Source organism: Bufo bufo, chromosome 9 (genome assembly GCF_905171765.1).
Source record: "Bufo bufo chromosome 9, aBufBuf1.1, whole genome shotgun sequence".
Lineage (NCBI taxonomy): Eukaryota > Metazoa > Chordata > Amphibia > Anura > Bufonidae > Bufo > Bufo bufo.
The window spans coordinates 152,181,197-152,253,285 of NC_053397.1; the positions used below are offsets into that span (position 1 = coordinate 152,181,197).

The window sequence follows — 72,089 nt, forward strand, 5'->3', positions numbered from 1 at the left end:
TGATTGTCAAATTGGGGTGAACAAGCTATGAAATATAACTGTTATTTGGGTGCCCACGTGGTTTAATAGATAGGCAATTCTATTACACTTTATTTTCAAATTGGGGTGAATAAGCTGTCTAATAGTACTGTTATTGGGGTGTCCAGTTTGTATAATAGATAAGCAATTATATTAAGCCATGATTCTCAAATTGGGCTGAATAAACAGTGTCATATAACTGTTATTGGGGTGTCCACCTTTTTTACTAGATAAGCAATTCCATAAGGCCTTGAATCTCAAATTGGGATACAAAGACTTTCTCATTTAACTGTTACTGGTGTATCCACCTTGTTAAATAGATAAGCAATTCCATTACACATTGATTGTCAAATTGGGGTGAATAAGCAGTCTATTTTTACTGTTATTGGGGTGCCCACCTGGTTTAATAGATAAGCAATTCCATTAGGCCCTGATTCTCAAATTGGGGTAAATAAGCTTTCTCATTTAACTGTTATTGGGGTGTCCCCCTTGTTTAATAGATAAGCAATTTTATTAGGCCTTGATTCTCAAACTGGGGTGAATAAGCTGTGTAATTTAACTGTTATTGGGGTGCCTATCTTGTTTAATAGATAAACAATATTATTACACCTTGATTCTAAAACTGTGGTGAATAAGCTGTCTATTTTTACTGTTATTGGGGTGCCCACCTTGTTTAAGAGATAAACAATTCTCTTATGCCTTGATTCTCAAATTGGGGTGAATAAGCTGTCTAATACTACTGTTATTGGGGTGTCCTCCTTGTTTAAGAGATAAACAATTCTATTATGCCTTGAATCTCAAATTGCAGTGAATAAGCTGTCTAATACTACTGTTATTGGGGTGTCGACCTTGTGGTGAATAAGCTGTCTATTATTACTTTTATTGGGGAGCCCACCTTGTTTACTAGATAAGTAATTCTATTATGCCTTGATTCTCAAATTGGGGTGAATAAGCTGTCTAATACTACTGTTAATGGAGTGTCCACATTGACATTGAATACATTATTTTACATACAGTATACTATTACTGTTACACTACAGTATGTCCAACAAAGAGGTGCCAAGGTACTCCAAAGGAACGGGCAGTGGCAGAAATGTTGCTGGAGTCGGCAGAAGTAGTAGCAGAAGAAGGGGGTGGTAGCAGCAGCTGCAACAACAGACCAGAGCTACCACTGTCATCCATCGGTCGTGTTGTGATGACCAATCCTGCTGTCCTAAAATGGATGACTCGGTTTTCAACTTCATCTCAACTGACATTAGACACCCACAGCCATGAGTTGGTGGGTTCCTCTGACATTACACTTATTGGCCTGGCCCAGGAACAAGCTCTGTCTCCTCACCTGTCCTGAACCTGCCTCTTTCCTTTGCTGCTCTGTCTGCCAGGCAAGTGATCTATGCCATCAATTCTGCTCTGCTTTTCAGCGAGGAAGATATCATTGAGGACAGTCAGCAGCTACTGCCCAGCCCAGATTTGGAAGAGAGGTCCACTGCTTCCTTCTGTAGTCGTGGAAGTAGCAACAATGAGAGTCCCGTGGGAGCAGGTGTTGCGAGCAGTCAGGGACGCAGCCATGAGACTGGTGAGGGTGACACAAGTGACGAGCAAACAGTATTGGATGATGATGTAGCCAATCGCACGTGGGATCCGGGTGAACAGGTGGCTTCATCAAAATAATCAGGGGGTGAGGGAGGCAACTTGCTCTTGAGCAGGGTGACTGCAGTGTGAGATCTGGAGCCAAATGTGCTTGGGTAGGCCATCTGCTACTCAGGAGCCTTTCTGTCCAGAAACAACTAGCCGTGCACGGCTTCATGGAGGCAGCGGCAGGCAGTCATCACGCAGTGGTGGGGGTAAAATGCCATACTTTCCGGTGTGTGAATTTTTAAACAAGTTGGCGGAGGATGTCAGTGTGGCCGTATGTAGGATCTGTGGGCAGAAGGTGAAGTGTGGCCAGGGTGAAAATGTTGGCACCACGCCCTGCATCAACACATGGAGAGTCACCATAAAGTGGCCTGGGAAAATTGTGGTGCTAATGTACTGGTACAGCCTTACTCATCTCCCAGCGGTCCCCACCCCTTCTCCAGCAGTCAGGGCTTTGTTTCCTTCCCATCGTTTACTGGTCCTGATGTTCCTCCTACTCCTCATCATGCGTTTCACCAGCAATCAATGACCAAAGCGAAAAGGAAACCAGTATGTGTGCACTCATGCAACAGCGCAGAAGCTGAACATGCTCCTGGCCAACTTTCTGGTACTACTGTCCCGCCCTTTCCATGTGATTGATTCTGCATATTTCAGAGAACTGATGGCTTTTGTCAAGCCCAGGTGGAGAGTTCCAAGCCGTCACTGCTGCTCTATAAAACTGTACCAGCCCTGCATACGTATGTACAGCAGAAGGTGGGCCAGACGTGTGGAGCTCCTATGCAGAGCACATCGGTGTGACACTGTTCTACACCTGGCCAGTCTGGGCTAACGAAGTCACACCAAGGAGGAATTGCTCAGCGTCATCAACCAAGAAATCGAATCCTGGCTGTCTCCTTGCCAACTGAAGATCGGAACCATGGTCACTGATAACGGGAAGAACATTCTGTTAGCACTTCGTCATTGAGGGCTGATCCATGCGTTGTGCATGGTGCATGTCTTTAATCTGGTTGTAGCCCAGTTCCTAAAGTCTTCCACCCAACTGTAAGATGTCTTGAAAATAGCAGGAAACTGTGAATGCACTTCAGCCACTCTTACCGTGCAAAACACGCCCTCCTGGAGCTGCAAAGGCAGAATAGTGTTCCCCAACAGGCCATGAACAATTTTTTGTTGATGAAGGCAGGTGGGGCCCTCCTCTGTTTAACTTCAACGTTAGCCAGTGGCAGCTCATGCGTGACACCTGCCGTCTGCTCAGGCCCTTTAAGGAGGCCAATTTATTTGTCAGTCGTCAGGACTACGGGATGAATGATGTCATTCACTTTCTGATAAATCTGGCTGGCCAGGGGACAGGAAGCGTGGCGCCTACATTTCACAGCTACTTGAGCCCTGTGGGGGCTGAACTCGTGAAATAGGTGGTTTATCTCTGTAGTGTCCCACTAGGTAGATGTGGGCACTACACAAGGGTCAATTGGGCCACGTTGTTCTCCACCTCCAGTGGAACAGGGCCATTGTATTTTGTATGTCATTTTAATGTACAGTATAATGTCATTTTATTCCTGTTATTTATGTGTATTTCCAAGTTACCAGGCCTGTAGGGGTGTAGTACCTCCTCCTAGACGTTAGTGGGAGCTAGGGACCACCTAGTATAAATAGCCAGGTCTAGAGAGAGAGGTGCAGAGTCTGTGAGAGCTGTAGATTCCTGAAGTCAGTGAGCACCCTAGGCAGAGGGTAGCTGGGATCCAGCCTCTGATATGCAGCTGGATAGCCAAGGCTTCTAGTTGCCCCACCAGGAGAAGGGCCTACCTCCTGAGAAAACCCAGTTCCCATGACATAGCAGAACCAAGCCAGTATTCCAGCCAGACAAGAGAGCTGAAGGGCAGAAGGATTATGAGAAAGCAAGATATATACCTGAGGAAGTTTCCCTAACCAAGGATAAAGCCAAAAATAGGGCATACGGGCCTTGGGATAAAGACAGACAGGATTTCTGAGGAATAGTGCACAGGATTTCTGAGGAAAAGTGCAGCCTGATCTGTAAGTGTGTTAACCATCTGAGTATCTTGCAAGAACATTGTGCCTGCCATTTATATAAGCCTGCTTGTGACTGCTACTGTGACATATGGAACTTTACCAAAAGACTGTAAATAGTTAACTGTTCAGTAAAAGGAAGTTTTGGTTCACCACAACATCGTGTTCCTCAATTATTCCTATTATAAATCGCCACCGTTACCGGCACTGGCGTCACGAACTTAAAGGGATCTTGCCACCGGCACATTAAACCTGCAACACCCAGGGCACCTCACCTACCACCGGCCTGGTCCCTATACACTGAGAGTGCCCCAGAGGACTTCTGTGCCAGCCTCTCCATCACTGCTGTACGCCTGCCCAGGGTATTCCTATAAACTGTGAGTAACCAAGAGCAACCCTCGATTGCCTAGTAACCATGACCTCACTATCGCAATACCCTGCAGGGCTGCGTACTGCATCTCCCCAAGCGACAAGAGAGGAACAGGAGGAGCATGAGGAGCTAGCAGATGGTCCCAACATACTGTGGCAGTATGCAGTGAAGGTGGAGGCAAGGAGTCCCTCCAATTCCCTTGTGTTAATGGCCAGATGCATGCTGAGTTGCTTTCCTAGTGACAGCTGCATTATCACCATTCAGCAGAGGGATGACTACTGTCTCTCCATGATGTTAGACCCTCGCTACTGAGCCAAAATGGGGGCTTTTTTTCCACCTGCTGACAAGAATGATGAACTCAATTACTCTCAAGACATCCTATGTAGTCGGTTGATCACTGCCTATGTGCACCATTGTCCATCCTCACAAAGGTCTGACCCAGGGGACCCTCTGCACTCATGCTCCACTGCCATGACTGTTGGATGGGGCTGGGGGGGCAGGAGCAGCAACAGTAGCACAAGCTCCATCAAAATAGGTTATCGATCAATCTATGTGGAAGCAGCAGGTGGTGTAAAATGAGACAGCTCTTTCCCATTATATTGGAATCTTGGGCAACTGCACAGTTAAGTACATTATACCTGACTCTAACATTGACCTGTAAGGTCACACTTCAGTTATTTGGTCAGTTAATTCCAGCAGTTACTGTATGATGAGCCAAAATCAGAAGACAATCCTACTGTTAGATAAGGTATCATAAAAAGATCTGCACCTGTTATATGTTTTTAACCCATAACTGACCAAATAAGTAAAGTATGAACTGAGCCTACGAGTGACGCCTGTCACTTGCCTGTCATACTGACAGACAGAAAAGTTTCACTACCAGAAAGGACTTGCAATGCATGTTAATGCAATGCACAGTGATGTACACCTATATACACTCTCCCTGCATGCCGAGATATAGCTGATTTAATGCGCTTTATGACGAATTAATTTGGAACTAAAAGATTATTATTTTTTATATAACGAAGCGTCCGAATATAATTTTTGAAAACTTTGCTCATCTATAATTGCAATGCATGGATGTCCTGGTAAGCTAAAGCAGAAGCTGCTCTTACAAAGCATCTCTCCACCCTAGCTCATACAGATAGGTGCTACGGTTTGATGCAAGATGACCTAACAAATATAGTAATTTTATTATATAGCCTTTGGAAGATATCATGTTGGTATAGTCACTAGAAGTAGGATTTACACAAGACAAATATCTGGAGTTACCCCCTGACATTCAAGAGAGACATCAGAGAGATTAACTGTAGCTATTGAATTCCTCATGGTCCAGCTAATAATAATTTTAGTTTGATTTCCTAATATTTAGTGAACACACTTCTAAAATGCAATTTTAATGAGGCTCCTTTGTAATGCTAAGCGTTCAGTCCTAGGGGCTCTATACCGGAAAAGAACTGATCAGCTTTATCCTAATGCATTCTGAATGGAGAGTAATCCGTTCAGGATGCATCAGGATGTCTTCAGTTCAGTCTTTTTGACTTTTCAGGACGAAGATAATACCGCAGCATGGCTGCGGTTTTATCTCCGGCCAAAAAAACGGAACACTTGCCTGCCATTTTTTTCCATGGGAATGTACGTATTAGTGCCGGATCTGGCATTCAAATTGCCAAATTGACAGATCTGGTATTACGGTCTGCGCATAAACGCTGACAGTGGGGGAAATAAAAAAAAATTTGGAATGTGAACTCCCTATCTGCAGTACTACTCATGTATTATTGTGGAAAAACTCCTGCCAAAATTTTTATTCTCTGACCTACTAGAAAGGAACATGATGTAATATGTAGTAAATGTAATTTTTTTTTACCAGTGTCTGTATTTCTGAGTTATACCTCCCTTATACTCCTCAACTGTGTGATGTGACCAGCAATCAGACTCTCCAACGGACACAGCATCTTATGTGTGGACAGGAAGTCAGTTTCTCTATGTATCCCTAGGGGAGCCTCACTCTCAGTCTCATAGCAATGACTAGAGACGTAACTGACTTACTGTCCTGTGTCAGTTAGAGATCAGAGAGTTGGTCGCATGACATCACTCTCTAGCAGATCAGAGAATAAACATTTTGCCGGGACTTCTCCTTTAAGATCGTGGTGACAGAAGACCTTAGAGATGAGTAAATTTGGTGCAAAGATTCGATGATTTAATTCTATTTTGAATCAATTCTACTCATATTAAAAGTGCTCCAATTGGCTTAATGATTGGTATATGACATTCTGAGGTATTCTAGAACTCTTTTTTTTTCTATTTTACTTTTTTCTCATTCCCCTCCCTCTTCTTTTAACTTCTTTAACGCAATAACAGCAATAGTAAATAATGTCTCTGTGACTCTGACACAGGTGAAACTCGAAAAATTTGAATATTGTGCAAAAGTCCATTTATTTCAGTAAAGCAAATTAAGGGTCCATTCACACGTCCGTAATTTGGGTCTGCATTCGTTCGCAATTTGCAGACCCATTCACTTTCAATGGGGCTGGAACGGATGCAAATCCACATTTCCTGGATCCGCATCCTCATTTTCGGGATCCGCATCCGTTTTTTCGGGATCCGTTTTTTTGGGATCCGTAATTTCGTTCCTGAAAAAAACAGAACATGTCCTATTCTTGTCCGCAATTGCGGACCAGAAAAGGCATTTTCTATTATAGTGTCTGTGATGTGCGGTCCGCAAATTGCGGATCGCACATTGCAGGTGTCCGTGTTTTGCGGATCCGCAATTTGCGGATCCGCAAAACACTGACGAACGTGTGAATGGACCCTAAAAGGAATTGCAGTAATGCAGCTTAAAATTAGAATTTTGTGAAAAGGTTCAATATTCTAGGCTCAAAGTGTCACACTCCAGTCAGCTAATTAATCCATAACCCCTGAGCAAAAGGTACCTCAAAATTGTGACTTTGGGGTTTCATAAGCTGTAAGCCATAATCATCCAAATTATAACAAATAAAGGCTTGAAATATCTCACTTTGCATGTAATGAGTCTATCTCATATATTAGTTTCACCTTTTAAGTTGCATTACTGAAATAAATGAACTTTGCACGATATTCTTGTTTTTCGATTTCACCTATATATAGCTATATGTAATTGCATGGTTGAGGGTGTTAACAAAAAAGACTGTTTAAAAACACACTGCACCTTCAATATTTGTTTTGCTTTTTCAAATTAAAAAATGTTCCAAAATTGTCCCTTTTTTGGGGGCAAATGGTGTTTAACCCCTTAAGGACTCAGCCCTATTTCACCTTAAAGACCCGGACATTTTTTGCAAATCTGACCAGTGTCACTTTAAGTGGTGATAACTTTAAAACACTTTGACTTATCCAGGCCATTCTGAGATTGTTTTTTCGTCACATATTGTACTTCATGACACTGGTAAAATGAAGTAAAAAAAAAAAATATTTTTGTTTATAAAAAAATACCAAATTTACCCAAAATTTGTAAATAATTGCAAATTTCCAAGTTTCAATTTCTCTACTTCTATAATACATAGTAATACCTCCAAAAATAGTTATTACTTTTCATTCCCCATATGTTTACTTCATGTTTGGATCATTTTGGGAATGATATTTTATTTTTTTGGGATGTTGCAAGGCTTAGAAGTTTAGAAGCAAATCTTTACATTTTTCAGAAATTTTCAAAAACCCAATAGAAACCACCCAAAAATGACCCCATTCTATAAACTACACCCCTCAAGGTATTCAAAACTGATTTTACAAACTTTGTTAACCCTTTAGGTGTTCCACAAGAATTAATGGAATATAGAGATACAATTTCAAAATTTCACTTTTTTGCCAGATTTTCCATTTTAATAATTTTTTTCCAGTTACAAAGCAAGTGTTAACAGCCAAACCAAACTCAGTATTTATGGCCCAGATTCTTTAGTTTACAGAAACACCCCATATGTGATCGTAAACCGCTGTACGGGCACACGGCAGGGCGCAGAAGGAAAGGAATGCCATACGGTTTTTGGAAGGCAGGTTTTTCTGGACTGGTTTTTTTGACCCCATGTCCCATTTGAAGCCTCCCTGATGCACCCCTAGAGTAGAAACTCCATAAAAGTGACCCCATTTTAGAAACTACGGGATAGGGTGGCAGTATTGTTGGTACTAGTTTAGGGTACATATGATTTTTGGTTGCTCTATATTACACTTTTTGTGAGGCAAGATAACAAGAAATAGCTGTTTTGGCACCATTTTTATTTAGTGTTATTTACAACATTCATCTGACAGGTTAGATCATGTGATATTTTTATAGACCAGGTTGTCACGGATGCGGCAAAACCTAATATGTATACTTTTTTTTTATTTATGTAAGTTTTACACAATGATTTCATTTTTGAAGCAAAAAAAATAATCTTTTAGTGTTTCCATAGTCTGAGAGACATAATTTTTTCAGTTTTAGGCGATTACCTTGGGTAGGGTATGATTATTGCGGGATGAGATGACGGTTTTATTGGCACTATTTTGGGGTGCGTGTGACTTTTTGATCGCTTGCTATTACACTTTTTGTGATGTAAGGTGACAAAAAATGGTTTATTTAGCACAGTTTTTATTTTAAATTTTTTACGGTGTTCATCTGAGGGGTTAGGTCATGTGATATTTTTATAGAGCCGGTCGATTGTGTAAGTTTTACACAATAACAGCTTTTTTAAAACCAAAAAAATGATGTTTTAGTGTCTCCATATTCTGAGCCATAGTTTTTAAATTTTTTGGGCGATTGTCTCAGGTATAGGGCTAATTTTTTGCGGGATGAGGTGACGGTTAGATTGGTACTATTTTGGTGGGCAAAGCCTTTTTGATCGCTTGCTGTTGTACTTTTTGTGATGCAAGGTGACAAAAAAATTGTTTATTTAGCGCAGTTTTTATTTTTTATTTTTTACGGTGTTCATCTGAGGGGTTAGGTCATGTGATATGTTTATAGAGATACCTAATATGTATACTTTTTTTCCCCTATTTTTTTTTTAAAAAAATGTAACTTTATTTGGGGAAAATGACGTTTTCGTTTATTTTTACTTGAAACTTTTAATTTTTTGGGGGGGGACTTTATTTTTTAAACTTTTTTTTTTCACTTTACTTTTTGTCCCACTTTGGGACTTGAACTTTTGGGGGTCTAATCCTTTACAATGCATTCCAATACTTCTGTATTGGAATGCATTGGCTGTATGAGTAATACAGTGTGTATTACTCATACAGCTTCCGGGATGTGAGATCCAGGGGGCTGGATCTCACAGGCTCGTCACCGGAAGGCAGCGCGATGCCTTCCTTAGGCATCTCACTGCCTTCCATGCCATCGGGTCCCCCCTACAGCCGCATGGGGACCCGTCGCCGCCGCAACCGCAGGTAAAAGCCGCAAACCGCAGGTCTAAATTGACCCGGGGGGTTCACGGAACACACCCCCCCACACATTTAGCCAAGGTGCCTGCTTAATGATTTGAGCAGGCAACGGGTTCTGATTACCGCCCGTAACAACACATGACGTACTGGTACGTCATGGGTCCTTAAGGACTCGGGAAACATGCCGTACCGGTACGTCCTAAGTCCTTAAGGGGTTAAACATAGACAGTGTTATGAGAAAAATAAGACAGTGTCTTGTTCTCAAAATGAGTTCAAAAAATGTTGCCTTAATGGGAGTAGATGCTTACCTGTGCTTGTACACAAACGGTGGTGTCAAAAGAAGCAGTTGCTTTTTCTGAACAAGCGTCCAAAAATTATGCCTTAATGGGGGCAGATGGCCTCTGTTTATGCACACACACATAGGCTAGTGTCAGAAGAAACAGTGGCTTGCTCTGTTCTGAACAAGCATCCAAAAAGGTTTCCAGTGAAGGTGTGCTTATCTGTTTTTCTGCACATGTACCAAATCTCTTCCTTTTCATCTACTCTAATTTCTTCTGACTGCCCTTACTATCAGATAGAACCATTGTTACCTGGCCTGACCTCAGACCAGTTTTATGGATAATCACAAACTCTGCCTGCCCAGCCTGTTTCTTGACTACAAGTAATGCCTGTTCCCTCGGTGCTTTGCACCATAGTCTCTGACCCCTGTGGGTCGGCTACCAACTATAGCGAGACTATTCCCAGAGTCCGGCAGTGACGGATCCGGCAGGCTGTTCCTATCCGGTACAACCTGCTGGATCTGCATAAACGCAGATGTGAAACAAGCCTATGACAAAAACGTGATGTAAACCCAGCCTTAGTTTGAAAGAAGATATTTTTTTTCGATTTATTCGATTCATTTACAACCGATTCGCTCATCTCAAGTCTGTAGGACAGCCACATACATTGCCCACATAAAATCTCATCACGTGGCTGCTGATGGGGCTGTACTGATCAAGCAGTTTTGTGATGTAGCTGTTGTAAGGAGCTGTGTTCATTACAATGTACACATAGGGGCTTAATATACAAGCTGAGACGCAGTGGCATGGTTTACATGTGGTAGCAGCAAGTAAAAAGGGAAGCTCAAAGATTATAGAATGAGAAGAATATGTAATGCAAGTTAATTAAAAAAATTATTTATTTGTATTAACATAGCCACATGCCCAATACTAAAATATACCTTGATCCTGGCCAACTCTTCCAATTCTACAGTTTGGTGTTACTACTAGAAGCTATTCCACACCCCTCTTTACCACATATTAGTCACACACCCCCCATTTTTTTTCTTGTTGTAAATCTTTGTTTTCGTAAACAAATCTGTTTCCCGAGGAATCTCTTTGCCCCATTGTGTAAGGTTTAGTCATTCATTTTCTTTCCACCTAAAAACGTAACTGTGACTCATGTGGTACAGGAGGTAATGCAACTTTTCTGCCACCTCCCATACCTTGCAACTATACAGCTGCCAAAAATTGGGTGTAGCTGAATTCTTTCTTACTGTTCCCTGCATTTGTTCCTATTAAAAACACGCAGGCACCTCCCTGATTGCATCACAGAGAGTCTATAACTGCTTGTGAAATATTTCTATTCAAGTATTGCCATTTACACTTGAAGTGAGCAAAGACTTCTGGAAATACACATAACTCTCCACGGTAAGCTTACTTTGATAAATATGCATTCAAGCTTAGGCAATGTTCATGCAGAACAATAATTTCTACGAGCAAAGAAGAAGATTAAACAAAATGTTTAAGGTTGTTTATCACAGAATATTAGCATTTACATTAGTTTCTAATTTTTATATTTCCTTTTCATGTTTTACTTTAATGTTTGACCTTTTAAAATTTGTCTGCATAAGGCTACATGTATACGAACATTATTTGTTTCCATGTCTGTTCAATTTTTTTTGCGGATAGGATGCGGACCTATTCATTTCAATGGGTCCACTAAAAATGCATCAGTATGTCCGTTCCGTAGCCCCGCAAAAAAAATAGAACATGTTTTATTCTTGTACGTTTTAGGCATTGTTACAATGGATCTGCAAAAGAAAAAACGAATGGCATATGGATGTCATCCGTTTTTTTATTTTTTTGTGGATCCATAATTTGCAGACCGCAAAACACATACAGTCGTGTGCATGTGGCATTAAATGTATAAGTTTTACTGAATCTTTTCCCACAAAACTACAGCATGTCCGTATGTCATCCTTTTTTTTGCGGATCCTTTGTAACAATGCCTATCCTCGTCCGCAAAACGGACAAGAATAGCACATGTTCTATTTTTTTTTTTTTGCGGGGATAGGGAACGGACATACTGATGCGGACAGCACACGGTGTGCTGTCCACATTTTTTGCAGACCCATGGAAATGAATGGGTCCGCATCCTATCTGCAAAAAAAACGGAACGGACACAGAAACAAGTGTGCATGTAGCCTATGATTTCACACAGTATTTTCTAGCATTCTTTGCAGTGGTTTTTATTTTTGCACTCTTGATACGGCTGTTTGGTGGTCAGAAAGATGGTGGTCAGATGTTGCTTTAAAGGATATAGAAAATTATAGTGTCCATACACAGTATTTTTGTTTTTGTTGGATCATTTTTCTGTAGTTTTTCACATAAGCTTCTCTATGGAACTTGAAAAATGCATGTTCTACATGTAGTAAAACAAAAACACTGACAAAAACAAACAAACATGAAAATGTAGTGTGAAGGAGTAATTATTGTGTTTTTGTTATTTATGCAAATATTTCAGAAAATCAAGTAGAGAAGTAAAATAATATGTCTGGATTACATGATGCATGACGTACTGCAGCTCTGTGTACGCCATTAATTTGCTTAAAAAACACTGAATATTACACAACAGCCCAAATGGATGCAGCACCGGCAGCATTATGTATGATTTTACAATGGTTTTTATCACATCTAATGTTTCTGGAGTCATGGGAGGATTAGCCCAATTATGTGTGAAACCTCTACAAAAGCTACCCTGACTTGAATTTGCTGTGACAGATATGAAGTTGTATTTGCTCTTATGACGAGAAGACCTTTCCTCTAGAAAACCACTATGGCATTTGATGGCCAGTCAGATTCATACTGGGAAACTGGTCCAGATGAAGCATTGAGTGCTGGATTTCTACCAAGGTTTAGGATGTAGTTTGTGACTTGTTATAGTGATGCTTAAGCCTGCAGATGCAGTGAATAGAGGATTCTTGCCCCAAAGAATATGGTTTAGTGCAGGGATGCCCATCCTGCGGCACTCCAGCTGTTGCAAAACTACAACTCCCAGCATGCCTGGAAAGCCTACAGCTAGTTTTGTAACAGCTGGAGGACCACAGGTTGAGCATCCCTGGTGTAGTGTATTATGTACTAACAAAAGTACAACAGTATGTTTAAAAATCTGGTAAAATGTCTAATTTATTTAAGCCGATAACAGGATAATCATAGGACATTTAGACTAGAAGGTTTTGGTAAATCATAGATAAGATAAGATGCCTTTATTGTCACTGTACAATACAATGAATACAATGTACAATACAATGAAATGTTGTTTGGAGCAATCCTAGAGGCCATAGACAGAGGAACAAAGAACGGACATTTAAATTAAAGTATTACAATAGAAAAAAAGAAACACATTGCACTAGAAAGCATTACTATTCACAGTTCACAGCATATATATATATATATATAGCAAGAGCAAAGTAGGAAGTGCTTATGAATATATAACTAAACTGATTCAGACACCACTGCAGACAAGAGATCGCCATGGGGTCACAAATGCAGCAGTCACATTCAGTCTGTGGTAGTTTCTATCCTAGGAAGGGGCAATAGTCTCCGAGCATTTAGGAGACTGACTGCTTTGGAGTAAGGAGCTGCTCCTCAGCCTAGTGGTGCGGGCATGTAGGGCTCTAAGACGCCTACCGGAGGGTAGGTGGCCGGGGTGAGTTGGATCCCCGCAGATAATCTTTGCCCTGTTGCTGCAACGAGCAGTGAAGATGTCACCAGTGATGGTAACTGAGTACCAGTGATTCTGCCAGCCATTCTGTAAATGAAGTCAGTATCATATTGAATAACATTGAATGGTGCACAAATACCCCAAAAAAATTGACAGCACGAGGATTTGTTACATTTCTCAAGTTTTTCAGTTTACTTACCTTGAAACCTTGTGGATAGATTACGCATTATGTGAAAATTCATCTTTTGTACAAAAATCTTGTATACCATAATGCCAGGGAAATTTACAGAGCAGGGTAACCCATGTCCTAAATGAAAATTAGTGCAAGGTTTACGGCAGGCTGGGTGGTGCTCAGGTTAGTTTGTCATCGGCTTATTTCACATCTATGTCTTAGGGCTCATGCACACAAACGTATTTTCTTTCCATGTCTGTTCCATTTTTTTTGCGTATATGGAGCCATTCATTTCAATGGGTCCGCAAAAAAAACTGAAGTTATTCTGTGTGCATTCCGTTTCCGTATATCCGTATTTCCGTTCAGCAAAAAAAATAGAACATGTCCTATTATTGTCCGTATTACGGACAAGTATAGTACTGTTCTATTAGGGGCCAGCTGTTTCGTTCTGCAACATACAGAATGCACACGGACATCATCCGTATTTTTTGCAGATCCGTTTTTTGTGGACCACAAAATACACACGGTCCTTTTTTTTGCGGACCGTATACAGAACCATTCACTTCAATGGGTCCGCAAAAACAATGGAAGGTACATTCTGTTTCCGTATTTCCGTTCCGCAAAAAAAAAGGAACACACACAGAACACATCCGTATGTCATCCGTATTTCATACGTATTTGGCGTATCCATACTGTAGAAATGCTATGCCCATCCCATATTGCTCGTGTGTTTGGTGATTAATAAATTACTGTTTCCAATCCGCAAAAAACGGATCGCATACGGAAACCATACGGATATGTTTTGTGGAATAACAGAAAAAGAAGAGGACTTAAATTAGAGAAGAAAAAAAACTCAGATACGGAACAACGGATCCGTGAAAAACGGACCGCAAAACAACGGTCGTCTGCATGAGCCCTTAGAAAGAAGAAAAACAATATTTAAGGAAATAACTCTAACCTACTAGTAGGCGTAATAAAGGTGTGGCAGAATCTAAACTTTACAGTGGATACTATAAATTGGATTCAGTGACCTACTGACAGACTTGCAGGGAACCCCCCTGAGGTCTGCAGGGGAGCTTCCTCACCCCTCTGCAAACCCCTTGGGCTCTCCCTCTGGGGAGAGTCCATACCTTTTACTGTTGAGCTCCGTGCCTACACCTTGGGTGGCAGCCTGGGTGGAAGCCAGTGTACAGAAAGGCATACCCTCAGCCTTGGCTGAGGGTTGCCAAGGACATATCCTTGGCTTTGGCTGAGGATTGCCTTTTGTCCTGGACCCTTCCAGGAGCCTTCGGGTATGGAAGGACTAGGAAAGGTTTATGGGGGGGCCCTTCATCTTATGGAGAGGGCTCAGATAGACCGCAACCTAGTGCACATTTTTTTGTGTGGCACTCTGCATGATTTTGTTGCATGATTTTTAATTTAAAAAAGTCTTTGTAAGGGTCTTCATATTTATTGAATAGGGCAGCACTGAGATTGCTAATGGGAGTCTGTCAGTTTTATATTGGAAAACTATTGGCCTAGGTTCATCCAAATAAACCCCCAATGTAATGCTAGTGATCCTACTACTAATAATAATTTTTCTATTAAATTCATATTTTGTACAAATTTTGTACACTTGATTTTTAATGAAAATGTTATTCTTATTTATTATATGCAGCAAGTGAATAAAGGCTGATTTATTAACTAGTATTATGATTATGTAAAGTAAGTATTCATTAAAATAGCAGATTAAAATGATAAAATACAAGGGAATGAGGGCAATCATGTGAAATAAGAAGAGGTGGTGGGCTGCTTAGTTCTTGCAAAATGTACATCACTGCTTAGCCATAGACAGTGTAGAAAATTGTGCTTCTGGCATCTGAATACGAAATGTTAATATGCCAGCTATGTGATATAAAGCTTGCACCATAATCACTAGAGAGACGTCTTCCATACAGTAGCTTACATGTATGTACCAATGTGCTGGTGATCTTGAATGACCTAATTAATGAAGCCATGGCTAGAAAAGTACATACTGACCACACCTATTATCAGACACTTCATGATGAGTAACATTCTTTATTAAGGTGTGATAAAATGCAGGTTTATTACTTAGAATGAAGTAGATAAACGTACTATAAAGTAAAAAAAAAATCCTTTTGGCCTAATCTGTATACACATTTTTAACCATAAATATCCAGACGTCCTGAGTGATAGTTCTTAGACATCAGCTATTCCATTTAATTGACTGCATAATGTGACTGATGGCCCCAGGCAACTCAGTGCTATTCATAGCGGGTATGTGCTGAAGACTTAAGTGTACAATGACCCCAGGGCTACAGCAATCTCATTATGAGCACTCTTCCCAGTGCACTGATATTATAGCAGGCAAAAACATGTATCTGAATTCTTTGTCAGTATAGATATGGAAATCAGACAATCCAAGCTACTGTTTTATTATTTGTCATATCCCTCTAAGACAGTGATGGCGAACCTATGACACGGGTGCCAGAGGCGGCACTCAGAGCCCTCTCTGTGGGCACCTGCATCCTGGAGAAAGTCTATGATGTACCAATATGCCTTAGACTTTTCCTGCCATTCATCAGCCTAGGGCGCACTATGAACGGCACAGGCAGCGCACTGAATGTAGGCAGGCTATTATAGCTAAATTATGAAGTACATGGAAGATTTACTATATTGGACTGTTGTATTCAGGGTAAATTGCCATGTTGGCACTTTGCGATAAATAAATGGGTTTTGGGTTGCAGTTTGGGCACTCAGCCTCTAAAAGGTTTGCCATCACTGCTCTAAGAGATTGAATAATAAGCTCACGGTGATTAGGCAATGAGCATTCCAGTGGCTATGACGTTGGTGCTGGCACATCCTCCCAAGATAGGTTGGGTTGCTTAGCATCTTGTTTTTCAATACACAATGAGTCAGAGAATTGTAAATCTGACAGATGGGTGGGGTGGGTTGCTGGTGTGACATTTCATGCTTCTTATCACACAATAGTTATACATTAATTGCATGACTTAAGAATTCAACTCCACTTCTCCAGTCAAGAGAATATTATTTTTGAAATGACAACATCATGATCTGAAGAGGCCTGACTCCCAGCAGCTCCACAATCAACTGTTTGAGGAAGCCAAGGCACTCTCCGGAGCTCTGGTGAGACCGCAGCCTCTTCACAGCTTACCATGATTAGCACTGTCCATTGGATTGCAGATGTGCTTGCTCTTGAAGATCAACCCCATTTACTTGAATGGGACTGAGATGTGCCTAGGCCATGTGACTGATGAATGTAAGATCATATGGCCCAGAAAGAAACCATGGCCTCTTCATCCAGCTGATTGGCAGTGGTGCAGGAGTTGGACTCCAACCGATCAGATACTGATGACCTATCCTGAGGATAGGCCATCAATATACAAATCACAGAACTACCTTTATTACTACAATTTTTTTTTTCACGGCTGGTTAGCAAAAGCTGAATTACGAAACATGTCATGGAGAGTACACCTTTACAACAATTGGGTTAAGTCCAGATGTGGAGATCATAGTACCCACACTGCAAATCTGCAGAAATGTACGGTACAAAATCCCATCCTCATGTAGTAGAAAAAAAATCTTCATTAAAATTTCACCATTCGCAATTGCTTTGCGAAGATGCCTTGCAAAGATGCATACTGCTGAAGCAGACCACACTGCCGGTTCAAGGACATGAACGCTGTGTGCACAGTATGCATCTTCGATCATCTGTATGAAGCTGAAGATGTGCGCATGCATCGTTCTACAAGACAAATATGCAAGCACGAGATCTCAGGGCTAGACCAGAAGTCTAGCACTGTTAATCTAAGGGGAGGGGTGTGTTTTGAAGGAGAGGGGCATCAGTATGGAGCACCATAACGCTGGTACCTACAAAGAAAAGAAAGATATCGTTTGAATCAGCTTCATCAACCCTACCAGGCTATATGTCTGGTTGTATAGGGTTGACCTGGTCACAGAGCCTCTTTAAGTCTAAATGCCTACTTCACAATGAGATTGTTTATTGTAATAACTTTGGAAATGTACACTGTATTTTAGGATATAGGTTGAGCAGTCACATTGCCTGGGCAGTCCTACAGTCCATCTAATTTACTCAGCAGATAATGTTTAGGAGATGCAGGATTTGTGGGATATATTAATCATTTGCGTGCACAAATTGTACTTCACCACTTCAATGTTGTGAAAGTCACGCTTTAAAATACAGTTCGAGAGTCCTCATATGGACTCCTTCCCAAATGTGAAGTAGTGGTCCCACCTGAGGAAAACGTAACAGTGCTGCACTGGTAATGTGTTCAAATATTGCTCCAGCTCTCACACCACCTTCCTGGTGCACTTCACCTGAGTCACGGATGGTCAGCACACTCCAAATCCTCCTTGTGGCACCAATTTCACATGAGTGATACGGATTGTGTCAGGATCTGTTCAGGAATGCAAAGATGATGCTTGAAAAACATACACAGACCCATTGAAATGAATGAGCCAGCTCATGTGAAAGAGCCCTAAAGCAGAACTAGGAGAAAGAAAGGGATCACAACATTTTAATGACAGAGGCCACCTTGTAACCAGGGTAGAATTTTATTAGCGACTCACAAACATCCACTTTAAAATCCAGTGCTCAGACATTAAAAAAGGCACCACACATCTACCCAGCCCTAGGTTTCACCATGTTGGCCGTTTTTTATGGATCCGTTGTTCTGTTTTTTGTTTCCTTTCCGTTTTTCCGTTCCATTTTTCCGTATGGCATATACAGTATACAGTAATTACATAGAAAAAATTGGGCTGGGCATAACATTTTCAATAGATGGTTCAGCAAAAACGGAACGGATACGGAAGACATAGGCCTAGTTCACACGAACGTATGGCTTTTATAGTTTTTTTGCAGTCCGTTTTTCACGGATCCGTTGTTCCGTTTTTTGTTTCCGTTGTGCTTCCGTTGTGTTTCCGTTTCGTTTTTTGGTATGCCATATACAGTATACAGTAATTACATAGAAAAAATTGGGCTGGGCATAACATTTTCAATAGATGGTTCCACAAAAAGGAACGGATACGGAAGACATACGGATGCATTTCCGTATGTGTTCCATTTTTTTTGTGGAGCCATTGACTTGAATGGAGCCACAGAACGTGATTTGCGGGCAATAATAGGACATGTTCTATCTTTCAACGGAACGGAAAAACGGAAATACGGAAATGGAATGCTTATGGAACACATTCCGTTTTTAATGCGGAACCATTGAAATGAATGGTTCCGTATACGGAACACAAAAAAACCGGCCCGTACACTCGCAAAAAAAAACTATCGTGTGAACTAGGCCATACGGACGCATTTCCGTATGTGTTCAGTTTTTTTTGCAGACCCATTGACTTGAATGGAGCCAAGCACCATGATTTGCGGACAAGAATAGGACATGTTCTATCTTTTCACGGTACGGAAATACAGAAATACTGAAATGGAATGCACACGGAGACACTTCAGTTTTTTTTGCTGAACCATTGAAATGAATAGTTCAGTATATGTACTGCATACTGAACTTATAAAACGGACAGTATACTGAACGCAAAATACTGTCGTGTGCATGAGCCCTAAGGGTTTATATAGTTGACAATATATAAAACAATAACCAATAAAATATTTAAACATAAAACATTTTTAAAACCCACTCATTAACACATCATGTGTGCATTGTTGTTATCAATGTACCATATTTAATACTTATTATATTGTCACTCTCATGAAACATTATCATGATTATTTTACATCTATCCTGTACCAATATGTAATTATTAATAGTTTGCTATATTAATATATATATATATATATATATATATATATATTGTTATTGTTATGCCCTTCACTGGAACTAAGGACCCTAGGCTAATTCATGAAAAACAGCCCCATAGCATTATCTCTCCTCCACCAGACAGCTGGCATAATGCAGTCAGGCAGCTAATGTTTCATTCACCAAACCAGACTCATCCATCAGACTGCTAGTGATTTGTCATTTCACAGAATTCATTTGCACTGATTTTGCCGCATTTACAGGGATGCCTGTGTTGTTTTTTTTTACTTGGACAAGCTTTTTAAGGACTTGTTCAGACATTGTAAGTTGGTGTCTTCTATGTTTCTATAAGTTGCAATATCCATAGAGATGGCATAAACATATTGTTATATATAGCAATATTTATATAGAAAGAATCATATGTTATGTCTAATTTATTTTGTTGCCAGGAAACATTACTCAGTACTGCCAACAGAGGACTTGTTATTGGCATCTGGGATTTCATAATGTTCTAATTTTCCTCTGATTGGTAACCAAACCTTCAATTCTTACATTGCTCTTTGGTGTCAAACTCATGAACCATGTTTTGACAAGCATCAAGAAACAAAGCATGTACTTACATATGGCAACTGTGGAGAGGTAGATTAGTAATTTATATATGACTAGCTTGTTGTGTAACAAGATCAAATGAATGCCATGATATTTTGCTTAAGGTGATTACTCTTCATCGCATAAAATGCTTGGGATAATAGAAAAAAAAAGTGAAATGTTTCCTTTCCATAAATTAAAGAGGTTGCCCCCCCTAAAAAAATGTATCCCCTCTCTACACCTATCCCAGCACTCGGACCCCCACCAATCACAAGAGCAGGGGTCTCTGAGTGCCCTAGCAAATGGAGTGATAGTCATGCATGTACACCGCCACTTCATTGAACTCTATGGAACTGCCAAAAAGAAGCCAAGTATGTACTTAAATATTTCTAGAAGTCCCATAGAGATGGTTCAGAGTCTATACCATTTAGATATAGGTGATAATATTGTAATGTTAACAATTTTTAAGAGTTTAAAAGTCTTAATGGCTAATCTTTTCTTTACATAAAGAACTATTTCACAGATATTTTTCATGTTTGAACATAAATCTCTGTTGCGCTCACAATATATTCATACATCATATACTTGGTATTTATATGCATTCATTTTCAAACTGCACTAAAAAGAATGAAACCTGAATGAATTACTGCTATGTACTATGACTGGAGATGCACGTTATCGAAAGCACAAAGCTGAGAGATGGGTAAAGCTGAGTGACCAAACCCTTCAGAGTTGGGTGTTGGCTCAGGCTTAAAAGTCTAGGAAATGCTCTGCACAGCAGTCAGATCTAGCCAGGCAAACATACAGATGTAGCCAGTGCTATTTTGACTCCAGACTCGCTAGAATGGTCTCTTTAACACCAATTGTTGTATTGCTGTAATGTGATTCTGTTACGTGGGAGATGAGCGGTTTTGAAAAATTCTATTTGGCTGCTTTGCCAAACTTCAACAATAAATTAGATTAGTTACTAATTACTTCGCAAATCGCTTTCCATTATATGGAGCGGGCACAATGATGGAGAACACTGCGTTCAACGCTGATTTGGGCATCTGTGACTCACATTAAGCTTTTCAGGGGTTAATCAGGGGTTACAAAAACTGAGCAGGAGCTGAGCAGATTGATAAATAGTTTTGTTTAAAAAAAAAAAAAAGACTCAGTAATTACAACTTGTAATTTATTTATTCAAGCTTCTGCTTGTTCTGGGGTTAGAAAACCAGTGGTGGTCCAAATAAGTGACTGACGGCTTCCTTGTATCGGTGTGCATACACAGATAGCTTTCAATAACTGATAGGAACACCCACAGGACCAGTAAGGATAGAAAGAGGAATGTTCCACTGTATCTTTCCCCACTAATCTATATATCACTCGGCTCCTCCTGCTCTATAACATGCTGCCTCTAAAAAATGGCCACTCGAGTATTCTTATATTCCGCATTAATTCACCATAGAAGAGACTATCGGAATAAGCCATGTAAAAGTGTAACACAGTGAGGTGCAATTAGTAGCCGGAGAATGTTTAGGTGACTTGATATCTATGAGATTTGCGCTGGGACATCCTGCCTATGGTATTGGTCAGCTCTCCATGTAGAAGGGAAATATTCAAGGTAGGGTACAGAGCCACAGAGCACCTTGTTCCTTTGTGTTCAGTGGAGACCCTATATAAGTCCAGCTTCTGGATTGATCTGTGTTCTGGTAGATTCCAGGACATGCACTGAGCCCTGGCTTTTGCTGACGGTTGGAAAAAATCTTCACTTTACTTACTAACAAATCAAGATTTTTTAATTGCATATAACACATTACAAATACCCTGTAATTATACTTTGACTGTCAATCACTTAGTGAGAAAAAATTCCTTTGTCCCCTAATTTGAAAAAAAAAACAGCTGTGACAAGCTTAGCTTTTCAAATTAACAAAGGACCCTAAGATATGAGAGACACCTTGGACTATTTAGAACTCAGTTCAAGCCCAAAAAACTATGACCACATGTTTGCTAAAATAAGTCTTCCTCTCTAACAGCCCTGAGTGCATTTCTGTCATTTTCAAGATGAAAGGATGGATGCCCAAGGCTACTGTATCTGACTATAGCTGGCTTCCACAGTGGAGATGATTCTCTGAGTAGGATCATTTACAAGATGACTACTGTCATAGTGAAGACAGAAAGGAAAAATCAACTATTAAATAAATATAAGGAGGATAATATTATATTTTATGTAGTCCAATCATGTTATTAGAGAGACATTCACAACTACTAAACAGTTAGTGACAAGCCATGTGTCATGTTATGTCCCTTAGTCTGAATTGTCAACTGTTTAAATGAGAATGCTATTCACTGCCCCATTAAATAATGGCACATTATGTACGGAAAAGTAAATTATCAGTCATTTGTACTGGTAAATTGCATAACTTCCAATACATATTATCCAGCACGAGGGTAAAATCCAACAGTCAGCTTTATTAAAGACACATATGGACACACCAATATAACTTTATGAGGGAAATCCTTACATATTCCAATAGTGAGGCATTTACTGGGGCATGTACCATACAGAAACAACATAGCTGGTCCAACATAAAGGGTTATGAGTCCCTGGTACACTTCTGGAAATACTGTGACAAAGTGACAGTGACAAATTCCGATATTCGAAAACACTTTGAGATGAAGAAGGTACGATTCATATTGTCTCCAGTAATAGATTTTAGGCAATAAATGACTCAATGGCAACTTGTTATATAGAAACACACTGCACACATTTCTTACTTACATTTACAGACTTTTAGCCACCTCGTAGCTTAAAGAATAGCTGCACTTTCAGATAACTTTGAAGAATAATTTGCCTTGTGTGTATGCATGAGTAATAACACCATATCAAGCCATCATATGACTTGTATCTGGCATTTTTTACAGCTTTTTTACATCTCTAATCCTCAGTTGTCCTAGAGATGATTGCTGGAGACAAGCTGCTATCATGTCTCCCTATAGAATGCACATAGAGGCAGAAGATTCTCCTTCCTAACTCTCTCTCTCTTTCTCTCACTTACTCAAAATCACAGTAATGACATGAATAAAGCACTTGGGATGAGACAGAAAATGTATATTACCTGCTGCAGTGTCTGAGCCTATCTCTCTTAGTGCAGCTCACTCCTCCTCTCCTCCTAGAATAGAAAACCGAATCTTTGTCCTGAGAGAAGGAAACCCTAGCTTGTCCTTTCTGTACTTCCTGCAGTTACTCCCAGGAGACTAAATATTGTTACAATACTGATGTTTCCTCTAATATCCACTCTTTTCAATGCTTTCCAATACCAGGTATCTAGCATTACACTGCAAACTATAATGAGGCTGAATTTTCAGAAATAATTCTTCAATGATCCACTTTAGGGTGGTTTCACACACAGCATTTTGTGGCAAAGCCTCAAGTGAATCGGATGGGGAAGAGAAGTATAAGTCTTCTCTTTACGTTTTTCTTTTCTTCCCAACCCACTTCTGGCTTTGGCTCAAAAAAACAATCAAAACTGTCACAAAAAATGATGGGGCACATTAATTAAGTCTTAATAGGGCTCTGCAGTGGCGGTGGCTCCTCCGGAGTTATGTAGCGGGTCTCCCCCCCCCCACGCCACGCCCACTTTTTTAGACCTGACCTGAAATGGGAGAAGTCACAGATTGCAGCGCAAAGGAATTCTGCACCGCAATCTGCACCGTAAATACGCCTAATTTTGGTGTATTTCTGTTTAATTAATGAGCCCTTATATGTGCCACCAGCCTTACCAAGTTCTTGCCCGATCACATATTGTGGATGTATTTGGTTTGGTGACATAGAAATCTGAATATGCGAAAAGGAAATACAGGGTCTTCCTGGCACGCAGAACAGACTCTGTGGAGTTTAGCTGCTCTATGTACAGGAGGTACTAAAAGCCAGGAATGACACATCTTGAAGAATTACTTCTTAGACCTCATGCACACGACCGAATGTATTTTGCTGTCGGCAAAAAACGGATACGCAAAAAATACGGATGACGTCTGTGTGCATTCCGTATTTTGCAGAACAGAACAGCTGGCCCCTAATAAAACAGTACTATCCTTGTCCGTTATGCGGACAATAGGACATGTTCTATTTTTTGGTGGAACGGAAATACGGACATACGGAAACGGAATACACATGGAGTAACTTAAGTTTTTTTTGCGTTCCCATTGAAATGAATTGTTCCGTATACGGTCCGTAAAAAAACAGAAGGGACACGGAAAGAAAATGACAGATGTCAAATAGTGTCGGACAAAATAACGCTGCATGCAGCATTTTCCTGTCTGGCGCTATCAGTGTATAGACGCTAAATATATGTGAAGGAAGCCTACTAAATAATAAGGCAATTTGGCAATTAGTATTGATTAAAAAATACTCTATTCTATGTACTGTATGTAACTTCTTTTCAAACCTATGTGTCTCCATGATTATACACTTGCACATAGTCAGACGCTGCATTCATGCTATTTTACTCCTTCTCACAGCCTTGGTGTTGCACGGTAACTGGACTGGACTTCAGTTTATTGGTAATATGTGAAAAAGCACCATGAGCAGGGAAATATATTCTGTAAAGTCATTGCAATTTAATGAGAGGACGGGAGAGCAGTGTTCAGACATGTCTCTCAACGCACATGGGAACCACACGTGTGAATAGGTAATTCTAAAGTATGACAAATTGCTGGCAACACCTACATCTGTGAAGACTTGTATTGTCATTTAATACAGGATTGTACCTGTCACATGAAGATGACGGACATAAATGTGCTATGTATAGATATGGTCAGTTAACTGTGGATGTACATTACCGATCTCTGCCCTCCTCTGTAGTAGCAATGCTTAGGATGCCGTCACACACTTCATATTTTATTGCAAAAAATTAGTTCCATTCATTTGAATAGGAAGGCGAGCACCTGGCTTCCTGCAAGCCCGATTCAAGTGAACGGAACTTGGCCTTCCTTAGGCCTCCTGCACACAACGTTTTTTTTCCCCTGTTTACGGGCCGTTTTTTGCGTTCCGTATACGGTCCATATACGGAACCATTCATTTCAATGGTTCCGCAAAAAAAACGGAATGTACTCTGTATGCATTCCGTTTCCGTATTTCCGTTTTTCCGTTCCGTTGAAAGCTAGAACATGTCCTATTATTGCCCGCAAATCACGTTCCGTGGCTCTATTCAAGTCAATGGATCCGCAAAAAAAACGGAACACATACGGAAATGCATCTGTATGTCTTCCGTATCCGTTCTGTTTTTTGCGGAACCATCTATTGAAAATGTTATACCCAGCCCAATTTTTTCTATGTAATTACTGTATACTGTATATGCCATACGGAAAAACGGAACAGAGAAAAAGGAACATAAACGGAAACACAACGGAAACAAAAAACGGAACAACGGATCCGTGAAAAACAGACCACAAAACACTGAAAAAGCCATACGGTCGTGTGCAGGAGGCCTTAAACTGGTGCACAGTGACCTACTAACCATCAGCAATTTTTTGAGACCTACAGCACCTCTGAGTTCAAGAGGCCCCCTGAATACAAAGGGATTCTGGGCCCAGACACTGACACAATAATAGACCCCAAAGGACCAGTAGAAGACCTCATTTGGAGCTGACTTACTTGCCAATTAAGCAGATGATCATGAACGAACTCTCCGAATTATTTACGATAATTGGCTTGTGTAAAGGTGAACGAGCATATGAAAAACGATGTAAACAGCATTCTACCCAGGAACAATGAATCTGTATGGGGATACGTGATTGTCCCCACACAGTGGAGGTGATTGCTGCCTGTAAATGCAGTCCTCATTTCCTCTGACAAGCGGGTAAATATCAGGAAGGATCAGTTCCTTCCTGACAATTGCCCGCTCAGTTGGGGTGTGTAAATACGCTATTATAGATATGTCCTGTGTGTTCAGTGATCTTCTGAAACTTACAACAGAGTTTGAGAAGTTTTTCAGAACTCCAATAAATTTTGTTAAATTACAGGAATTTAAAAAAACAAAAAAGAAGGCTTAGTCATCTGCTCAGTCCCCTGCAATCCGGCGGCATCCTTTCCTGTGGACATGGTTTCTGGTGCTGCAGCAGTGACTTCCCATTCTTCCTGCTGCGATGATGTAGATGACAACCTCACATGACCGCTGATGACAGTGACTGGTGCAGCAATCATGTGGAGTATTTGATGATGTCATCACTGCAACACCAGAAACCAAGACAACCAGAAGGAGCAAAGCAACAGCACTGGAACAGCGGGAGATTAAAGGGGTTTTCCATCTCCGACACTGGGGCATATTGCTAGGTCTGATACGTGCGGGTCCATTTCAGAAGTCCCATTAAAATGAATGGGAGGAACACGGGGAAGCTCAGCCACCACTCCATTCACTTCTATGGGGCTGACAGAAATAGCCCAGCCATCCTTTGGCTATTTTCGGCGCTCTCATAGAAATTAATGGAGAATGGCAGTGCATGAGCGGTGCACCCTCTGGAACTATGCCGGCTTTGTTCTAAGTATAGATGTGGGTCCCAGAGGTGGGACCTGCACCTATCAGACATTGGGGGCATATCCTAGCAATATGCCCCCAATGTCTGAGGTGTCACAATACCTTTAAGGCTACTTTCACACTGGCTTTCCGTTTGTGAGATCTGTTCAGGTCTCTCACAAGTGTCCAAAACGGATCAGTTTTGTCCTAATGCATTCTGAATGGAAAAGGATCCGCTCAGAGTGCAACAGTTTGCCTCCAATCCGTGTCCATTCCGCTTTGGAGGCCGACACCAAAACGCTGCTTGCATCGAAACGATGAAACTGAGCCAAACGGATCCGTCCTGGCACACAATGTAAGTCAATGGGGACGGATCCGTTTTCTATGACACAATCTGGCACAATAGAAAATGGATCCTTCTCTATTGACTTTCAATGGTGTTCAAGACGGATCCGTCATGGCTATGTTAAAGATAATACAAACGGATCCGTTCTGAACGGATGCAGACGGTTGTATCATCTGAACGAATCTGTCTGTGCAGATCCATGAGGGATCCGCACCAAACGCGAGTGTGAAAGTAGCCTGAACTGTTAGAAGTATTTTTTTATTTTGAAACATTCCAGGCATTTTGTAACCTTTTTTAGGTCCTGGAAAACCCTGTTAAACGTGGATGTGAAGGGGGAGCCCTCAGAAACATTTCTTCTGGTGGGGTCAAGACCCAGTCTGATATTGAATATAGCTTTTATCAGCAATGCTTCCTTTAATAGCTGATCTATTTCTCTGCTTAGTCTGCCTATGACGCATTTGACAGAACTGAAGTCATTGTATTTATTCCAGATTTATATTTTGCCTTAATGCTTGGTTCAGCACAGACAGCTTAATGCTGTGGACCACATGCAATGCATTTCAGACAGTATAATTATTTTTTACCTTCAAATAACTTAATTTCTGAAAATGTTATATCTGCGTCCATGGAAGAAACAAATTGTATTTTTTGTCAATATTATACCATCCGTCATTTTCTCAACTTCTTGCAATGTGGCGGCCCACACCCTTTGGCAAGTTATTGCAGAAACCACTGGCCTTGGCCCAGCACAGATTCAGGCTAAGGTGTGGCATATAAAATACCTCCAACTCTTGTAAAGAAAAAAGCAAGAAAAACAAGCATACAAACTAAATGTATAATTACTTCTTGCTAAAACGAAGCCTGACTCTGTATTTCTGATATCACCACCCAAAATATATCATTTTCTTATTTTCCAGGTTTTTATGAGATCGTCTTACTCATTTATTGGTAGTGTTGTTTTCTTTTGCTTTTTTCGCTAAAAAATGTTTTCGTGGGAGGTTGTCACTGCCCAGCCTTGTGTTTAATTGAAAGAAAACTCTGCCTCATCTATTTCCACAGCCCTACCTATTTCATTACTTTAAGAACAGTTACCCTCAAATGTTGTGTTGATTCAGACATATGTAGTAAAATCCTACAATGTGGCGTATAAAACATGTCACCAACCAAAATGTACCCTTAAAACAAACCTGTCACTATGTAAACGTAGCGAACTCTGCATGTTACAGAACTGAGGAGCTGAGCAGGTGATATATAGTTTTATGGGAAAGGATTTAACAAAACTTGCAATTTATACATTTTAAATTCCTGCGTATTCTGAGCTTTGGAGTCAATAAGGTAGTCCTATCAGTGAACTTTCTGTGTATGAACAGCGACCAAGGGCTGTCAGTCACTGACTAGACCACCTCCTTGACTCCAAAACCCAGAATGAGCAGGCAATTAAAGGATTTTTCCCATTACAGACATTGGGGGCATATCGCTAGGATATACCCCCGAGGTCTTATAGGTTTAGGTCTCACCTCCGGGACCCTCACCTATACTTAAAACGGAGCCCTCAAAATTACGGAGGGCACACCGTGCATGCATGGCCACCCTCCAATCATTCCTAAGGCCTCTTGCACACGACCATATGTATTTTGCAGTCCGCATACGGATGACATCCGTGTGCATTCTTTATTTTGGGGAACGGAAAAGCTGGCCCCTAATAAAACAGTACTATCCTTGTCCGTAATGCGGACAATAATAGGACATGTTCTATTTTTTTGCAGAACGGAAATACGGAAACGGAATGCACACGGAGTACCTTCCGTTTTTTTGCGGACCCATTTAAATTAATGGTTCTGTATACGGTCCCCGAGTGGACACGGAATGAAAATATGCTTGTGTGCAAGAGGCCTAACGGAGAGACGAAAATAGCTGAGCAGCACGCTGAGCTATTTTCAGAAGTCCCATTGAAATGAATGGGAGGCGCACAACGCAAGCGCAGCCACCACTTCATTCACTTCTATGGGGCTGTGGGAAATAGCAGAGACAGCACTCGGCTATTTTCTGCAGTCCAATAGAAATGAATGGAGGGAGGGAGCGCATGCGCGGTGTACCCTCCGGGACTTTCCACACTCTGTTCTAAATATAGGGGCCGGTCCCAGAGGTGGGGGCTATCGATATGTCTCTAATGTCTGAGATGGGAATAACCCTTTAAATGAGTAAAATATACTAAATCCTTCAACACAAAACCCTATTCTGCTCTATAACAAGCTGCCTTTATCTTAGACACCATCTTCAACATGACGGGTTCCCTTTAAAGGGGTTGCGTGCTTTGGACAATGCCTTCTTGTCACAATTGTTGACATTGAGAACATGGCAGAAAGTGTCCAGTTCCCCTGTAGCAACACATTACGTAGTTGGCTTTGAAGTCGGTTGGCCTTCTGAGGGACACATTTTAAAGACAGTCTTTGAAATGGCACCCACTTTCCATTAATTCAGAGATCACTAACAGGGTACTTGAAAATGTGTTATCTATAACGGACACCCCATTTTTATAGTTTGCATGTAAAGCCGGCCAAACACTTGAGACAGTGTTCATTTGGCAGACGATTATCTCTCTTGGTCCCTATATTCTGTACATGTATTCTCAACTCTGCATTGTGATTAGAAGGGGTAGAAATCCACTGCCAGACTCCAGGTCAGAAGGATCAGGAATGGAAATTCAACATGTCCTACCTTTCTCTCCCTTGACATCTGCCATCTGAGTAGAATCAGGAGGCCCCTATCCTATACACATTAGATGATTGGCCAATCCTGCTAAAATTGACAGGTTTGGCCAACATACATCTAATGTGCGTGGCCAGCTTTATATGCTCTTGTATTATATGCAAATGTTTGTATTTTTGCTTTGCCAACACTTGAAAAATGAAACCATCCCTTACTCTTGCCCATTAAATGACAGCAAATAGCAAATCTGAGTAGAACAATAGTGAGAACGTTGCGCATTTACTTTCCAGATAAGCATGAAGAGGCAAGATGAGTGTTTGACCTGGCTTCCAGTGAAGCTTACTTATAGCTATAATCATGGCCTTAGCGTGCAAAGGGATAAATCTATTTACTCATCAAACTAGTGCGGTTTAGCGAATAGCTTTATTGTGTACTGTTAGTTATAGACATTCATTAGTGATAAGCGAAGATCCAGCGCTAATGGATGAAGTGACTGCGAAATGTTTGTTTTACTGCCATTTTATGGAAAATTGATTCGTTACCACTAGGGATGAGCGAATCGACTTTGGATGAAACATCCGAAGTCGATTTGCTTAAAACTTCTTTCTAATACTGTACGGAGCAGGAGCGCCGTACAGTATTAGAATGTATTGGCTCCGATGAGCTGAAGTTCGGTTCCAAGTGGTACTTTGGAACCAAACCCAAGTTCAGGAAATGTTTTTTTACAGTACAAATTATTAGAACAAAGTTTTATGCGAATCGACTTCGGATATTTCATCCGAAGTCGATTTGCTCATCCCTAGCTACCACGAATCACAAGGAAATTCGGCTTCACATCAAATTTTTTCTGAAATTTCCTGAAATGACCACCAATACTGGATTACAGGAACACCTGGAAACAAGCAATATATAATGTGATGAAATATTAATGAAGCCAGCAAAGGAGGTAATATGGACAATCACAATACATTAGTAAGTGCCTTATATTAACTTTCTCTACATGATAAATGCCATTTGCCGAAACTAGAAAAATTCTCTACATACAAACTGATTGGAAATAATTCCTATCAAGAAATCAGTATTATATAATATTGCATTGTCCTGGGTGGAAAGTTCATGGATGATCAATATTCAACCTCATATGTGTGACATATGTGAGATGTTTTGAATGTCACAAATGCAATGCTACTTTTAGTTTCTTATTTCTAGTTATATATAAACTATAGAAAAAGTTGAGTAATTTTGTAAACACTCTGCATTAGAGTATCAATTAAAATACAGTGCTGCATTCATAATTCTGCTGGTTGATACTGGAAACAAGTTTGTCAACACACACACCAGTGAGAGCTTAGCTGAGCTCATATATGGCAATGTTTTTCCATTACCAGATGCTGTAAAAAGTGAAAACCAGAGATTTCACATTGAACCAACCAAGAAATACTAGTAGGCTTCAGCTCTAAAGTTTGCAAAATTGTGAATGCACCTCTGAAGTATAATCAGGAAGTAAGTCAGGATCAGTACAAGATAAGTAGTGCAAGGTATATACAAAGTTATTCAACTTTTTATGTAAATTTAAAGACGGACATATGCTTTTAGTGGGGTAAAACATGTTGATTTAGACTTGCGTTTTAGTTAGAAAATGTTACATCATTTTGGTTCAATCAACTGGGTTCATCAAAGATAAGGCATCATTGATCCCTGTGAACAAGGATGATATCTGCCAATATAATCCTGTTCATGTGGAACTCTTGTCTTTGCTTTTCTACAGTACAGTCTGTACAGATTAAATGGGTTGTCCCATAAAAACCCTTAGGGGGTCATAAACTATCCCATATTAGGCGTATTTCTGGTGCATATCTGCGACTTCCTCCCCCTCACACCAGGTCTGAAAAAGTGGGTGTGGAGTGGGGGGGAAGGTGGTGGCAGTAGGCCCGTCTGATTCATCATTTTCTACAACTGTTTTAGGTGTAGAAAATGGTCTAATTGCAAGCCAACAAGGAAGCTGGCTTACATTTAGACTGGCGCTGGATGTGCTGAAGTTCTGTAGAGGCCAGAGCCTCTTCATAACTTCGGCAGATGCACTGCCAGCTATAGGGGTTATTAAGACCAGTGTCTAAAACGCCGGTCTTTAGTAAATGAGCCCCTTATTCCCTATTTACAGGATACATGATATGAGTCTGATGGGTGGGGTCTGACTTCTGGTACCCTGCTGGTCACGAGAACAGGGGCTCCATGTTCCCTCATTTGAATGGAGCAGCTGCCATACATGCACATAGCTGCTGATAGATTAAACTCCATTGGACTGACGGAAATAGTTGAGAGCTGAACCAGAAAGTTGAATGGAATGGCAGTGTGTATGCATTACTGCTGCGCCATTCAAAGAGGGGGACACGGGGCCTTCGTTCTCGTGACTGGTGAAGGCCACATCAGTCGGACCCCACCTATCAGGTACTTATCCCCTATACTGTGGATAGGTATTGCCTACTAGTGAGTTGGACATTCTACCAAATACTAGGAGAACATACAGTACAAGTAAAACTTTTTAGGTGCAAGGATGTGTTGCCCTTTTTTGTATATCCAGCTTTCTATACCTTGAGTTTACTGTTGGACAACTGACTTTGTATAAAACCTATGAGGGTATGGGTGTGATGTGAAGAAAACAGGGATTGAGTCACATAACTAAGTACACTTTCAGTGTAGGAGGTGTGTCTGTAAATCACACATACCAGTGATGAAATGATACTACCTCACCCATCAGGACACTCCTTGAGGTTGCAAGTTCAGTTTTTTATGCACAATCTAGATCTCACTCAGCATTCCATCATTATCTGTCAATATGTGCCTAAGCCTTTATACTGCCATTCTTTACTCCCGTCCAGCAATTTGCATCTCCATCTTTTATTCTTTTTCCTCCATTTCATCTTTTTCCTACCAGTCTCATTCATTTATGGAGTGAACCACTGTAGTGCGCCAAATTTTCTTGCAGCTACTCCTGTCCTTTGGCTCATTCCCTTTATCTTAACCCTCATTGTTTTTCTCTTTTTTGGTTTTCTTAGGCTCCTACTGCATTCCTTTACTGTCATCTATTTTCTTAATCTGTCTTAAAAGGGTACTCTCATCTTGTAAAGTTATCGTGTATCACTGGGAAATGGCATAAGATTATGATCGGTGGGGTATAACCTTTGGGACCCTCTTGTATCCTGAAAAATAAAGAATTGCAGTCTTCTATGCAGTACAGGGAAGAACTGTAAGGGGCGCTAGAGCTGCCACCCCTTCATTCTGAGCATCAGTGGGTGTCCAGGCAGCCGGACCTCCCATCGATAAGCCCTATAGCATATCGTCAATGATTAGAGTAATATTTATGTAAGTACTGTACATCAAACATAGGATTCTGCTGCCAGGCTTAGCTCATGCTATAAGCAGACACTACATGCTCATTAGGTCCATCCATTCACAATAAACCATTTTTTTAACTGCATGTCATCTTTTGGGTTTTCTATGCTACATGACAAAGAATTATAATAGTCTGATACTTCACAATAAAGTACAATCTAATCATTTTATAACAGATATGCTATATACAACGCAAGCATAAAGATCCGCGCCTCTTCAGCATATGGCCAAGGCAGTTGTGGTTATTTAGCACAGTCATTAGCAGTGATGAGCGGCAGGGGCAATATTCGAATATTTGGGCGAATATTTGTCATATTTTCGAGGAAATCGTGATTTTAGCATTATTTTCTTGATTGTAAAAATCGGCAATCGGAAAATTTGAAATAAAAATTCGCTATAAGTAAATTTGCGATCAACACTACTCCTAAAGTCAAAGATATTACAGCCTTCTCATTGACCCACAAGCAAGAAGCAGTGAGGGATCATAGGTACTGATGAAAAAAAAATCTATAATATTCGCGATTACGAAGATATAGCACTATATTCTAGATATTCGCGATAAAAATCCACGATTAGAATATTCACGATCAACACTAGTCATTAGCACATCTTTTTGCTTTGCATCAATATGTATGACAGCGTTTTGTGTGACAGTATACAATATTTCTTCATTCTTAATGTCTGATCATTTGTGTTCTTATATCTCCTACAGGGCCTGTTGTGTTATCGCCAGTAATAAGCCAAGATGTTGGTCATCCTAGCTGCCATGTTCGTGGTTCATATTGCCGTCACCATCATGCTCTTTGTGGCCACGATTTCCAACGTATGTATTAATATAAGAGAAAAAATGTAATTGGTAGTGAGCTACTAATTTGTATGACAATGCCATAGACATACATAGAATCTGCAGAGAAAATACTTAAAAGAGCAATTTTCTAATTTTTAGAGACAAAGACTGATAAATAACATAAATAACTCCAAGAAATGTTATTAATCCAATCCTACACCCTAACATAACTCTGCATTCAAGGTGCAGGAGGGATATATGGAATGGGATCCCGCACCATACAGGGCAGACAGTGTAATTCAGCTGTCATCGGCTGCCAATGACTGGGATCAGAGATAACTACAATCCCAGTCATTTAACACCTCAGCCGCAGTGGTAAATATTGACCGTGGCATCTGAAGGGTTAGACAGAGGGAGGGCTCCCCCTCTGTTCTCTGATTGGAGCTCCCACAGTGACATTGTGGGGTTCAGATTGCTTATTATGGTAGCCTGGTGCCTTATGAAGGTGCCCAAGCCTGTCATAGTAAGATGCCTGTTAAGTCCGGCCTGCCCTGAGCTTAGTAGGAAGCCTGATAAAATCTCATAGATTACAATACTAATTTATTGCAGTCTATAACACAAGCAAACAGAAAATTATTCAAATACCCCAAGGGGACTAAAAAGCACAGTAGAAAACGTTTTAAAAATAAAAAAAAACACAAAAATATAAAAAATTAAAACCACTGCCCATTTTCTAATCTACAGATAAAAATAAATGAACAATAAAAAAAATAAACATAATTGGTATTGGCGTATCTGGTATATCTGAACTAATAAAATATAAAAGTATTTATCATGTGCATTGAACGCCATAACATTCAAAATGGCCAATTTGCAGTTTTTTGGTCACCTTGTCCCCCCAATTTTTTTTTATAAAAAGTGATCATCATGGTACCAATAAAAACTGCAATCCTCAAACAGCTCTGTATAAATATAATAGATGCAATGCAAAGAAATCAATTTTAAGGTTTTTGATGTTTTCAAAGTATTAAAGTATAACTGTTATTCTTTTTTTTTTTTTTATGGATAGGGGCAGTGATACTGACCATTTTTGTAATGTACTTTACTAAGGGTACTTTCACACTTGCGGCAGGACGGATCCGACAGGCTGTTCACCCTGTCGGATCCGTCCTGCAGCTGTTTCGCCGTGCCCCCGGGCCGCCGCTCCGTCCCCATTGACTATAATGGGGATGGGGGCGGAGCTCCGGCGCAGCACGGCGGTGCACGGCTTAAGGCCGCCGGACTAAAATTACTGCATGTCAGGTTTTTTAGTCCGGCGGCTTTCTCCGTGCACCGCCGTGCTGCGCCGGAGCTCCGCCCCCATCCCCATTATAGTCAATGGGGACGGAGCGGGGGCACGGCGAAACAGCCACAGGACAGATCCGACATGGCGAACAGCATGTCGGATCCGTCCTGCCGCAAGTGTGAAACTAGCCTTAGGCTACTTTCACACTAGCGTTGTTTGCTGATCCGTTATGGATCTGCAAAAAGGCTTCCATTACAATAATACAACCGCATGCATCCGTCATGAACGGATCCGGTTGTATTAGGTCTTCTATAGGCATCCTTCTTGAACACCATTAAAAGTCAAAGGGGAAAGGATTGTGCCTGCCAGATTGTGTCAGAGAAAACCGTCCCCATTGACTTACATTGTGTGCCACGACGGATCTGTTTGTCTCCGTTTCGTCAGACGGACAGCAAAATGCTGCAGGCAGCCTTTTAGTGTCCGCCTCCAGAGCGGAATGGAGACTGATCGGAGGCAAACTGATGCATTCTGGGCGGATCCTTCTCTATTCAGAATGCATTGGGGCAAAACTGATCCGTTTTGGACCGCTTGTGAGATCCCTGAACAGAAAGCGAAAATGCTAGAGTGAAAGTAGCCTTACTAAAATCGTAGCTTTCTATTAGAAAAATAGCTCTAAAGCAATGCTCCCTGTCTTCTATTAACTTAACTGTGGAGACATGCTCAACACAAGACAGGGATTGTTGCTTTAGGCTAGGTCTACACGACAACATTTGTCCCGCGACAATAAGTCGCGCGACAGATAGGGCACAACTACACTGCAACATTTGTCGCGCAACATTTTGTTGCACCAATGTCGCGCGACAATTTTTATAATGGCAGTCTATGGTGTCACACTGCAACAACATCTCGAATGGATTTTCTGCGACTGTTGCATCTCAGTCGTAGCATGTCGCATGTTGCAGTGCGACACCATAGAGTGCCATTATAAAAATTGTCGCGCGAGATTGGTGCAAGAAAATGTTGCGCAACAAATGTCATTGTGTAGACCTAGCCTTAGAGCTATTTTTCTAATAGAAATATATACGATTTCAGTCATTAAAGTTTATTACAAAAATGTTCAGTATCACTGCCCCTACACACTACAAAAAAAATGACAGTTACACTTTAAAATACAAAAACTTTTTTCATAAAAGTTGGTTTTGCATTCTGACACTTAAAAAAATAAAATCTGTATGTAGAACTGAACCTTCTAATGTTTCTTACAAACAATATTTCAATGGCTTGAGAAATACACAGATATGTGCAGAGACTTGTACTTACTTTGCTTATTGTATTTCAGGTTTGGCTAAAAGATGTACCTGGTACAACTTCATATGGTATATGGCAAGTGTGCTTTGAGGGGACTTGTAATACTATATTTGAAGTGATTTCCAGTGACAATCGTAAGTTACTGTTGTTATTTTTTTGTCTCATTGTGACATCACCAAACGTATGACTTCTCTAATTAGTAGGTTAGAGCAGAGTAGGTCACTTGTGCAGTAAATAGATGTATATTCTGGATTTTTCAACTTAAAATTTCTGTGCATATCACAATAAAACGATTAGCTTAAATGCATTCAAAATGTTTCATTTCTGTATGTTTCACATTTCTAAACATATGAATGACTGTCCAAAGAAATACAAAATAATTATATATTATCAACAGTGTATAGTCTAGAACCTGAATGCTTAATGAGTTATGCCTCAAATGGCAGGGCCAACAGCTCCTGTGCTTGTATATTGCCAGTCCGCTACTAATGTCCGTCTCTTTCAGAGCCGTCTATGAGGGCAGTGGAAGCTTTCATGATTCTGGCCATTATCTTCTGCTGTATAGCACTGATGTCATTCGTTGGGCAGCTCTTCACATTGGAAAAAGGATGTCGATTTTACATTACAGGAGCCATGATGCTTATCTGCTGTAAGTATACGGTGCATAACTATGACACTGAATGTCATGTTTCATTGTGTTGGGTCTGATCACGCTGGCATTTCTTTATTACAGTCTAAGGCTACTTTCACACTGGCGTTTTGGCTTTCCGTTTCTGAGATCCGTTCAGGGCTCTCACAAGCGGTCCAAAACGGATCAGTTTTTCCCTAATGCATTTTGAATGGAAAAGGATCCGCTCAGAATGCATCAGTTTGCCTCCGTTCAGTCTCCATTCCGCTCTGGAGGCCGACATCAAAACGCTGCCTGCAGCGTTTTTCTGTCCGCAATGTGTTGCAGAGCAAGATGGATCCGTCCTGACACACAATGTAAGTCAATGGGGACAGATCCGTTTTCTCTGACACAATAGAAAACGGATCCGTCCCCCGTTGACTTTCAATGGAGTTCATGACAGATCCGTCATGGCTATAGAAGACATAATACAACCGGATCCATCCATGACGGATGCAGGCAGTTGTATTATTGTAATGGAAGAGTTTTTGCAGATCCATGACGGATCCGCAAAAAGCGCTAGTGTGAAAGTAGCCTTTTATAGTCTGATCATTTCTCTCTGGTCAAATGTTCCATCATCAGAACTAGTCCTGAAAGAACACGCTTTTGTTGGATAATAGGAGCTTTTTAAAAGGCTGTTGGATGATAAAGATGTAACAAAACTAAATTGTATCTGCTTAGTCTTTGCTGATTCTTCATCTGTAGCTCTTTTCAGCTGATACATTTGACACCATTTAGGGTGGCTTCAAACAGTGTTTTTTGGAAAAATACCACTACTAATGTTGGTGTAATTTTTTAACTAAAGCCGGAAGTGGATCCAGCAGGAAGTTCAAGTCCTTTCTTTTATATTTTCCATTCCTTTTAAGCCCACTTCTGCTTGAAAGACGGACAAAAAAGAGCAGTGTTTTTCAGAAAAAAAATGCTGTGTGTGAAACCAACCAAACAGGAAATTTTGGCTTGAATTATCCTTTATTAGGCTAGTTTTTCAACTGTGGCAAGGCCCTCCGTCAGGCTGTTCCGACAGAGCACAGCCTGCCGGAGTTCTCCGGATCAAGCCTTGATGGATACTGCAACTGACTATAATGGGGTCCGGCAGAGATCCGGCCGCTACCTGGCAAATATACAGAGAACTGGCTGGACAAAAAGCACTGCATGCAGCAGTTTTTCTCTAGCCAATTTCCAGCATTCTCTGCCAGAACAGCCGGCTGCAGATGTGAAAGTAGCCTTGTGCACAGATTTTACAAGTTATGGCTTGGTATTAACTAGGATGCCCATGAAAAATAAGTGACTATCATTCATATTTTTTTATAGCATCTCAGATGGTTGTACTCCTGACATATATATAGAAGACTTCTTATATAGTTCTCATAGTTTCTAACATGGATAGCTTGGGATATTTACACTGAACAAAAATATAAACGCAACACTTTCGGTTTTGCTCCCATTTTGCATGAGCTGAACTCAAAGATCTGAAACATTTTCTACATACATAAAAGACCCATTACTCTCAAATATTGTTCACAAATCTGTCAAAATCTGTGTTAGTGAGCACTTCTCCTTTGCCGAGATAATCCATCCCACCTCACAGGTGTGGCATATCAAGGTGCTGATTAGACAACATGAATATTGCACAGGTGTGCCTTATTCTGCCCACAATAAAAGTCCACTCTGAAATGTGCAGTTTAATCACACAGCACAATACCACAGATGTCGGAACGTTTGAGGGAGCATGCAATTGGCATGCTGACTGCAGGAATGTCTACCAGAGCTGTTGCCCGTGCAATGAATGTTAATTTCTCTACCATAAGCCGTCTCCTAAGGCGTTTCAGAGAATTTGGCAGTACATCCAACCGGCCTCACAACCGCAGACCACGTGTAACACACCAGCCCAGGACCTCCACATCCAGCATGTTCACCTCCATGATCATCTGAGACCAGCCACCCGGACAGCTACAGCAACTATCGGTTTGCATAACCAAAGAATTTTTGCACAAACTGTCAGAAACCTTCTCCGAGAAGCTCATCTGCATGCTCGTCGTCCTTATCGGGGTCTGGACCTTACTGCAGTTCGTCGTCGTAACCGACTTAAGTGGGAAATGCTCACATTCAATGGAGTCTAGCACGTTGGAGAGGGGTTCTGTTCATGGATGAGTCTCCGTTTTCACTTTTCAGTGCAGATGGCAGACAGCGTGTGTGGTGTCGTGTGGGTGAGCGGTTTACTGACGTCAACGTTGTGGATCGAGTGGCCCATGGTGGCAGTGGGGTTATGGCATGGGCAGGCGTATGTTATGGACAACGAACACAGGTGCATTTTATTGATGGCATTTTGAATGCACAGATACCGTGACGAGATCCTGAGGCCCATTGTTGTGCCATTCATCCACGACCATCACCTCATGTTACACCATGATAATGCACGGCCCCATATTGCAAGGATCTGTACACAATTCCTGGAAGCTGAAAACATCCCAGTTCTTGCATGGACAGCATACTCACCGGACATGTCACCCATTGAGCATGTTTCGGATGCTCTGGATCGGCGTATACGACAGCATGTTCCAGTTCCTGCCAATATTCTGCAACTTCGCACAGCTATTGAAGTGGAGTGGACCAACATTCCACAGGCCACAATCAACAACCTGATCAACTCTATGCGACGGAGATGTGTTGCACTGTGTGAGGCAAATGGTGGCCACACCAGATACTGACTGGTTTTCTGACCCCCCCCCCCCCCCCCCCAGTAAGGCAAAACTGTGCCCATTTCAGAGTGGCATTTTATTGTGGTCAGTCTAAGGCACACCTGTGCAATATTCAGCACCTTGATATGCCATACCTGTGAGGTGGGATGGATTATCTCGGCAAAGGAGGAGTGCTCACTAACACAGATTTAGACAGATTTGTGAACAGTGTTTGAGAGTAATGAGTCTTTTGTGTATGTAGAAAATGTTTCAGATCTATGAGTTCAGCTCATGCAAAATGGGAGAAAAACCGAAAGTGTTGCGTTTATATTTTTGTTCAGTGTATGTTTTTTTCTTGATTTCTTCTTTTAATATATTTGAACTAGAAATAAGACAAGAACAGTAATGACAAAGGTCAAAACTAAGACAAACAGCTTTATACCAACTGCGGCCCTGACGTTCCATGCGCATGATTTATTTCCTGTACTTTGTCAGAAATAATTTTTTGACTTGTTCATGGGTTCATGATCAGCTCCATTCAAGTGGGGCCGAGTTACAACACTAGACTCTACTAGGCTGTATCTGGAAAATGACAGGCCGTTTTTGTAAGTAATTGATTCATGACATTAAACAGACACAAGTGGGCAGATAGCCGTTACATTTATTATATATACGGCATTACAAATATTAAGTGTGAGATAAGTACAGTAATCTGACTGCCATCTTTCTTTTTTCTTTACAGTCATTTGTATTCTTTGTGGAGTTTCCATCTACACAGCCAGATTTGCAAACAGTGCTTCAGGATTCTACCACGCCTATTGTTTCATTTTAGCATGGATCTGTTTCTGCCTCAGCTTTATACTTGGAATCCTCTATATGGTCCTGCGGAAGAAGTAATTGTCCTATAAGTCTGTATCTGCCCCACAGCCTGTGAACCGTAATGTCAACAGAATCCTCCAACTTGCCAACATCAGAAATGATGTCATAGACCAATAGTCATGATGTCATAGACAAAAGGGCATACACGGTGGGCATAGTCTATGAAAGACATAAAAAAGTTTCAATTGCCGCCATTTGGCAACGGGGAAGCCAACTAAGTAGTAAGCAACAACATGGTGCCTCACATTTTGTTATTAGTTTCCTAAATATTCTTTAGTCATGGCTAAAATCACAACTGTTGTAAATTGGGAGTGACTTGTGTCCTGCAATCAACATAAAGTCTTTCGTAATTTTAATTTATTTCTAGTGTAAAACATATTTTTGGTGCAAGATCTTTGTGTTAGATTACGTTATGGGGACACCATGTGGTATTGTCTAAGTACTGCATGTCCATGATACAAGCCCTCTTAAGTGCAAGACAAATTGAACAGAAAAAGGATTCTTCCATTTTGACAATTAAACATTAGTTTTCGGTTTTACCTTTGTGGTATTACATACAAAAAACAAAAGTAAGAGTAATATGCTTATTGATTTATCAGTAATATAAAGGCCCTTTTTCAGGAATGTTTACAAAGAATTACATTACCCTCAAAGTCAATATATAGCTATATGTCAGATATATTATGTTTTTTTATCATTGTGTAAAATGCTCCATTTCCCAGGTCAGACATATATACCAGTTTAACGGTGGGGAATGCTATACCTTTTATATCTAGCCATTTAGAGAAAAGTATTGTTGCTTTCTAAGGATATACTGTAATTGCACAGTGATGAATCATGTAATAAAGTATCACCAGACAATAAAGTGTTTCTCCATGTTTAAGTTGAGCTGTAAAATGATTAATAAAAGTAATTAAAGGAATATATCATATAGGGGTAATAAAAGGGGTTCCTAAGAAATTACGGCAAAAAGTCTAATGAGGTTCAAAAGCAAATGACACTGGGGACGTGCAGCAAACCTTTACAGCAGGGATGCTCAACCTGCGGCCCGCCAGCTGTTGCAAAACTACAACTCCCAGCATTCCCTAATAGATAGGCTGTACAGGCATGCAGCAAATTGTAGTTTTGCAACAGCTGGAGGGCCGCAGGTTGGACATCCCTGCTTTAGAGTCTGGTTACATGTGGAGGATTTGTTGCTCATTTTTCTGTGCAATTGGCATGGGGTTTACCCTATGCACTGCAATCGGTGACATCCACAGTATAAAGTGACAAGCTGCAAGATGTAATATCCACATTAGGCAGCAGATTTCTTCACAGCATGTAGGCGATGTTTCCTAAAATCTCAATTGGCCACATGTGAGTACAGCCACGCATGACACATTTTCTACAGATTTTCCACAACAATTTAGAGTAGCAGCGAAGTGGATACGATTTTTACAGATTCACATGCTGCACACATTTTCTGCAAGAAAACCTGCACTTAAGAGGACCTTTCACCATAATAAAACCTCTAAACTAAGTATATAGACGCGTAGAGCGGCGCCCAGGGATCCCCCTGCACTTACTGTTATACCCGGGCGCCGCTCCGTTCTCCGGTTATAGCCTCCGGTATCTTCATAGTTAGGCTCCACCCAGGGGAACCTGCCGCGTCTCCTTCTCCCAGTCTGTAGCGCTGGCCAATCGCAGCGCTCAGCTCATAGCCTGAGAGAAAAAAAAACCTCCCAGGCTATGAGCTGAGCGCTGCAATTGGCCAGCGCTACAGCATGGGAGAATGAGACGGCGTCAGGTTCCCCTGGGTGGAGCCGAACTATGAAGATACCGGAGGCTATACCGGGCGAACGGAGCGGCGCCCAGGGATAACAGTAAGTGCAGGGAGATCCCTGGGCGCCGCTCTACGCGTCTGTATACTTAGTTTAGAGGTTTTATTATGGTGAAAGGTCCTCTTTAACATCCAGTGTGGATTTCAGATTCTGAGGGTGAAATCTGCTGCAAATACGCAGCAGATTTTGAACCTGCAATTGGCAGCAGAATCTACACCATTTGGTGTGGATTTTGCCACTGCAGATTTTGGTGCGGATATGCTGTGGACTCGCAACATGTGGCTATATACTTACAATACTGTAGATGGAAAAATCGATGTTTATTTTTTGATAGCATCACAAGCATATAATACTTTCCTAACCATGGGAGACCACAATGAAAACATCTTTAGCCTTGTGTACATGATTATTTATCCGCACTGTTAAGCCTCATTCACGGACCTGTGCTGTACGTGTTCTCCACGGACAGCACATGTCCCCATTCATTTTAATGTGTGTATTCAGACATTAGTGTTTTAGCACGGTCCGTGGGTCAGCGTTTTTAGCACGGATGCTTGCTCTATTTTGTCCGTGTTCACGGATCCATCACTTCCATTATGGTCTATGGGTCTGTGAAAACCACGGATGCAACATGGATGCCATCCGTTTTGCATCTGTGTTTCACTGATTATTAAGAAGAGATGCTTTGAAAATTATTTTTCAGCTGTTCAGTGTCAGTGAAACACGAATGCAACATGGACGGCAAAAAACGGACACACAGAGCCAACACGGATGCATCATTGACCACCTGATCACGGATTTGAGCACGGACGTGTGACTGAGGCTTTACTCTCCAAACATGTCTGGTATAGTTAATATTTGTGTTCTCCTTGAGATTCTGAAGCATCTTTCCTTAGAACTCTGCGCTTTGCTGTTCCTCCATTTTTTCTCCTGGAAATTTAAGAATAATTTGACATGTGGGTCTAGCCGTTCTCCCCGTCAATGGTGTGTTTTCCCACATAGTTTGATACTAGCAGTACTCATCAAACAGTGTCAGATCAGATTGTGTTGGGTACAGCCTGTTGATTAGAGAAATGGTAACCCCCAGTTGTAAATGTATTCATATATTACATGGACAGCTAAAAATGCAGTTGAAACACATTTTACTCTATCATTTTAATTCCATTAATTTAACCTTTCTGGATGGTCTTTCCCGTGGTCAGAATCTATTGTCATTTCTTGCTGCATACTATCTAGATAGACCTGAGTTTCTTCTACTACTACTCTTTGCATATTTGATGGAACTATTGCTTTTATGTGGATAAACGTAGTTTTTGCACTAATTGTAAATATTTTGATACAATATTAAATGGATTCATAGACTGAAATACAATATTTCTAAATGTAATACAACCCATCTCTGTTGAAATTCTATTACTATGGAAAAGGATCTAGGAATTTTAATAAACAGCAAACTAAGCTGCAAAAAAACAGTGTCAGGCAGCTGCTGCCAAGGCCAATAAGATAATGGGTTGCATCAGAAGGGGCATAGATGCCCGTGATGAGAACATATTCCTACTACTTTACAAATCATTAGTCAGACCACACATGGAGTACTGTGTACAGTTCTGGGCTCCAGTGAACAAGGCAGACATAGCAGAGGTGGAGAGGGTCCAGAGGAGGGCAACTAAAGTAATAACTGGAATGGGGCAACTACAGTACCCTGAAAGATTATCAAAATTAGGGTTATTCACGTTAGAAAAAAGACGACTGAGGGGAGATCTAATTACTATGTATAAATATATCAGGGGTCAGTACAGAGATCTATCCCATCATCTATTTATCCCCAGGACTGTGACTGTGACGAGGGGACATCCTCTGCGTTTGGAGGAAAGAAGGTTTGTACACAAACATAGAAAAGGATTCTTTACGGTAAGAGCAGTGAGACTATGGAACTCTCTGCCTGAGGAGGTGGTGATGGTGAGTACAATAAAGGAATTCAAGAGGGGCCTGGATGTGTTTCTGGAGCGTAATAATATTACAGGCTATAGCTACTAAAGAGGGGTCGTTGATCCAGGGAGTTATTCTGATTGCCTGATTGGAGTCGGGAAGGAATTTTTTATTCCCCTAAAGTGGGGAAAATTGGTTTCTACCTCACAGGTTTTTTTTTGCCTTCCTCTGGATCAACTTGGAGGATAACAGGCCGAACTGGATGGACAAATGTCTTTTTTCGGCCTTATGTACTATGTTACTATGTTACCTGGGTTTATTCCACCTGCCCTGTCTGTGTGGTCACCTAGTGACACATCAAGATCACCTTGCCTTGGTCCCTGCTTGTCCGGCTCTGTGTCTACCCGTCTATGCAGCCCCGCCATACATCTGTTCCACATAGGGTCCAGGCATCTGCTTGTCTGCCTGTTTGTCATAGCAAAAAATACTGTGGGATCAATTATAATATAACTATGTAAAACAGTACATAGTTATATTGGTCCTATACGGTGTGCCTCATATCAGATGGTGGTTATAGCTTATTTTGCAGCAAGAGTGTCACACCATAATCCCTTATAGGGGTGGGTGGTGTATATTATTACTACTTTTGTTATAATTTTCTTGTTTATTGAATAGATTTTTATGACCATTTTTTGTGAGGCACAGGGTGTAGCCTTTTATACGGAGACTGTTATTACAGTTCTGTGGAGTAACATGGCTGTCCAATGAGGTTTTGCCCCTCGCTTCTCTGTATATCTTTTTCGATCTTGCCCTCTTTCTCCATATTTTATATATATTATTGAAATAAAGTTGGTATAATTTTTTGATAATTGGTCCCACAGTATTTTTTGCTATGACATTGTGTGTTGTCCCAGCTGGAGTGTAGTGCTGTTGGCGTTAGACAGAGAGGTTTTGTAGGTTTATATGTATTATATATGTCTGCCTGTTTGGGCAGCTCTGTCTGTGACCACCATGTGTCTTTCTGCATGGGGTCCAGGCATCTGCTTGTCTGCCTATTTTTGCAGCTCAGTCTGTGACCGCCATGTGTTGTGCCGCATACGGTTCAGGCATCTGCTTGTCTGCCTGTCCGTGCAGCTCTGTGTCACAATCAGTGTGGGGGGAAACTCCACACTGAACACAGGAGGAAAGGGGAACAGTAACTGGGCCTAGAAACTAGAGAAGAAACAGGTCCCCTCCTAGACAACCCTAATCCGGGCCCTGACTACCTATCAATATGAATAGACCTTGAAGGTAGGAATATTCATAAGTAGTATACCTAGGCCCCGATTTCCCTATAAGGCCCTGGAATAAGTATAGGACCAGAGACAACCCATTCCTCCCCAGATGGACGAATGGAGTCTGTCTCAGGCCCAGATACAACAACAGGGAATATAACAAATACAAACAAACGCGACACTATACTTCTGTAGAGATGGAAGAACAGGAACACCAGAGAGGATCTCACACCAGCTCAGCCAAACCCAAATGAAGCTATCAACCGCATAGTCATAAAGGTGGGGTGAGACTATAAATGGTAGAAGTGATGACCACTGAGCAATAGCTGAGAAAAGGGAAGTGGTCATTAACCCTATCAACACTGAATCAAGAGAAATCAAGGAGGCTGTTAGATTCCTGCATGCTCAGCCAATCTCCTTGATTTCCTGACATCAGTCACCTGAGGGACCGTGACAGTACCCCAATTCTACGGGTGACCTCCGGGCACCCAGGACCGACCTTATCAGGATGGGCTCTATGAAAGACCTTCACCAGACGATTCACATTAACCCACATCCTCTCCTCTGGTCCATAACCCTTCCAGTGGACGAGATACTGAAGGGATCTATGGAGAACTCGGGAGTCCACAATCCTGCTGATTTGAAATTCTAAATTACCGTCCACCATGACATGAGCGAGAGTTAAGGAGGACGGCTCAACAGGTTCAACACATTTCTTCAACAACGACTTATGAAATACACTATGAATTTTCAAAGCCTGAGGAAGTTCAAGACGGAAGGCTACAGGGTTAACAATGGCAGTGATCTTATATGCACCAATAAATCTTGGGCCCAACTTCCAAGAAGGTACCTTAAGCTTAATGTTTCTTGTGGACAGCCACACAGAATCACCCACTCTCAGGTCCGGACCATTCATACATTTCCTGTCAGCCACACGCTTATAACTGTTGCCCATCTTTTTCAGGTTATTTAGAATTTTCCGCCAAATCGTAGACAAAGAAGAGAAAAATTGTTCCTCCTCAGGAATACCGTAAGTTTGAGAACCAGAAAATGTGCCAAACTGTGGATGGAATCCATATGCCCCAAAAAACGGCAACTTATCAGTGGACTCCTGTCCGGTTATTAATGGAAAACTCAGGTAATGACAAGAATAAAGATCACTCCTCCTGGTTCTCCAAAACAAAACATCTCAAGTAAGTCTCCAGATTCTGATTGGTGCGCTCTGTCTGTCCGTTCGACTGAGGATGAAAATCAAAGAAAAGGACAATTGTACCCCCAGTCAAGTACAGAACGCTTTCCAGAATCTGGAAACAAACGGAGTCCCCCGATCAGACACCACATCAGAGGGAATGCCATGTAGTTTCACAATGTTATCGACAAACACCTGTGCAAGAGTCTTGGCATTAGGTAGAGCAGGCAATGCTATAAAATGCACCATTTTGCTAAACCGATCAACTACCACAAGGATCAGGGTTTTTCCCGAAGAATTCGGTTAATCCTTGATAAAGTCCATGGACAAATGCGTCCAAGGTCTGGACGGGATAAGTAACGGAAGAAGAGATCCAGAAGGCCGAGTATGTGTCACCTTAGCACGAGCACAGGTACAACAGACTGACACATAGTCCTCAACACACTTACACAGCCCTGGCCACCAAAATCTGCTCGAGATGAGATCGACAGTGGATTTACTCCCAGGGTGTCCAGCCAAGACATTACAGTGATGTTCCTCAAATACCTTATGACGTAAGTCTGAAGGAACAAATAATTTCCCTGGAGGACAAGAGTCCGGAGCATCATCTTGGGCCTCCAACACCTTAGCCTCAAGATCAGAATATAGGGCAGATATGACTACCCCTTCAGACAAAATAGAACTAGGATCTTTAGAATCATCCCCCCCTTCCCCAGGAAAGCTGTGCGACAAAGCATCCGCCTTGACGTTCTTAACCCCCCCAGGTCAGTAGGTGACAATGAAGTTAAATCTGGTGAAAAACAGCCACCATCTGGCCTGCCTTGGATTCAGTCGTTTAGCCGACTCAAGATAAGGCTACATGCACACGAACGTTGTTTGTTTCCGTGTCTGTTCCATTTTTTTGGCGGATAGGATGTAGACTTATTCATTTCAATGGGTCCGCAAAAAAGGTGTGCTGTCTGCATCAGTATGTCCGTTCCGTTGCCCCGTAAAAAAAATATAGTGCGATGCGCGAGCTAGCGCATGCGCAGTGTCATCATAGTGTTCCTTCCCTGTGCTGGCATCAGCCTCAGGGAACAAACTGCGCATGCGCTAGCTCACGCATCACGAGATTACGGCGCTCTAGCTTTCTGACGTCGGGGAGAAAGGAGGAGATTCTGATAATGCGGGGCAGTGCTGGGCTCCTTCATGCTGGACTAATCTCAGGGAGAGGACTCATCTAAGGTTCATTTGCTTATGTATCAAATCGGGTTTTTTTACACAAAAAAAGCACAGAGAGCTATGGGGACTGGGTATTGCAGATGTGCTAGCGGCCATCTAGCAACCCATGTCCTCAGCTCTATACACAAAATCCCGGTGACAGGTTCCCTTTAACCTGTTTAGGACATAGGGCGTACCAGTAGGCCCTAATGTCCCGATCCTTAAGGACACAGGACGTACAGGTACGTCCTATGTATTTCCACTGAGCAGGCACCTTGGCTAAATGCGCGGGGGTCCCGTGTCTGCGATCGCCACAAACCGTGGTTTGCGGCTTTTTATGGTGCGGCGGCTGCGGGCGTTGATGCCATCGGGTCCCCGTGGGGCTGTAGGGGGGACCCGATGGCATTGAAGGCAGCGCGATGCCTTCCTAAGGCATCGGCGCTGCCTTCCGGTCACGAGCATGTGAGATCCAGCCCCCTGGATCTCACAGGCCAGAAGCTGTATGAATAATACTCACTGTATTACTCATACAGCCAATGCATTCCAATACAGAAGTATTGGAATGCATTGTAAAGGACTAGACCACCAGAAGTTGAAGTCCCAAAGTGGGACAAAAAATAAAGTGAAAAAAAAGTTGAAAAAATTAAGTTCCCCCCCCCAAAAAAATTTTTAAGTTTCAAGTAAAAATAAACAAAAACTTCATTTTCCCCAAATAAAGTAAAACGAAATTGGTAAAGAATAGGGGAAAAAAAAAAAGTTAACAAATTTGGTTTTGCGGCGTCCGTATCGACCAAAAAAAAAAAAAAAACTATGGCTCAGAATATGGGGACACTAAAACATCATTTTTTTTGTTTTAAAAAATAAAAGAATAATTTTTTTTAAAAAAAGTATACATATTAGGTATCGCCGCGTCCATCTCAACTGGCTATATAAAAATATCCCATGACCTAACCCCTCAGATGAACACCATAAAAAATGAAAACTGTGCTAAATACACAATTTTTTGTCACGTTACATCACAAAAAATGTAATAGCAAGCGATCAAAAAGTCATATGCACCCCAAAATAGTGCCAATCAAACCGTCATCTCATTCCGCAAAAAATTAGACCCTACCTAAGATAATCGCCCAAAAACTGAAAAAACTATGGCTCTCAGAATATGGGGACACTAAAACATGATATTTTTTTGTTTCAAAAATGATTTTATTGTGTAAAAATAAGTATATATATTAGGTATTGCCGCGTCCGTATCGATCGGTTCTATAAAAATATCACATGACCTAACCCCTCAGATGAACACTGTAAAAAATTAAAAATAATAAATGTGCTAAATAAACCATTTTTTGTCACCTTACATCACAAAAAGTGTATTACCAAGCGATCAAAAAATCATATGCACCCCAAAATAGTGCCAATCAAACTGTCATCTCATCCCACAAAAAAATGACAGCCTGCCTAAGATAATCGCCCAAAAACTGAAAAAACTATGGCTCTCAGAATAGCGAGACACTAAAACCTGATTTTCTTTTGTTTCAAAAATGATATTATTGTGTAAAACTTACATAAATAAAAAAATGTATACATATTAGGTATCACCGCGTCCGGAATAACTTGCTCTATAAAAATATCACATGACCTAACCCCTCAGGTGAATACTGTAAATAATAAAAATAAAAAATGGTGTAAAAAAAGCCATTTTTTGTCACCTTACATCACAAAAAGTGTAATAGCTAGCGATCAAAAAGTCATACGCACCCCAAAATAGTGCCAATCAAACCGTCATGTCATCCCGTGAGAATCATACCCTAACCAAGATAATTGCCCAAAAACTAAAAAAAACTATGGCTCTCAGACTATGGAAACACAAAAAAATATTTTTTTTCAAAAATGAAATCATTGTGTATAACTTACATAAATAAAAAAAATAGTATACATATTAGGTATCGCCGCGTCCGTGACAACCTGGTCTATAAAAATACCACATGATCTAACCTGTCAGATAAATGTTGTAAATAACAAAAAATAAAAACGGTGCCAAAACAGCTATTTCTTGTTACCTTGCCTCACAAAAAGTGTAATATAGAGCAACCAAAAATTATATGTACCCTAAAATAGTACCAACAAAACTGCCACCCTATCCCGTAGTTTCTAAAATGGACTCACTTTTTTAGAGTTTCTACTCTAGGGGTGCATCAGGGGGTCTTCAAATGGGACATGGTGTCAAAAAACCAGTCCAGCAAAATCTGCCTTCCAAAAACCATATGGCATTCCTTTCCTTCTGCGCCCTGCCGTGTGCCCGTACAGCGTTTTAAAACCACATATGGGGTGTTTCTGTAAACTACAGAATCAGAGCCATAAATATTGAGTTTGGTTTGGCTGTTAACCCTTGCTTTGTAACTGGAAAAAAATTATTAAAATGGAAAATCTGCCAAAAAATGGAAATTTTTAAATTGAATCTCTATTTTCCATTAATTCTTGTGGAACACCTAAAGCAGGGGTGCACAACCTGCGGCCCGCGGGCCGCATGCGGCCCCCAGAGCCATGGTTTGCGGCCCCCGCCCTGCTGGGCAGAAACACAGCTGATCCTGCAATCAGCTGTGTTTCTGCCCGGAGCGCCGCACAGCGGATGGATCACAGGTTTTGCTCGTGCACTGTAGCAGGAGCGGAAAGGGTCCCCGGCTATTAGTGAGAGCGGGGAAGCCGAGGAGAAGACAGAAGCGCTTTATTAGCGCTTCTGCCTTCTCCTCTATGAGCGTTCTGTAGTGTAGACCCAGCGATCACGTGATCTCTGGGTGTCTCGGGAACAGAGGAGCGCTGCCCTGGTACAAAGCCTCCGCAGCAGGCTGGTTTCCCTGTAACTGGGGCTCCTTTGGATGCTCCAGTTACAGTGGAAATAGTACAAAAAAAAGTCACTTATTGTCTCCCAAAGGTCTTTCAGTGACCTCTTGGGGACAAAATATGTGGTAAAAATATATTTAAAAAAAAAGTAAAAAAATGACAAAAAAAATCTGAAAACTAAATAAATTAAAAAATAAAATAAAAAGGAAAAAGTGCTTAATAAAAGAGTGTTCACTGTCCCACCACAGTCTTTTTATGAAAAAGTGCAAAATTTAAAAAAGTGAGTGTCCCCCAAGGTCTTTTTATGACCTCTTGGGGGACATATTATGTAGCATAAATATATTAAGTAAAAAAAAAAAAATCATACATAAAAGAAAAGACACCCACACCAATCAAAACCGTCACCATTACCGCCCCATTCACGTGAAACTTTTCCTATTATATCGCAAAATACACAAAATAGAGAACTAATTATAATAATTTATTTTGGTGTCAGTTTGCAGTTTGCATTTAAAGAATAAGGAGCCATAGTTTGAAAAAATATATACTTTTTAAAAACGTTTTGTATAGTTTCCCCCAAATAAAAATTGTTGCAAAAATTATCTTGGTAGTCCAACAAATATGATAGTTGCAACCATTTGAACCACCACGCGTGCTAAATCACAAAAAAGTGTCTGGTCATTAAGGCCTTTTCGGGCCTGGTCATTCAAGCGTTAACCAATAGGCGCCTTCCCCTCTAGCAAGGTAATGTGGTTACTGGTTACTGCAGGACGCCTATAACTGGATTGGCAGGAGATGTGATAACCAGTAAGCTCCGTCCTCTGCAGTGAAGGAAACCGCTGATTTATAAATAGGAGGCAGGATGGAAGGAAATGTCATCACTTTTCTGGTAAAAATGAGGCCTGGAGCATGGCCTCTGAAATAGAAAATTCATAATTACCTGCTCCACTCCGCTCTGGTCCTCTGCGCTGCCTCCATCTTCCGGTTCCTGCTCTGTTTACACCTGGCAGTGCATGGCCATGGTCACTTGCACGGCTCCAGTCAGTGACTGGCTTCAGCAGTGACACGTTGCTTGTGGCCACATCACCGCCTAAGCCAGTCATTGTCTGGAGTGGTGTATGACCATGTCAATGCACTGCCAGGTGTAAACAGCGGGGGCAGTTCGAAGAACCGGAGAGGCGGGGAGCAGGTAAGTATAACTCTTCGGTTTCAGGGGCTATGCTGCAGCACGATATTTGGGACAATTACTGGGAACAAGTGTTCATAGGAGCGCTTATATCTGGCCAGTATAATCGTGCAGCTGATCAGTCGATAAACAAGGAATTGCTCATTTGTCGGCTGATTTGCATATTTTATCAGGATGAAAGATGTCCGATTATCTGCAGCACGACTGGCAGTGATCACTCCTCCCCAGTCACTTTGCACTGGCTTGTGTAATAGGCAGATGAGCGCTGATCAACATTTTTTTATTTGCGGCCCCTTGAAATAGAGCGATGTGACAATGCGGCCCCCAGACCAAAAAAGGTTGTGCACCTCTGACCTAAAGGGTTAACAAAGTTTGTAAAATCAGTTTTGAATACCTTGAGGGGTGTAATTTCTAGATGGGGTCATTTTTGGGTGGTTTCTATTATGTAAGCCTCACAAAGTGGCTCCAGACCTGAACTGGTCCTTGAAAAGTGGGTTTTTGAAAATTTCTTAAAAATTTCAAGATTTGCTTCTAAACTTCTAAGCCTTGTAACATCCCCAAAAAATTAAATGTCATTCCCAAAATTATCCAAACATGAAGTAGACATATGGGGAATGTAAAGTAAAAACTATTTTTGTAGGTATTACTATGTACAGGGAGTGCAGAATTATTAGGCAAATGAGTATTTTGACCACATCATCCTCTTTATGCATGTTGTCTTACTCCAAGCTGTATAGGCTCGAAAGCCTACTACCAATTAAGCATATTAGGTGATGTGCATCTCTGTAATGAGAAGGGGTGTGGTCTAATGACATCAACACCCTATATTAGGTGTGCATAATTATTAGGCAACTTCCTTTCCTTTGGCAAAATGGGTCAAAAGAAGGACTTGACAGGCTCAGAAAAGTCAAAAATAGTGAGATATCTTGCAGAGGGATGCAGCACTCTTAAAATTGCAAAGCTTCTGAAGCGTGATCATCGAACAATCAAGCGTTTCATTCAAAATAGTCAACAGGGTCGCAAGAAGCGTGTGGAAAAACCAAGGCGCAAAATAACTGCCCATGAACTGAGAAAAGTCAAGCGTGCAGCTGCCAAGATGCCACTTGCCACCAGTTTGGCCATATTTCAGAGCTGCAACATCACTGGAGTGCCCAAAAGCACAAGGTGGGCAATACTCAGAGACATGGCCAAGGTAAGAAAGGCTGAAAGACGACCACCACTGAACAAGACACACAAGCTGAAACGTCAAGACTGCGCTAAGAAATATCTCAAGACTGATTTTTCTAAGGTTTTTTGGACTGATGAAATGAGAGTGAGTCTTGATGGGCCAGATGGGTGGGCCCGTGGCTGGATTGGTAAAGGGCAGAGAGCTCCAGTCCGACTCAGACGCCAGCAAGGTGGAGGTGGAGTACTGGTTTGGGCTGGTATCATCAAAGATGAGCTTGTGGGGCCTTTTCGGGTTGAGGATGGCGTCAAGCTCAACTCCCAGTCCTACTGCCAGTTTCTGGAAGACACCTTCTTCAAGCAGTGGTACAGGAATAAGTCTGCATCCTTCAAGAAAAACATGATTTTCATGCAGGACAATGCTCCATCACAAGCGTCCAAGTACTCCACAGCGTGGCTGGCAAGAAAGGGTATAAAAGAAGAAAATCTAATGACATGGTCTCCTTGTTCACCTGATCTGAACCCCATTGAGAACCTGTGGTCCATCATCAAATGTGAGATTTACAAGGAGGGAAAACAGTACACCTCTCTGAACAGTGTCTGGGAGGCTGTGGTTGCTGCTGCACGCAATGTTGATGGTGAACAGATCAAAACACTGACAGAATCCATGGATGGCAGGCTTTTGAGTGTCCTTGCAAAGAAAGGTGGCTATATTGGTCACTGATTTGTTTTTGTTTTGTTTTTGAATGTCAGAAATGTATATTTGTGAATGTTGAGATGTTATATTGGTTTCACTGGTAAAAATAAATAATTGAAATGGGTATATATTTGTTTTTTGTTAAGTTGCCTAATAATTATGCACAGTAATAGTCACCTGCACACACAGATATCCCCCTAAAATAGCTAAAACTAAAAACAAACTAAAAACTAATTCCAAAAATATTCAGCTTTGATATTAATGTGTCACAGCCAGACAGTTGAGAAGCTCTGACAGGAGCCTTTTAGATCCTCCTCCTTGAATTTCTTTGTTTTGGTTTAGTTCCTCATCTCGTTACTCTATCTCAGCTGTCATGCTGTTGGACTGATTGCTGCCCTTTTAGTTCCTCCCCAGAATGCAGTAGTGTGCGGCTTATACAACTTCCTGGAGTGTGTGTGCATGCTGTTCCTTGTTCCCAGTCGTCTGCAAGATAAGTTCTGTTTATGTATTTATGATTTTCTGTTTTCTGGATCCAGGTGACCCTGACTCCCTCCGTGTCTGTGTAGGGAGCCGGTGGTCGTGTCCCCTCACTATTGTAGGGTCTTCAGGTGTAAGATAGTCGAGGTACGTGGATATGCGCCCATCCACCTTTGGGGTGGTCGCATAGGCTGAGCAATAAGGGAGAGCGGCAGGTCTCTTGCAGGGGTCTCCCCTTTTGTTCCTTAGTTGTGCATCCAGTGAGTCATTGTTTATATTATTGTCTTGTTTCCTGTACACCATCCGTGACATTATTAGCCGCCAAAACCGTCTCAAGCATGGATCCGGTTTCACTTTTGGCTGAACGCCTCCAGGGTCTTTCATTGGAGGTAGCTGATCTCCGTAAGACTTTTTCTCAGTTTCAAGTGACCGGTTCAGCTTGTGTTCATGGAGTTTGTTCTGAGCCTAAGATCTCGCTCCCGGATACGTTCTCCGGGGGTAGTGAGTATTTTGTGCGTTTTAGAGAGGCTTGCAAACTCCATTTTCGCCTTCTTCCCCATTCCTCTGGTGATGAAAAACGGAGGGTGGGGATCATTATATCGCTGCTCAGGGGTAACGCTCAATCCTGGGCCTTTTTGCTGCCGGAGGGGGCACGGCCCCTCCGTTCAGTGGATGAATTCTTTTTAGCCCTGGGTCAGATATATGATGATCCGGATCGTATTGCTCTGGCTGAGTCTAGACTACGTCTGTTATGCCAGGGTAAACAATCCGCAGAGTATTGTAGAGGAATTTCGGAGATGGGCAGCTGATACTGGTTGGAATGATGCTGCACTCCGAAGTCAATTTTGCCATGGTCTTTCAGAGAGATTGAAAGATGCATTTGCCTTTCATGAGAGACCTACCTCCTTGGATTCTGCTATGTCTCAGGCCGTTCGTATTGACAGGCGTCTTAGAGAGAGAGGAGAGATCTCTCCTTCCTGTCATACTCAGTCCCTGGACAGTGCAGCGGTCTCTTTCTGTGCGCAGGGGTCTCAGTCGCTGTCAGCCCCTTCTGAGCAGGAGCCCATGCAGCTGGGGTTGATTGCCTCTGACGATAGAAGATTCAGCCTGCATGGCAGGGTTTGTTTTTGTTGTGGAGGTATAAATCATTTGGCAAATGTTTTTCCTTCTAGGAGATTCAGGCTTTTTTCTGGGAGTAATAAAGAAACTAAAAGGAAAAAATCTTTTAAAAATGTTCCGTCTGTTACTATTGGCAGGGTTGAGGCGGAAATTGAAGGTTTTCCGTTTGCTTGTAGTTCCCGTTTTGTCCTGCCTGCTAGGGTGGCGCTAGAGAGCAAAAGCATTTTTTGTGAGATTTTTGTGGATAGTGGAGCAGCTGTCAATCTCATTGATAATCAATTTGCAATAACTCATGGTTTCCAGGTATGCACTTTGGGAAAGGATATTCCTGTTTTTGCTATTGATTCCGCTCCACTTTCTCAGAAATCATTAAAGGGCATAGTTCACAATATCCGTTTAATTGTCAGTGATGCTCATGTTGAGGATGTGTCATGTTTCGTCCTTAGCGGTTTGCCTACTCCTCTAGTGTTGGGGCTACCCTGGCTCACTAAACATAACCCCACCATTGATTGGCAAGCGAGGCAAATAAATGGTTGGAGTGACTTTTGCAGAGAGAATTGCCTCATGACATCTGTTTCTGAGGTTTCTACTAAGACTGTACCACCTTTCCTCTCTGAATTTTCGGATGTCTTCTCTGAGAGTGGAGTTCAGGATTTGCCCCCGCACAGGGAGTACGATTGCCCTATTAATCTCATCCCAGGCGCCAAGCTGCCTAAATCTCGTTTATACAATCTTTCCCAACCTGAGAGGGTCGCTATGCGTGCTTATATCTCTGAGAGTCGGAGAAAAGGACACATACGACCCTCGAAGTCACCTGTTGCCGCTGGTTTTTTCTTTGTTAAGAAAAAAGATGGTTCTTTAAGACCTTGTCTGGATTTCAGGGAGCTGAACAGTATCACTATTCGTGACCCTTATCCGCTTCCTCTGATCCCGGACCTGTTTAACCAGGTTGTTGGGGCTAAAGTCTTTTCCAAATTAGACCTAAGAGGGGCATACAACCTGGTCAGGGTCAGAGAAGGAGACGAATGGAAGACGGCTTTCAATACCCCTGAGGGCCATTTTGAGAATTTGGTTATGCCTTTTGGTTTAATGAATGCCCCAGCCGTTTTTCAGCATTTCGTGAACAGCATTTTTTATCATTTAATGGGAAAATTTGTATTAGTGTATTTGGATGACATTTTGATTTTTTCTCCTGATTTCAAGACTCATAAGGAACATTTACGTCAGGTCTTGCTCATCCTGCGGGAGAATAAATTATACGCGAAACTGGAAAAATGTGTGTTTGCGGTTCCAGAAATTCAATTTCTGGGGTTTCTTCTCTCCGCTTCTGGTTTTCGCATGGACCCCGAGAAGGTCCACGCTGTGCTTGAGTGGGAGCTTCCTGAGAGTCAGAAGGCGCTGATGCGTTTTTTGGGCTTTGCCAATTATTACAGGAAATTTATTTTGAATTATTCCTCTGTTGTTAAACCACTCACTGATATGACCAGAAAGGGGGTAGATTTTTCTTCCTGGTCGGTAGAGGCGCGTAAGGCCTTTTCTAATATCAAGGAGAGTTTTGCTTCCGCTCCCATCCTGGGACAACCTGATATTTCGTTACCCTTCATAGTTGAGGTTGATGCTTCTGAGGTAGGGGTGGGTGCGGTCTTGTCTCAGGGTTCCTCTCCTGCCAAATGGCAACCGTGTGCCTTTTTCTCAAAGAAACTCTCCTCCGCAGAGAGAAATTATGATGTGGGAGATAGGGAATTGTTGGCCATCAAGTGGGCTTTTGAAGAATGGCGCCATTGGCTAGAGGGAGCCAGACACCCTATTACTGTGTTTACTGACCATAAAAATCTGGCCTACTTGGAGTCAGCCAAGCGTCTGAACCCGAGACAGGCCAGATGGTCTTTGTTCTTTTCAAGGTTTAATTTTGTTGTCACGTTCCGCCCTGGGGTTAAGAATGTGAAGGCAGATGCCCTGTCACGTTGTTTTCCGGGAGGTGGGAATTTTGAAGACCCGGGTCCCATTTTGACTGAAGGTGTGGTGGTCTCTGCTCTTTTTCCTGAATTGGAGGCAGAGGTGCAGGCAGCCCAGTCAGAGGCTCCTGATCTTTGTCCTCCTGGGAGGTTGTTTGTGCCTCTCGCTTTGAGACACAAGATTTTTAAGGAACACCACGATACGGTCCTTGCTGGGCACCCGGGGGCAAGAGCCACACTGGATCTCATCGCTCGGAGATTCTGGTGGCCTGCGCTTCGTAAGTCGGTTGAGGGTTTTGTGGCAGCTTGCGAGACTTGCGCTCGTGCCAAAGTCCCTCATTCACGGCCATCAGGTCCTCTCCTTCCCTTACCCATTCCTTCCCGTCCTTGGACACATCTGTCCATGGACTTCATAACGAACTTGCCTCGTTCCTCGGGGAAGACTGTGATTCTGGTGGTGGTGGACCGTTTTAGCAAAATGGTGCATTTCATCCCTTTTCCTGGTTTGCCCAATGCTAAGACGCTGGCGCAGGCATTTATTGACCACATTGTCAAATTGCATGGTATTCCTTCAGACATAGTCTCTGATAGGGGCACGCAGTTTGTTTCCAGATTCTGGAAGGCTTTCTGTTCTCGCTTGGGGGTTCGGTTGTCATTCTCTTCTGCTTTCCACCCGCAGTCGAATGGCCAGACAGAGCGCGTCAATCAGAATCTGGAGACATATCTGCGCTGTTTTGTGGCGGAGAATCAGGAGGATTGGTGTTCTTTTTTGTCCCTTGCTGAGTTTGCTTTAAATAACCGTCGTCAGGAGTCCTCTGATAAGTCACCATTTTTTGGTGCATATGGGTTTCATCCGCAGTTTGGGACTTTCTCGGGAGAGGGGTCTTCTGGTTTACCTGATGAGGACAGATTCTCCTCGTCTTTGTCATCTATTTGGCAAAAGATTCAGGATAATCTAAAGAGCATGAGTGAGAGATATAAGCGTGTGGCAGATAAGAGACGTGTGCCTGGTCCGGACCTGAATGTTGGTGATCTGGTGTGGTTGTCTACCAAGAATATCAGATTGAAGGTTCCCTCCTGGAAGTTGGGTCCTAGGTTTATTGGGCCTTACAAGATCCTGTCTGTCATCAATCCTGTTGCCTACTGTCTTGATCTTCCTCAGACTTGGAAGATCCATAATGTTTTTCATAAGTCCTTATTGAAACCTTATGTTCAACCTATTGTGCCCTCGCCTTTGCCTCCTCCTCCGATTGTGGTTGATGGAAATCTTGAATTTCAGGTCTCTAGGATTGTGGATTCTCGTCTTGTCCGCGGTTCCCTCCAGTACCTCGTTCATTGGGAGGGTTATGGTCCTGAGGAGAGGATGTGGGTCCCAGTGACGGACATTAAGGCCTCTCGTCTCATCAGGGCTTTCCATAGGTCCCATCCTGAGAAGGTGGGCTCTGAGTGTCCGGAGTCCACTCATAGAGGGAGGGGTACTGTCACAGCCAGACAGTTGAGAAGCTCTGACAGGAGCCTTTCATATCCTCCTCCTTGAATTTCTTTGTTTTGGTTTAGTTCCTCATCTCGTTACTCTATCTCAGCTGTCATGCTGTTGGACTGATTGCTGCCCTTTTAGTTCCTCCCCAGAATGCAGTAGTGTGTGGCTTATACAACTTCCTGGAGTGTGTGTGCATGCTATTCCTTGTTCCCAGTCCACAGTCCCCAGTCGTCTGCAAGATAAGTTCTGTTTATGTATTTATGATTTTCTGTTTTCTGGATCCAGGTGACCCTGACTCCCTCCGTGTCTGTGTAGGGAGCCGGTGGTCGTGTCCCCTCACTATTGTAGGGTCTTCAGGTGTAAGATAGTCGAGGTACGTGGATATGCGCCCATCCACCTTTGGGGTGGTCGCATAGGCTGAGCAATAAGGGAGAGCGACAGGTCTCTTGCAGGGGTCTCCCCTTATGTTCCTTAGTTGTGGATCCAGTGAGTCATTGTTTATATTATTGTCTTGTTTCCTGTACACCATCCGTGACATAATGAGTTTTTTGGGTTCATTGAGAACATGGTTGTTGTTCAATAATAAAATTAATCCTCAAAAATACAACTTGCCTAATAATTCTGCACTCCCTGTATTATAGAAATAGAGAAATTAAAACTTGGAAATTTGCAAATTTTTCCCAATTTTTGGCAAATTTGGTATTTTTTTTTATAAATAAAAATTATTATTTTTTTTACTCCATTTTACCAGTGTCATGAAGTACAATATGTAATGAAAAAATTATCTCAGAATGGCCTAGATAAGTCAAAGCATTTTAAAGTTATCACCACATAAAGTGACACTGGTCAGATTTGAAAAAAATGGCCTGGTTCTTAAGGTGAAATATGGCTGTGTCTTAAAGGGGTTAAGCAAAGAAATGATCATACCCACACGTTGACACTCATCCCCAGATGAGTATAGACGCAGCTTAAAGTACAATTTACACGATTCCCTGAACCAAATAAAATTGTCACTACCCCCAGAAAATCTGTCCGGGACGGCAACCTTAGGTTTAGGTACCCACCATCGGAACCAGCCGCATGTAGTCTCTGAATCCGTAAGACTGTCGCGCGGAGGTCAGCTACTTCCAAAGACAGTCCCTGCAGCTGTTCGACCAGTACAGACATAGGATCCATAGCTGCACTGACCTGAACGAAATGACGGTTTTAATGGCAGTTGATAATGTCACGATCAGTGTGGGGAAACTCCACACTGAACACAGGAGGGAAGGGGAACAGTAACTGGGCCTAGAAACTAGGGAAGAAACAAGTCACCTCCTAGACAACCCTAATCCGGGCCGTGACTACCTATCAATATGAATAGACCTTGAAGGTAGGAATATTCATAAGCAGGATACCTAAGCCCTGATTTCCCTATAAGGCCCTGTAAAAAGTATAGAACCAGATGGACGAATGGAAGTCTCTGTCTCAGGCCCAGATAGAACAACAGGGAATATAACAAATACAAACAAACGCGACACTTAACTTCTGTAGAGATGGAAGAACAGGAACACCAGAGAGGATCTCACACCAGCTTAGCCAAACCCAAATGAAGCTATCAACTGCATAGTCAGAAGGGTGGGGTAAGACTATAAAGGGTAGAAGTGATGACCACTGAGCAACAGCTAACAAAAGAGAAGTGGTCATTAACCCTATCAACACTGAATCAAGAGGAATCAAGGAGGCTGTTAGATTCCTGCACACTCAGTCAATCTCCTTGATTCCCTAACATCAGTCACCTGAGGAACCGTGATACTCTGCCTGTGTCTGCCATGCATGTGTTCCGCATTGGGGTCCAGGCATCTGCTTGTCTGTGCAGCTCTGCCTGTGACTGCCTTACATCCATTCCGCATTGGGTCCAGGCATCTGCTTATCTCATGTTTAGCAGCTCTGCCTGGGACTTCCATGCATTTGTTCCACATGGCGTCCAGGCATCCGCTTGTCATCTGGTTCCCATTACAGGGAGTGCAGAATTATTAGGCAAGTTGTATTTTTGAGGATTAATTTTATTATTGAACAACAAGCATGTTCTCAATGAACCCAAAAAACTCATTAATATCAAAGCTGAATATTTTTGGAAGTAGTTTTTAGTTTTAGCTATTTTAGGGGGATATCTGTGTGTGCAGGTGACTATTACTGTGCATAATTATTAGGCAACTTAACAAAAAACAAATATATACCTATTTCAATTATTTATTTTTACCAGTGAAACCAATATAACATCTCAACATTCACAAATATACATTTCTGACATTCAAAAACAAATCAGTGACCAATATAGCCACCTTTCTTTGCAAGGACACTCAAAAGCCTGCCATCCATGGATTCTGTCAGTGTTTTGATCTGTTCACCATCAACATTGCGTGCAGCAGCAACCACAGCCTCCCAGACACTGTTCAGAGAGGTGTACTGTTTTCCCTCCTTGTAAATCTCACATTTGATGATGGACCACAGGTTCTCAATGGGGTTTAGATCAGGTGAACAAGGAGGCCATGTCATTAGATTTTCTTCTTTTATACCCTTTCTTGCCAGCCACGCTGTGGAGTACTTGGACGCGTGTGATGGAGCATTGTCCTGCATGAAAATCATGTTTTTCTTGAAGGATGCAGACTTCTTCCTGTACCACTGCTTGAAGAAGGTGTCTTCCAGAAACTGGCAGTAGGACTGGGAGTTGAGCTTGACTCCATCCTCAACCCGAAAAGGCCCCACAAGCTCATCTTTGATGATACCAGCCCAAACCAGTACTCCACCTCCACCTTGCTGGCGTCTGAGTCGGACTGGAGCTCTCTGCCCTTTACCAATCCAGCCACGGGCCCATCCATCTGGCCCATCAAGACTCACTCTCATTTCATCAGTCCATAAAACCTTAGAAAAATCAGTCTTGAGATATTTCTTGGCCCAGTCTTGACGTTTCAGCTTGTGTGTCTTGTTCAGTGGTGGTCGTCTTTCAGCCTTTCTTACCTTGGCCATGTCTCTGAGTATTGCACACCTTGTGCTTTTGGGCACTCCAGTGATGTTGCAGCTCAGAAATATGGCCAAACTGGTGGCAAGTGGCATCTTGGCAGCTGCACGCTTGACTTTTCTCAGTTCATGGGCAGTTATTTTGCGCCTTGGTTTTTCCACACGCTTCTTACAACCGTGTTGACTATTTTGAATGAAACGCTTGATTGTTCGATGATCACGCTTCAGAAGCTTTGCAATTTTAAGAGTGCTGCATCCCTCTGCAAGATATCTCACTATTTTTGACTTTTCTGAGCCTGTCAAGTCCTTCTTTTGACCCATTTTGCCAAAGGAAAGGAAGTTGCCTAATAATTATGCACACCTAATATAGGGTGTTGATGTCATTAGACCACACCCCTTCTCATTACAGAGATGCACATCACTTAATATGCTTAATTGGTAGTAGGCTTTCGAGCCTATACAGCTTGGAGTAAGACAACATGCATAAAGAGGATGATGTGGTCAAAATACTCATTTGCCTAATAATTCTGCACGCAGTGTATGTCCTGTCTGAATAGTGTCCTCAGTTTGTTTGGGTTCCTGTTTGTGTGCCTGGGTTCCAATTTGTCCTGTGTCTGTCTGGACTGATGGTGCTTGTACCAAAGTCTGTCTCTGCAGGTAAGTTGCCAAGTCCACCTGGACCATCCTGGAGGTGCGACCAGTGAGCCCCCGGCTAAGTTCATCCCCACTATCAGGGGCTCTGTTAAAAGCATGGCTCACTGAGTTTCCGCCCTCTGGGTTTGGCCCCAAGTCAAACCAGTGTCACACAGTCACACATGCACACATGTCCCTGGTCACATGTCCCTTATCAGCCAATAGAAGCTTGCAGGCTCTTAGTCTCCAAATACACACAGTTTTACTCCAGGTTTCCATAACAACCCAGCCATTTTTCTTCACTGCTGTAGTTCAGCTTTAGGGTAGGGCTACACAACGACATGCACAACTCAATAGACAGTATCACATAATAGACTTAGATACACAGCAGACAGTATCACACATGATAGGATTAGATACACAGCTTAGCAGGCATTATAACACAGGATAGGATATTAGATACACAGCTCTTCAGACAGTATTACACAGGATAGGATTAGATACACAGCTCAGCAGACAGTATCACACAGGACAGGATTAGATACACAGCTCAGCAGACAATATCACACAGGATAGGATTAGATACACAGCTCAGCAAGGATTAGATACACAGCTCAGCAGTCAGTATCACACAGGATAGGATTAGATACACCGCTCAGCATACAGTATCACACAGGATAGGATTAGATACACAGCTCAGCAGACAGTATCACACAACATAAGATTAGATACATAGCTCAGCAGAAAGTATCAAACATGATAGTATTAGGTATACAGCTCAGCAGACAGTATCACACATAACATGATTAGATACACAGCTCAGAAGGCAGTATCACACAGGATAGGATATTAGATACACAGCTCAGCAGACAGTATCACATAGGATAGGATTAGATACACAGCTCAGCAGACAGTATCACACAGGATAGAATTAGATACACAGCTCAGCAGACAGTATCACACAACATAAGATTAGATACACAGCTCAGCATACAGTATCACACAGGATAGGATTAGATACACAGCTCAGCAGACATTATCCCACAGGATATGATTAGATACATAGCTCAGCGGACAGTATCACACAGGATAGGATTAGATACACAGCTCAGCAGACAGTATCACACAGGATAGGATTAGATACATAGCTCAGCGGACAGTATCACACAGGATAGGATTAGATACACAGCTCAGCAGACAGTGGGGCAGGGTACTGTAGAGGTCACTTTTATGGGGGAAACTGTCGATATCTTATAACGACAAACAGAAATATTAAATGAAATAGATGAAATATACCCGTGTGAAGCCGGGTCCTTCTGCTAGTAGCTTATAAGGCTGAAAAAAAGACATACATTTAACTGGTTCAGCCTGGTATCCTGCAAAGTTGATCTAGAGGAAGGCAAAAAAAAAAACAACTCATGAGGTTGAAGCCAATTTTCCTCGTTTTAGGGAAAAAATGTCCTTCTCGAATCCAATCCGTCAATCAAAAAAAATTCCTGGATCAACAACCCATCTCTAGTAACTATAACCTGTAATAAGTGTCGGACTGGGGTACCTAGGGCCCACCAGTAAAATGTATTTTGGGGCCCACCGTATGGATACATTCAAATATAATAAATAATCGAACATGTTTTTTATATGAACATAGGCTGGTTGAGGTGCTGTACATTGAATATATGCATGTAGTGCAGTCAATCTAATGTGTTATGTGCCACTTGTGCAGGGGTTTGGAGACTAGGAGCCCACCTTGCTCAGGGGCCCACCGGGGGATTCCCCTGTGGGCCAGTCCGAGCCTGCCTGTAATATTATTACACTCCAGAAATACATGCAGGACCCCTCTTGAACTCTTTAAAAGTGAAGTCACCATCACTGCCTCCTCAGGCAGAGAGTTCCATAAGGTGTAGAAACCTTCTTTCTTCTAGACATGGAGGATGTCGCCTCATCACGGTCACAGTACTGGGTATGAATGGATCATGTAAGAGATCTTCGTACTGACCCCTGATAGATAGATAGATAGATAGATAGATAGATAGATAGATAGATAGATAGATAGATAGATAGGAGTTATTAGATCATGTTAATTAGTTTCATTCCAGATTTATCACTGTTAAGGCTCCAGAAGGATAAAAAGAAAAAATCAGCATCTCACTCCAGTAGGGAGTGCGATACAAAATAAAACTGGAGTAGCATTTCTAGACAAAAGTGTTAGGTTTAAAGATGCACCAAATATACAAATGAAGTGCAACATTTGATAAATTTGGTGTAAAGTACACCAACACAGATTCAAGCAAAACTACAGTAGGTTCCTTGGTGGGTTCTCTAGAGAATTTGAAGTTTTGGAAGCAATGATTTTAGGTAAAGCAGTTTGGTAATGTGCTGTTGTTATCCCAAGACTAACGTAAAAAAAAAATTAAATCAGACATTATATAGTATATGACAACCTCTTTCTAACAAAGCTATCTCAGTATACACACTTATGCCTTATTCACACAGTCATTGTTCAGTCAGAAATTTCCATCAGTGATTTTAAGTCAAAACCAGGTGCAGCTCTAAAGACAGAACAGGGGCAGATCTTTCCCTTATACCATATGTCTGTGGAGGATCCAATCCTGGTTTTGGCTCACAATCACTGATCAAAATCACTGACCAAAACACTGACGTGTGAATAAGGCTTTACGCAGTGAATGTTATCAGTCACTGATAAGACAGCCCCTGTGTTAAAGTATCAGTGGCTGACAGCTATCTCTGTATGCATACTTACTCAGGGAATGCTATTAATCACCAATAAGACAGCCCTGTGTGCAACTGAAGTCAGAAAAAGCAGAAATTTAAAAGGGTTTTCTAAGACTTTACAGCTGATGACCTATCCTTAGGATAGGTCATCAGAATCTGATAGGTGGTGGTCCAACACCTGGGACCTCCGCTCATCAGCTATTTGAGAAGGCACCAGCACCCCTGTGAGTGCCGCGGTCTTCTCCCTGCTTACCAAACACAGTGCTGTACATTGTTGTCACGAACGTTCCCGTGCCAGGAGATTAGTAAGATTGGAAACACGTGGTTTGATCTGACAGGCTCCTTGTGGATCAATTTCTAACTGTGTTGTTTCTGGTAATGGCCAGACCCCTTGCCTCAGGTGTTGCTTATGTGGTCATTTAACCTCCCTATTTATTGTGGCTTCTCCCACCATGCTCTGCGGTTATAGCTTCAGTCTTGTTGTTGGATTGCTGGTGTTTGGATCTCGGCAAAGTTCCTATTCTTCCATAGCCATTTGAAATTAAGTGTCTTCTTCCCCTATTGTTTATTGTTGGGGTTTTCTTGTGTTGCTCTTTTCCCTGCCATTTGTGTTTAGGCCTGAGGGAGACTCCTGTTCGTCCTACCCTTTGGAGGAACAGGTTGTCTCTTGTCCTGACATTAGTACCAGGGTCCTACAGGTAGAGTTAGGACTTTAGGTTCCTGTGTATGAACTCACCTACCTCTGGGGTCAGTTCATACTGGCAGTCAATCAGGACTTTGATTAGGGAATCTCTAGGAGGTGACCTGCTCCTTTCCCTAGTTTCCAGGCCTTTTCCCCTCACCCCTTTCCCTCCTAAGTTCAGTGTGGGCCCCTCCCCCCACACACACACACACACACCGAAGCATGACAATAGTACAGCAGCTGTTTTTTGTATCACAGCTCATCCCCATTCACTTCTATGGGGCTGAGCTGCTCCTAGGCCACGTGACCAATGAACGTGTGGTCACTGGACTTGGAAAAGCTGAGAGAAGGCTGTGGCACTACTGTGAGCATTGCTGCCTTCTCAGACAGCTGTTCGGCGGGTCCTGGGTCCTGGATCCCCACTGATCAGATACTGATGACCTATACAGAGAATGGGTCATCAGTATTAAAGTCTTAAAAAAAAACTTTAAATGTATAAATAATAAATTTTAGGCCAGAGGCAAAACACAAAACGGTTACAGTCATGTGCAAGATGCCTTACTGAATTTTTTCACACAAAACTATATATCAATCTGTTCAGCTCATCCTGCTCTATAACAGGCTGCCTGCAGATTGCATTGCATTTGTTGTGACAGGTTCTCTTTAACCATTATAACATAGCCAGCCCTGTCTTTTATTTGCCTTCTGTAGCAGATTTTACATTGGAGCCCTGGAGCTTCAAGTTATGTTTCTGTACACACTGAGAAACAGTTTCAATCTGTGATGGCTGCAGTTATTGTAGCATGCAAAGTTACAGCAGATGGTTACAGAAAAAAAACCTGTATATCTGTATATATCACAATCATCCTCTGCCTTTATGTTTCAGTTTTATAAACTACAGAAATAATAATACAGTATCTTGACAAATGCTAATTCATTTTATAGAATGCTGGCTATGAGTCAAAGCCCAGAAATCACTACATAGATTGTGTAGTCACCATTTTTTATTTGCAAGAGTTAGAATTCTGGTGCAAAACTAATAGATTGTGTTCCCAAACACCTGCAGAAATCCAACATATGTGATATCATGTTGAATATCATGTTGAATATGTGTATTTTTAATACTCCACCATTCACTGCTCTAGATGGGCACAACTGACCAGTCACTAATAAAAGAACAACACAAGGATGTTATTTATTCTACTCTTATATAGCACTGACATGATCTGCAGCGCTTTACAGACATTAGCATTGCTTGCTGTCCCCAATGGAGCTCACAATCTAAGTTCCCTGTCAGCATGTCTTATATTAGTATGTTAAAATGTATAAATTTGTCTCATTTTATGTGGTGACTATATGTAAGCTTTACAAACAAAAGGTAACTTCATCTCTGATACACAAGATGTTCACATACAGTACAGACCAAAAGTTTGGACACACCTTCTCATTTAAAGAGTTTTCTTTATTTTCATGACTATGAAAATTGTAGATTCACACTGAATGCATCAAAACTATGAATTAACGCATGTGGAATTATATACATAACAAACAAGTGTGAAACAACTGAAAATATGTCATATTCTAGGTCCTTCAAAGTAGCCACCTTTTGCTTTGATTACTGCTTTGCACACTCTTGGTATTCTCTTGATGAGCTTCAAGAGGTAGTCCCCTGAAATGGTTTTCACTTCACAGGTGTGCCCTGTCAGGTTTAATAAGTGGTATTTTTTGCCTTATAAATGGGGTTGGGACCATCAGTTGCGTTGAGGAGAAGTCAGGTGGATACACAGCTGATAGTCCTACTGAATAGACTGTTAGAATTTGTATTATGGCAAGAAAAAAGCAGCTAAGTAAAGAAAAACGAGTGGCCATCATTACTTTAAGAAATGTAGGTCAGTCAGTCAGTCGAAAAATTGGGAAAACTTTGAAAGTAAGGGCTATTTGACCATGAAGGAGAGTGATGGGGTGCTGCGCCAGATGACCTGGCCTCCACAGTCACCGGACCTGAACCCAATCGAGATGGTTTGGGGTGAGCTGGACCGCAGAGTGAAGGCAAAAGGGCCAACAAGTGCTAAGCATCTCTGGGAACTCCTTCAAGACTGTTGGAAGACCATTTCAGGGGACTACCTCTTGAAGCTCATCAAGAGAATGCCAAGAGTATGCAAAGCAGTGATCAAAGCAAAAGGTGGCTACTTTGAAGAACCTAGAATATGACATATTTTCAGTTGTTTCACACTTGTTTGTTATGTATATAATTCAACATGTGTTAATTCATAGTTTTGATGCCTTCATAGTCATGAAAATAAAGAAAACTATTTGAATGAGAAGGTGTGTCCAAACTTTTGGTCTGTACTGTAAATCTAGAATAATTGCAAATGAAGTATAACCGGATCCAGTTTGACCAGTCTGACTGTGATCATACCAATTGCTAGGTCATAGCAACAGAGTAGGAAAGAAAGTGGATTATTGGAATCCTTCCAGATCCTCCCCTTTAATCTTTATCTTTCATTTAGTGGTTTGAATCCCTTTTTCATAACTAATTTCCCTACAGTTTTTTTTAAGGGAACGCCTAATCCCAGGATTACAGATAAGGCCTTGATTTGTTTATTGGAGATTATGCAGTCAAGGTTAGCATGTCATCAACGTGTGCTGGACAGGGTGGAGAATTAACCTGCTCAAGTTACCTGCCACTGTTTAGTGGCTACAATGTATAGACACATCCAAAAGCATGATCTGCCATCAGCACTTGTTCTAAATTTAACAATAAAAGACTTTGGTGGGATAAACATTACCTTAGACATAAGAACTATGAAAACATACTGTATCAAGTTATCACATTGCTAAGCCTACACAATCTACTCCCCTCACTCGCTTCACAATATGCTAGTCGTTAAGGTTCTATTCACAGTGCATTTGCAGTGTCCACTAGGTGTACATGCTGGGAAAGCACATATGCCAAAGATATTGATGGGGCCCCAATGTGAATAGATCCTTCATGGGCTTCCTAGGAATTTAGCCATAGTGTGTGGATATTAGATTTTGAGCCTGATTTAACAAAGGGACTGGTATGTGCAAATCCTTGTACATTTCTGTGGAATATGTTAGCACTAAATAAATAATAGGAAATAATAAACCAAAGCTAAAAAACGATGCATAAGCACTACTTTAGAATAGTACACAGAAGAAAACCAGCAAGATGGAGACCTGCCTATCTGATTTCTGTAGTAGGCTTTGAATATATACTATATGGACAAAAGTATTGAGAGACAGCTCTTAACCATAGAATGCAGGTGTTTCATTTAGTGCCACAGCCCCTAGCCATACAGTCTGCCCTTACAAACATTTGTGAAAGGATGGGTCATTCCAAAGAGCTTAGTGAATTGTAGCGTGGTCCTGTAATAGGATGTCACCGTTACAACAAGTCAGTTTCTGAAATTTCGTCCTCCCTATATATTTCACAATCAACTCAGAGTGGTATTATTGCAAAGTGGAAACAGTTGCAGACTTCGTTAAATTACAGTGCAAGTGTGGGATCACCGAGTGCTGAGGCACTAAGGCCCCTTTCACACGAGCGAGTATTCCGCGCGGGATGCGTACACATTGCGCCCACATGGAATCCGGACCCATTAATTTCAACGGGTCTGTGTACATGTGCGGTCACATTTGCATTGTGTGAAAATAGCAGCCTGTTCTATATTCTGCAATTTTCACGCAACGCTGGCCCCATAGAAGTGAATAGGGCTGCGTGAAAATCGCATCCGCAACCAAGTGTGGATGCGATGCGATGCGATTTTCACGGATGGTTGCTAAGAGATGTTGTTTGTAAACATTCCGTTTTTTATCACTCGCGTGCAAAATGCAGTAAATCGCATTGCACCTGCGCGATAAAAACTGAACAACTGAACGCGATCGCAAACAAAACTGAATGGCTTTGTTTGCAAAATAGTGCAGTTTTCACTGAACACATCCGCAATACATCCAGACATAATCCGGACACGCTCAGCTGCAAGGGGCTTTAGTGCAAAAAAATCACCAATGTTCTGCTCACTCAATAACTGCAGAGCTCAAAACCTCCTCTGGCATTGACATCAGCACAAAACAGTGCACTGGGAGCTTCATGGCATATATTTCTATTTCTTAGCAGCTGCATGCTAGCCTTACATCACCAAGCACAATGCCAAGCATTAGATGGAGTGGTGTAAAGCACTCCAGTTCAGTGACCGGTTCAGCTTGTGTTCATGGAGTTTGTTCTGAGCCTAAGATCTCGCTCCCGGATACGTTCTCCGGGGGTAGTGAGTATTTTGTGCGTTTTAGAGAGGCTTGCAAACTCCATTTTCGCCTTCTTCCCCATTCCTCTGGTGATGAAAAACGGAGGGTGGGGATCATTATATCGCTGCTCAGGGGTAACGCTCAATCCTGGGCCTTTTTGCTGCCGGAGGGGGCACGGCCCCTCCGTTCAGTGGATGAATTCTTTTTAGCCCTGGGTCAGATATATGATGATCCGGATCGTATTGCTCTGGCTGAGTCTAGACTACGTCTGTTATGCCAGGGTAAACAATCCGCAGAGTATTGTAGAGGAATTTCGGAGATGGGCAGCTGATACTGGTTGGAATGATGCTGCACTCCGAAGTCAATTTTGCCATGGTCTTTCAGAGAGATTGAAAGATGCATTTGCCTTTCATGAGAGACCTACCTCCTTGGATTCTGCTATGTCTCAGGCCGTTCGTATTGACAGGCGTCTTAGAGAGAGAGGAGAGATCTCTCCTTCCTGTCATACTCAGTCCCTGGACAGTGCAGCGGTCTCTTTCTGTGCGCAGGGGTCTCAGTCGCTGTCAGCCCCTTCTGAGAAGGAGCCCATGCAGCTGGGGTTGATTGCCTCTGACGATAGAAGATTCAGCCTGCATGGCAGGGTTTGTTTTTGTTGTGGAGGTATAAATCATTTGGCAAATGTTTTTCCTTCTAGGAGATTCAGGCTTTTTTCTGGGAGTAATAAAGAAACTAAAAGGAAAAAATCTTTTAAAAATGTTCCGTCTGTTACTATTGGCAGGGTTGAGGCGGAAATTGAAGGTTTTCCGTTTGCTTGTAGTTCCCGTTTTGTCCTGCCTGCTAGGGTGGCGCTAGAGAGCAAAAGCATTTTTTGTGAGATTTTTGTGGATAGTGGAGCAGCTGTCAATCTCATTGATAATCAATTTGCAATAACTCATGGTTTCCAGGTATGCACTTTGGGAAAGGATATTCCTGTTTTTGCTATTGATTCCGCTCCACTTTCTCAGAAATCATTAAAGGGCATAGTTCACAATATCCGTTTAATTGTCAGTGATGCTCATGTTGAGGATGTGTCATGTTTCGTCCTTAGCGGTTTGCCTACTCCTCTAGTGTTGAGGCTACCCTGGCTCACTAAACATAACCCCACCATTGATTGGCAAGCGAGGCAAATAAATGGTTGGAGTGACTTTTGCAGAGAGAATTGCCTCATGACATCTGTTTCTGAGGTTTCTACTAAGACTGTACCACCTTTCCTCTCTGAATTTTCGGATGTCTTCTCTGAGAGTGGAGTTCAGGATTTGCCCCCGCACAGGGAGTACGATTGCCCTATTAATCTCATCCCAGGCGCCAAGCTGCCTAAATCTCGTTTATACAATCTTTCCCAACCTGAGAGGGTCGCTATGCGTGCTTATATCTCTGAGAGTCGGAGAAAAGGACACATACGACCCTCGAAGTCACCTGTTGCCGCTGGTTTTTTCTTTGTTAAGAAAAAAGATGGTTCTTTAAGACCTTGTCTGGATTTCAGGGAGCTGAACAGTATCACTATTCGTGACCCTTATCCGCTTCCTCTGATCCCGGACCTGTTTAACCAGGTTGTTGGGGCTAAAGTCTTTTCCAAATTAGACCTAAGAGGGGCATACAACCTGGTCAGGGTCAGAGAAGGAGACGAATGGAAGACGGCTTTCAATACCCCTGAGGGCCATTTTGAGAATTTGGTTATGCCTTTTGGTTTAATGAATGCCCCAGCCGTTTTTCAGCATTTCGTGAACAGCATTTTTTATCATTTAATGGGAAAATTTGTATTAGTGTATTTGGATGACATTTTGATTTTTTCTCCTGATTTCAAGACTCATAAGGAACATTTACGTCAGGTCTTGCTCATCCTGCGGGAGAATAAATTATACGCGAAACTGGAAAAATGTGTGTTTGCGG

General features: G+C 41.8%; 1 protein-coding gene across 1 annotated transcript; it reads left to right on the plus strand.

The window, feature by feature from the left end:
- Nucleotides 1-10,971: 10,971 nt before the first annotated feature.
- On the plus strand, nt 10,972-41,381 carry EMP1 (epithelial membrane protein 1). Its single transcript, XM_040407637.1, has 5 exons — nt 10,972-11,115; nt 33,627-33,737; nt 36,326-36,428; nt 36,800-36,943; nt 40,382-41,381. The coding sequence occupies exons 2-5, from the start codon at nt 33,660-33,662 to the stop codon at nt 40,534-40,536; spliced, it is 480 nt and encodes a 159-aa protein (XP_040263571.1). The 5' UTR covers nt 10,972-11,115; nt 33,627-33,659; the 3' UTR covers nt 40,537-41,381.
- The last annotated feature ends 30,708 nt before the right edge of the window (nt 41,382-72,089 follow it).

Excerpts from the sequence above, each read along its gene's own strand:
- EMP1 (XM_040407637.1), top strand. The coding sequence starts at position 33,660 with ATGTTGGTCATCCTAGCTGCCATGTTCGTGGTTCATATTGCCGTCACC. Across the intron at positions 36,429-36,799 it reads AGTGATTTCCAGTGACAATC|AGCCGTCTATGAGGGCAGTG; the intron begins GTAAGTTACTGT and ends CGTCTCTTTCAG. Across the intron at positions 36,944-40,381 it reads AGCCATGATGCTTATCTGCT|TCATTTGTATTCTTTGTGGA; the intron begins GTAAGTATACGG and ends TTTTCTTTACAG.